The 72,089-nt window shown below is 33.3% G+C and overlaps 2 protein-coding genes and 1 long non-coding RNA gene across 7 annotated transcripts; 2 read left to right on the top strand and 1 right to left on the bottom strand.

Annotated features, from left to right (window-relative positions):
- Positions 1-13,178: 13,178 nt before the first annotated feature.
- LOC127720864 (uncharacterized) lies at positions 13,179-24,414 on the top strand. The gene is made up of 7 exons (XM_052227611.1): positions 13,179-13,302; positions 13,492-13,581; positions 22,668-22,796; positions 22,968-23,042; positions 23,217-23,345; positions 23,854-23,970; positions 24,274-24,414. Exons 1-7 carry the CDS (start codon positions 13,183-13,185, stop codon positions 24,412-24,414), a joined length of 801 nt encoding a protein of 266 aa, XP_052083571.1. The 5' UTR covers positions 13,179-13,182.
- Positions 24,415-44,299: 19,885 nt separating this feature from the next.
- On the bottom strand, positions 44,300-54,997 carry LOC127719876 (uncharacterized). Of its 5 annotated transcripts, none has more exons than XM_052226227.1 (5): positions 54,845-54,997; positions 49,161-49,238; positions 47,682-47,935; positions 46,916-47,090; positions 44,300-46,144 (listed from the first exon to the last, which is right to left on the bottom strand). In XM_052226227.1, the coding sequence occupies exons 2-5, from the start codon at positions 49,222-49,224 to the stop codon at positions 45,987-45,989; spliced, it is 651 nt and encodes a 216-aa protein (XP_052082187.1). In that variant the 5' UTR covers positions 49,225-49,238; positions 54,845-54,997; the 3' UTR covers positions 44,300-45,986. The 5 variants fall into 5 exon arrangements, with proteins under 5 accessions (XP_052082187.1, XP_052082183.1, XP_052082184.1 ...); XM_052226223.1 differs by lacking the exon at positions 54,845-54,997 and adding an exon at positions 52,836-52,973; XM_052226224.1 differs by lacking the exon at positions 54,845-54,997 and adding an exon at positions 52,620-52,799.
- A 4,167-nt stretch (positions 54,998-59,164) lies between these two features.
- On the top strand, positions 59,165-67,278 carry LOC127719881 (uncharacterized). The gene is made up of 3 exons (XR_007990527.1): positions 59,165-59,280; positions 63,129-63,236; positions 64,868-67,278. It is a non-coding gene; the product is annotated as an uncharacterized LOC127719881 (long non-coding RNA).
- The last annotated feature ends 4,811 nt before the right edge of the window (positions 67,279-72,089 follow it).

The following is a 72,089-nucleotide window of genomic DNA, read 5'->3' as shown; positions in this document are numbered from 1 at the left end:
AAATATCATTTACCTACCACTAGCAGTTCCCTATAAACTGACCTAATCACAAACCAATACATGTAAACTAAGCAAAAGTTTCGAAGTCAATAGACCATGACTGAGGGGGCAGGGCCAAATAATCTCCATGGAAATGAGATATGCCAATGCCTATACAACTGCATACCAAATATCATTTACCTACCACTAGCGGTTCCCTATAAACTGACCTAATCACAAACCAATACATGTAAACTAAGCAAAAGTTTCAAAGTCAATAGATCATGACTGAGGGGCGGGCCAAATAATCTCCATGGAAATGAGATATGCCAATGCTTATACAACTGCATACCAAATATCATTGACCTACCACTAGTGTTCCCCATAAACTGACCTAATCACAAACTAATACATGTAAACTAAGCAAAGTTTAAAAGTCAATAGACCATGACTGAGGGGGCGGGGCCAAATAATCTTCGTGGTAATGAGATGTGCCAATTCTAAAACAACTGCATACCAAATATCATTGACCTACCACTAGTGGTTCACCTTAAACTAGACCTAATCACAAACTAATTACATTGTAGGCGACGACGCTGCCGCCAACGCCGGAAACAGCATACCTATGTCTCGCTTTATGACTGTCAAGGAATTATTTGAATCTGGAATAATTTTGAATTCTGGAAAATTGATAAGAAAAAGAAAACTATCCCAAATTAGGAGGGTTCATGGCTAAGGGGTGTTAGCTGACCAAGTTCATACTGAAATATCAAGGAAAGTCAAATTAACCTTTTCCATGCTCACAATGGCTAACCCTATTTAGTCGGGTTTAAGTTTTCATTATACATTTCTTATCAATTTTCCAGAATTCAAAATTATTCCAGATTCATATAATTCCTTGGTTGAAATGTTTTCCCTTTAGATTATTGAGAACCTTTGAGAGCTGAGTGATGCTCACATACTCCACACCCCATATTGTCACTGGGCAAATAAAATTTTACGATTCCAAAGTTCAAAGACTCATTATTCCTACAAAAATCAACTGATAAAAATATCTTGTGGATTATCATAATTTTCTGTTAATTATGAACTTTTACATATTATGTCCTCATTAACTACAAAGTTTTATGAAATTCTGTTGTGTAGTGTCAGAAGAGTTGCTCTTACAAACTGTTGCAGTAGTATATTTAAGTCTAAATTCTATGTTCAAAGGGGTATAACTCATAGAAAAAACATTGAAATTTTCTGTTGATATGAATTAACTTCTACATAATATTCCATTATCATCTACAAAGTTTCATGAAATTCTGTTGTGTGGTTTCAGAGGATTTGCCCTGACAAACTGTTGTATATTATTACCAAAGTTCTAAGTTTAAAGGGGAATAACTCCCATTGAAAAAACAATGAATCATAATAAATCCATATGCACATCTACATAGTATGTCCTTACTATCTACAGTTCAATTCTATTGTCATGTAAATTGTTTCAGGAGTTGCAATGAAAAGAACAGGACTGGCAGACTGACAGACAGGCAGGGGTTAAAAAAAAATTTTCTACAAGAAAATACTTGAAATGAACTCAAGATAATGGTATCCAAGATAATTTTAGCATTTTTGAAGAATTTAGATGCATAATTAAATTTCACACCTGCTCACATTAGTGTATCAGTTCAAACAACATGGTTATGTCCATTTTTCACTTAAAACTTTTATCAATACCTTTGTAAAAAAATTAATTTTTGATTTGACAATCATATCATATTAAAATATGTATTTCTGATATGCTGAGTCATTTTTTACCAAATTTATAAGATGCAAACAGGTCATGCCAATCAATGCATCATATACGTACCCCAGTACCATTAACTGAAAGTATTACGGGCATCAGCAATGTACAATACCCCTGAATTCTAAGAAATCATTATTTAAAGTATGCGAAATTGCAATACCCCAGGCCTCCAAGTTATTCATTCTATTTTCAAAACATTAAAAAAATCTGTTCAAATTCATGGAATCCTGGATGCAGAGAATCAAATTGGCTAAGATAAAACTAAATTAATGAGAAATGGATTCTCCAATTTTCTATTTTGGTAGTGCAAAAATTTTTTTTACTACTTCATGGGGCATGTTGGTGACAAGTTTTGTTTGCCATAAATGTTCTAGTACTGGGCATCAGGCTAGTGGATTCTTTAACCCCTTGTGGTGTATAATTCTCATAACATGACATAAAAGACTTATTTCTTAGATGACCTCTATAAATATCTGACCTTTGAATACACCATGATGGTATTAGTGTCTTGTTCTTCTCTTAGGTTTGCTATTTTATACAACTAGATTGGTTCTACAATATATCTGAGCTGGCTTGATTTAATCTGACTTCTACTAGCTGATAAGGTTTGATACTTTCTTTTCTGGAATAGAGAAATATTATTTAACATAAAAATATGACCATGTGTCACGTCTTTTCAACATTTAAAATCAATACCTCTATAGAATAGTTCCTCATATTTCTTTTACCTGTAAAATCTTATTTTTTGTGAATTTTCATTATGAGAAACTCAAACTTTTTATGTATTTTTATGAACATTGGCTAAACTTAAGCTTTCAGTTTCGAAGTACCCTCAGATTTGAACTTAAATGTGTCTCAAGTCTTTTTGTTAGTATGCTTTGTATTGTTCTAATGAGTTAAGTCCTTTTCAATTAATTAGGTCTTTCCACAAAGACACTATGTGAAATTGGTTTTGTTCTGATTATTTTTTTTTTTTTCTTCCGCCAAATTTTTTTCTTGCGCTGTATTTTTGTTTGAAAAGATTTCACATAGTGTTTTTGTATATAATATCATACAGTCTATACACTTTTGAAACTGACCCTGTTTAACCAAACACTTTTCTGTGTAAGAGTTATCTCCCCAAACACTGTTTTTCTTGTTATGAGATCTCCTTCACAACCGTAAAAGAAAGTGACAAATTTATTTTTCCAAAATGTTCATTATATCCTCAGGATGTTACGTTTAATTCTGACCGAAGCTATCCAGAGACTCCATATGAGAGTTATTCCCCCTTATGCATTTGATATAAGTGATATGCATTTCTAACTGGTAAACCATAAGTGATAGAGACCTAAGGTCTTTTGATTTGAGGTCTTTGGTCCAAAAAAAAAGAAAATTAGGTAAAGGTCAGAGGTCAAGGTCATATTCTGAATTTTAGATTTTGGTTTGATTTCACTTCTTTTCAAAAACCGTATAAGATATCGACAACATATTTTTACTAAATTGTTAGTTGCGACACGTCATAACACATACATTTTGGTTGAAAAGGTACGCTAACATTAAACTGGATTTTTCTCCCCTCTGAGATTTAAAATTACGTGTATGGTGATATAACTCATTCACCATATATAATACAGACCATTTTAGTGTCTTTCGATTTTAGTTCCTTGATTTATGACCTTCAAATTGAGCTCAAGGTCATTGGTAAATTTGACGTTCTAGATTTTGACCTTTGCTTTTACTTTTTATGTATACATGATAAAGCCATGGGACTTTATGCATTAGTTTGCAAGCCATATGACCTTGGAAAAGCCAACCAGAAGTGACCTTGTGTAAACCGGAAGTAGCTATTATTTGTACTTGTGAAATGTACAAGTATATAGAACCATATATTTTTGGAATCAGTGTCAGGTAAACTATTATCAAATAAGTGACATTGTTCAAACCAGAAGTAACAAATTATCTTCCTTATTTAGAAAAAAAATATGTTTAGAAACCATATAATTTTTTAAACCAGCGTACAATAAGCCATCATTTGACGCTGGAAATAACATTTTAAACCGAATTTTAATATTTTTGTATCAAAATAGATCTTTTCGGGTGGAAAGACCTTCATTTGTTCTCTGAACAATTGGTTTTTAATTTTTATAGTGACTGTTCTTAATTATGTAGTGTAAGATGTTACACCACTGTCTCAAGTTAGGGGAGTGTTCGGCACAAGCGTTAACATGATTAACCCCACCACATTTTGTATGCAGACAGGTGATTCTTCTGGTAGGAGTCAAAATCTCCAGATTTTTAAACCCTCTTTCATCCCTCATGATACCCTTTTAATATACCAATCGGTCAGAAATATAAATGAAATGAAAATTAATGTAGAATTATATAAGAATAGTAATTAATGATTTTAATTTTCTTAGGACCAATAAGAAAATAATATTTTAAAAATTATTTGAGGATCTTTTATTCTTTTTAATTGCTTAGATTGAAATTGATATAAAGTTACTAATATTTTCTTCTAATTATTTAACCATGCTTTGGCTAAATATTAAAAAAACAATATCGAAGTAGAGGAACAGACTTTTAACATATATGAGGAATGCATACAGATCTAAGATGGAAAGGAATAGAAAATGGGAAAAAAATAGTAAAACTAATATTATGGAGGTGCCCAGAAAGTGAAGTCTACCTGGTACACATAAAGTATAGGGTTGTTTACTTATCAAATTTTTATAACCGATCTAAATAGATGTTTTTTTCCTCAGTTAAGTCTAAAGGATTTCAAAGCAATTTTTAACACGACAATCAAATGCTAAATTGAGTTCTACATTTATCTTGTTAAATGTGATAAAAATGTCTATAAAAATTTATCAGTTGTGCGTCGGAAACTCCAGCTGAAAATTTTCAAATCTCCAGTTGTGACCAAATAAAACTCTATCACATGTATATGAGTATTGTGCCTGCATGTCCCAAGTCAGGAGTCTTTTAATTCAGTGGTTGTTAAGTTTGTTGCAGTATATTATACTATAAATTCAGAAATTATTGCAATTTTTTTTATTAAAGCACAAACTGCGACGCTATAATTTAGGGGAGGGGGGGGCAAATATTCTCCATGGAAATGAGATGTGCTGATAATTAAACAACTGAATACCAATTAACTTTGGCTTTCCAATAATGGTTCCCCCTGAACTGACCTAATCACAAACTAATACATGTTAACTAAGCAAAATTTTCAAAGTCAATAGACCATGACTATGGGGGTGGAGCTAAATAATCTCCATGGAAATGAGATATGCCAATGCTTATTCAACTGCATACTAAATATCATTGACCCACCACTAGTGGTTCCCCGTATATAAACTGACCTAATCACAAACTAATACATGTAAAACAAGAAATGATTGTAACAGGATGCTGTTACGAAGTCTCCCAAACGAAGCTCCCATAATTCGTAATTCCCAGGGTCGCCTGACATTGGGCAACGTCTAGTGAAAATTGGTTTGGTCCAGTAAAGTTATATGCATTAGTGATGCCTGGGGAATAACCTTGTATATCATTCAAATCATCTTGGCATGACAAACCAGAATATATATGGTTTAGGGGTGGGGATCTCGACCATTTACAAGATACTAAAACATTGGGGGTGGGGAGGAACCCCTGGGGACTGGCCCTATACGTCATTCAAATGTTCATTACATGACGAACAGGAATATATATGGTTTAGGGGTGGGGATCTCAACCATTTACAAGATATTAGAACATTGGGGGTGGGGGGAACCCCTGGGGACTAACCCTGTATTTCATTTGATGTGCTTTATCATGACAAACCAGAATATATATGGTTTAGGGGTGGGGATCTTGACCACTTAGAAGATATTAGAACTTTCTTAAATGGCAGGGGGTGGGGGTGACCCCTGAGGACTAACCCTGTATTTCATCTGATGTGCTTTATTATGACAAACCAGAATATATATGGTTTAGGGGTGGGGATCTCGACCATTTACAAGATATTAGAACTTTCTCAAATGGCAGGGGGTCGGGATGACCCCTGGGGACTAACCCTGTATATCATTCAAACCATCTTAGCATGACAAACCAGAATATATATGGTTTAGGGGTGGGGATCTTGACCACTTACAAGGTATTAGAACTTTCTTAAATGGCAGGGGGTGGGGGTGACCCCTGGGGACTAACCCTGTATTTCATTTAATGGGCTTTATCATTTAGAACATTTTCAATTAAAAAGATTGTGTCTATCACAAACAGTTTTCAATTTATAATCATTTGAAAATTTTTAAAAATAAAATCCCATAGGGTTCTATAGTAAAACTCTCTTTTCTTTTTGCCCCTCAAAGTACCCCTTTATAAACCCCATTGCACAAACAAAACCCTGATTGCACCACTAGACATGTTAGTCTAACATATTGTGAAACCCTAAGTTAATCTGACAAGCGGTTTTGGAGAACGGGTGCGGACAAGTTCAAATTTAAAAGCGGCGGAAGAAGAAGAAGAATAATAATAATAATAATAATAATAACTGAGCAAAAACAATAAGTCTTCCCAAACTTCGTTTGGGAGACTTAATAAGCAAAAGTTTCAAAGTCAATAGACCATGACTGAGGGGCAGGGCCAAATAATCTCCATGGAAATGAGAAGTGCAAATGCTAATACAACTGCATTCCAAATATGATAGACCTACCACTTGTGGTTCACCATAAACTAGACCTAATCACAAACTAATACATTGTTGACGCCGCCAGAAACAGCATATCTATGTCTCACTTTTTGACTCCGTCAAGGCAAGACAAAAACTGCAGTTTTATCCCCCACCACTCCCAAGTTTTATTTCTAGCAATAATAATTTTGACTTGTGAACAATATAAAAATTTTGAAGTCATTGAACCCTGATAAGGGGTGGCTCAGGTCAAATGCTCTCGCTGGAAAAGTAGACTTGCAAATGCTAAAACTATCAATGACTTAACATTTTCTGTTTCTTTAAACTGATCTTATCACAAAACTTTAACATGTAAACTATGCAAAACATTAAAAATGACCTGAGGGGGTCAAGCCAAATAATCTCCATGGAAATAAGATGTGCTAATGCTTATGCATCTGGATACCAAATATCATTGACCTACTACAAGTGGTTCCCCTTAAACTAACCTAACCACAAACTAATACATGTTAAGAAAGCAAATTTTTTAAAGTCAATAGACCATGACTTAGGGGCAGGGCCAAATTATCTCCATGGAAATGAGATGTGCCAATCATGTTAACACAGCTGCATACAAAATATCATTGACCTACCACTAGAAAGTTCCCCTTAAGCTGATCTATTCACAAACTAATACATGTTAAGTATTACTAAGCAAAAGTTTCAGAGTCAATACATTGTAGACCATGACAATGAGAGGTGCCAAATTATCTCCATGGAAATGGGATGTGGAAATGCTTATACAACTGCTTAACAAATATCATTGACCTAGCACTGATTCGATCCCCATAAAATGACCTAATCACACAATGCCGCATTTTTGCGCCTGTCCCAAGTCAGGAGCCTCTGTCCTTTGTTAGTCTTGTATGTTTTTTTTTTTATTTTAGTTCCTTTATATGTTTTGGAGTTTAGTGTGATGTCCACTGAACCAGTAAACAATTTTATTTAGGGCCCAGCTGAGGACCACCTCCTGGTGCAGGATTTTCTCGCTGCGTTGAAGACCCATTGGTGGCCTTCGGCTGTTATCTGCTCTTTGGTCGGGTTGTTGTCCGACATATTCCCCATTTCCATTCTCAATTTTATTATTGATGCTGCCCTCACCATCATAAAAGCATACCTAATCAAGTCAACACAAAAATCATCATAAATATGGGAATAACTAGATATTAAAGAGCAAACTGACAACTTCAATCATGTTGATGTATTAATATAAATCTTATCCTCATCTGATCATTTTCTGTTTTAAAGTTTCTATTCATGTTATAGTTTTCAAGATGAAAGACAAAATGACCCAAAAAATGGGAAAATCATCATTAAATAGAGAATATCATATGGCTTTTTCAATATTACACCTGTATCAACCTGAGACATCAATATTATCCCAAGAGCTCTGCTTGAGGGATTATATTGGTCGAGGGTTGATACAGTGTGTGATATTGAAAAAGCCATATCATATACACTTTATTATATACATGTACCTCAAGTACAACTAATTTAGATGTTTTTTCACGTGACATGACGTAAAACATATATAAGGGGTTTGATAAAGCCCTTGTAACCGTGACTGATATCGATAACGTGACGTCCTACAGATTAGGGGTTTGATAAAGCCTTTGCAACCGTGACTGATATCGATATCATCACGGATGGCTGATACAGCATGATTGCCATCGATTATATTACACATACAATATACTTGTATTTACTACTAAGTATATAATAAAGGGCAATAACTTCAATAAGGAGTCAACTAACAAATTCGGTCATGTGGACTTTTGTAATGTTGTCTTGCTTATGATTGTTTTGCTGAAGTTTCTATCTTTCTCATCATTGTTTTCAAAATAGACAAAAATGCAAAAAAAAAAAGGGAAAAATGGTCATTAAGTGGCAGTTACTTTAATAAAGGGTCAACTAACAATTTTGATCTTAGTTACTTATTTGTAGATCTTGTCTTGCTGATCATTTTTGCTATCTTAATGTTTCTGTCTTCTATTATAATTTCAAAGATATTAGTCAAAAATGGAAAAAAAAAATGATAAATTTTGTCATTTAAGAGCAATATCTCCTTTAAGAAGTTGTTCTTTGTGCAAACAATGTAAATATGTGCCCTCTTGTACTTAAAAGTTGTTTAAAAAAAAAAAAAAAAAAAATCACATGAAATTTACCTCATAAAAGAGATAGTCATTACTTTGAGGGGTTGTTCCCAACCTGTTAAAATGGCACCAATATATAGAACATAGCTAGAACATCTTCTTCCAAAGAACTATTTTATTATTTTGGTTTTTAAAAAGTTGGTTACCTTGAAAATTGACAATTTTTTCCAAGTTTTCATAGGCTTTTAACTTCCCAGTAAAACATGTTAGGGCTATTCATCTTTTGGAAAATTTGGTGCATTTGAAGAATCCATGACAAATCGCCCCACTAGTAAATCGCCCCACTTTTTCACCAACTCGTCCCACTTTTGTTTGCCAACTCGCCCCACTTATGAAAAGGGTAAAATCCCATTGAAAACAGGTTGGATAACTTGCCCCACTAATGAAAAGGGTTAAAATCCAGCTGAAATAAGGTCTGCCAACTTGCCCCACTCATGACAAAAAGATAAACCACGATGAATTTAGTAATGCCAACTCGCCCCACTTATGAAAAAAGATGCAATCCCATTGTATGTCTATGTTCCTGCCCCACTTATAAATAAAATCAACACCTAATGAAATGAGATTAAGTATGATTTTACCTTTTTTCATTAAATGGGGCGATTTGGCAGGAGTAAAATTAACGGGATTTAACCCTTTACACAAGTGGGGCGATTTTTTTAAAAGTGGGGCGAGTTGGTAAACCAGTTTGGGGCAATTTTTTTAAAAGTGGGGCGAGTTGGTGTGGGGCGATTTGTCCTGCTTCCCATTTGAATGAATAATGTGCCATTTTAAGTAAAATAACTCAACCCATCCTGTTAAGCAGATCTCATCATTTTATACATTTTTGCACCTGTCAATTGTTTTTTTTTTTAAAGAAAATAAGACAAAAATTGTATTTAACCCCTAAATTCTATTTTTAACCATGTCTGCCATGTTTGTCGGCAGGTTGGGTCATCAGACACATTTTTAAGCAAGACATCCCATTCAATTGATGATTGTGGCCAAGTTTAGTTAAATTTGGTCCAGTAGTTTCAGAGGCTATGATCTTTGTAAAAGTAAACAAGAAGCAACAATGACCTACACCAAGTCAGGTATGCTAAAAAAAAGTAGCAAGATTGAATTCACAGATCAGGTTAATTGCTTGGACTGTGCAAGACCCTCATTGGTAGTCAAGGTCTTTAAAAACCCCTCTTGTAGTGGTTATTGTTCACATGATAGTCAACAATATAATCTAATATCAAAGGGGTTCATTTTGGTCAGTTGAGTATATTTATACAATTTGCATTTTAATGAGCAAGTACTACAAGTTTTTGGACAGGAGAGAATATCATATGCATTTCAATGAATAGTACTTTTAACAGTGACAATTTAAGGGCTGTTCTGATCATGAAATATACCTTCCTCTCACCAGAGACATATATGCATGTATATATCCAGGGGCGGATCCAGCCATTTTTAAAAGGACAGGTTCCCAACCCAGAAGAAAGGGGTAGTTCCAACCATATGTCCCCATTCAAATGCATTGATCGTCCCGAAAAAAAGGGGGTTGCAACCCCCGGCACCCACCCCCTGGATCCGCCACTATGTCTCTGCTCTAACAGACACTTGTTTCTGAAAATAATTAACTAAATTTATACTTTAATAGGTCGTCTATCCCACTGAAACTTGATACAGCGTAAATCTATATAAAGTATCTACAAAATGGTGTATAACACGCCTATTTGTGTTGTTGGAATTATTCATTGCGAGCCTTCCAAGCATGTCAACCATTAAATTATTTTGTCTTTTCAATAAAGTAATTTTCAAAGTGTTTTTTTTTTCTACCACTGTTGTTTTTACTGGGTAAATTTAGTAGATAAACACTACGAGCTAATTATCTTAGTCCAATTGTTATGACGAACCTTAAAGACACGGGATTCCATCTCAGCCAGAACAAATATCATGCCAAAGTCTTATAATGCTTTAAAACAGAAAACACAAGCTATAAAATAATTTTAATAGCCAAGTGTTTCAAACTTTTAACCAATTAATTTTGTCCTGAGAGTTATAAGTCTTAAGTTCGAAAATCTAATTAATTCTTTTAAAGATTACGGGAGCAATAATAAACACGTCTATTACCTTCGATGATAATGCTAAAGAGAATTTCCCGCCGAAATCTGAATAGGAAGGTTAACTCGAATAAAAACAAATAATTTAACCTATCGAACATAGGTTAAATTATTTAATTAGCAGAGCAGTAAAACTGTACATAAAATTTTTACACTTCAGTGATCACTGGTTTGAACTAGAATTTCTTGCATTGAAATCTACTCACTAGTTCGTTTCACCAGAGACATACATACACATCACTCTTTTTCTTCTTCTTCTTCCTGGTACGGGAAAGACTCCGGTGCCGGAGTGTGGAATATCCCGGAACTGTGGCGCTATGTACATGCAAATGGATGTCGAAAATTTTGTTACAAGATAAAAATATTTGCCACAGTTCAGTTACAATTTAAAATAACATTATATATGTAGGACTCTAAAGTGCGATGGGGACGTTAAAACGCGATGGCCACGCTAAAGTGCGATGGCATACGCTAAAGTGCGATGGTCTGATACGCTAAAGTGCGATGGTCTGTGCTATTAAGTGGAACACGCTAAAGTCCGATGGCTCAATACGCTAAAGTGCGTTTTTCCGCGAAAGTGCGTTTGTTCGCGAAAGTATGGACGTTTGCAACGATACTATCATTATGACGTTATAAGCCTTTTGTACAAACAAAAAATGGACGTGCCGTTAAACCAGGATTTGTGTCCAGATGAAGGGTTTATACTTGACAAAAAAAGAAAGAAAAGAGAAACTAATGATCCTAATCCGGAACATTTTTGGTCGGTATTGGAAGAGGTAAATTTGATATGCAAAAAGAAATTTGATGAAAATAGCTGGGGTGCTAAAAAAATAAAGGAGGAACTAAACTTACGAATGGGAGATACAAGTGTTAGAAAGTATTTGGCCAACTTTCTGTATGATGACCATTCTTGTTCATTGTACCACAGAAGTACAAAGGTAGGAGACAATCATAGAAGAGTCTTATCTAAAGAAGAAATGATAGTGGAAATTAACAACAATCATAAAATTGATCACCGCAAAAGTGACGCTATTTATGAAACATTAAGGAAATCATATTTTCCCGTAGTTCGTGAAAATACTAGATAACTGTTTAAGCAACATGTAAAATGTTCGCAATGCCTTGCAGAGGTTGATTTACCAAAGACACAAATAACTAGAAAACCAATACCAGCTGCCTATTCCAATAGTAGGTGGCAAATGGATTTAAAGAAGATGCCTCCATGTAAAGGATATAATTACATATGTAATATTGTTGACTGCTACAGCCGCTTTGCCTTTGGTGGACATCTTAAGCAGAAGACAGCAAAGGAAGTTTCCGAATTGCTCCTAAAATTTATCTATATATTTGGTCCACCTCGGATTCTCCAGACGGATAACGGGAAAGAATTTAACAATGCAGATCTTTGTGCAGTGATAGATGAGTTTAAAACAAGAAAAATTAATGGTCGTCCGTACCATCCTCAATCACAAGGTTAGTTAAAAAAACTGAATTGTACTATAATATTAAATAATAATTTAGTATCACCTATTCATTACAATAAAAAAAGCAATAGAAAGATATATTGCCTTTACATTATGTCCAGGTTTACACCTTTAACAGGCTTCTTTTTTTTTTAACTTTTTTATGAATATTTAAATGGGGACGCTAAAACGTTATTTTGTAATTTTTTTATACTTTTAATGTAGACAAACGGTATACCTATAAATTACTAAACCAAACTATTATCTTCAATATGCTATATTAATTAAATATAGAATTTAAAACAATGTTATAACACTTTTTTACACCATAATTTCAGGACGCGTGGAAAGATTTAATAGGACAGTTGTTGCATACTTTAGAGCCCAATTTGTTGACACAAGAGATTGGCCGAGTTTACTTGGAGAGTTTTATTACAAATATAACAACAGAGTGAACAAATCTACTAGACCAATGACACCCCATCAGAGATTTTTCAAGGGACCAAACTTTTCGATGGCATTAGAAGAACAGGTAAATTATATAAACTTTTTTAATTATAAATAAGAAAATGAGGTATCATTGCAAATAGGACAATGTTCAATTTAAACACAAATCACATATATAAAAACAAAAAAAAAGAGGTTGCAATACGATGTTTGATAATGATAAAACCCCACACTGAAAAGTACAGTTTAAAAGATCATCTTATAAACACAATTTTATACACGAATCCAACGGTTATATTTAAGAATAAAACATTACACCAAGTTTAAAGTTTGTGTTTATTATAAAATATAAGTAAATAGTTTTATTATTTCTGGTAATTCCTTCAAGTTAACACAGTGAAAAATGATTTTTGCATGTTGAACGTACAGTGACAAATATTACATGCATATACTGGACAATAACACTCAACCTTTTGTTTATTTATACTTGAATAATTTTTTTTATTGTACTGTTTATGTTTAGGTTGCAAAGTGTAATCTAACTAAAGAGGAAAAAAAATTTCTAGAGATGGCTCACGTGGATGTAGAGGAAGATGATGACGACAACAATAACTTGACATTAAATGAAAACTTAAAATCAGAGAAAATTAATGGAATTACTGATGCAGAACCCGGGGTTGTTAATCAGGTATTAAAATAGTTGCTTGTTTATATAAAATAAATTAAAAATAATGGAACTTGTAAAACAAAATATTTCACTAAAGTGGGTTGTCAATTGCACACAAGTCGTAAATAAGATTTTAAATATATCTATTACTTGTTATCTTATATTGTACCAGTGTATTATAAAGATTTCACATGAAAAATGTCTTTGTAGAAAAATAATGAAGACCAGCAGTCTGAGATGATAGATAATAAATTAACCACTGATTCTGCAACAATTGGTGCATTAAGTACAAATTCTGAGGTGAGTGCGAAAACCTTGTTCTATTTAAAAGCGCAATAATGATATAAATATTTCTATTAAACAACAAATTAAAACATTGCATAACATAAATTTGTATGTTTAAAATAAGTTAAAATTCCTTCTTGTTACAATACTTGATTTATAAAACATTTTAATAGAGTAGTTCAGGGAAAGCGTGTTCGCGACCTAGAATTCTGAGTGGGTCAAGCGTTTAATTAAAATTCATGCGAGAATATGCGAGATTTGGATGAACTGGGGGCAAAGTCATTTGGTCCAAATCAATATTCGATGTTAAGGATGCCCGCCGCTTTCCCGTTTACCTGTGAAGTCGTTGAGTGTCATCTGTTTTTTGGTTTATGTTTATGTTTATTAAAGTAAAAAAAATATTGTGTAGAATTTCGAGACCTAGTGTTTGAAAATAACGGGAGAAAATTGGGAAAGAAATTTGAAGGAAACTTGAAATTTACCTTGCAAATAACCAAAACGAAATTTTTGATAAAGAAGGAACGAGGGTCTACAAGTCCCTGGAAGCTTCCAAGAACTTCGAGGAAGTTTATGTGCAGAAATATCATCTTTGGAGATTGAGAATAATTTCCTGATACATGCTGACGTAATGGCATTAATTGCCAAAACAGTATATCATTCAACGGTGACACTGCATAATTTATTCTCTTTGGCTTGTGTCGGTCGGATATAGATAAACAGTTTAAACCATATGATTGTCATGTAAAACGGAGCTTTTTGAAAAGTTGTTTCTTGTCATAACACAAAGCTAGTTGATATTATGCGAAGTATTCAATAAACTATAACCATGGCTTCATAAATGTTATGTTTTCAATATTGTATAAATAGTCTGATCGTTTAACCTTGGAATAGTATATACGTTCCTTGTTCAACCCATAATAAAAAAGTTCCCATAAAAACAAACAGCTATGTACAGTTCGTCGTATGGAATTTTAATAACTCTTAGAAAAAAGCCACACCCACTAATAAGCTATACAATGTCTTTACTCGGACTGTTGCATTTTGAACAAACAAGTGAAAAGTCAAGCGCAATGTAGAACAAAACAGTTTCAACATTCATATATCATTATCATGATCTTGACCTGCATGGATATGCATTTAACTTGCAACTGGACGATTAAACAAAACGGTTATTGATGACTGCATGAAAAACTTTAACCTTAGACAAAACCTGAATTTAACTGTTAAGGAAAAACGAAGTCCATTTAGTAATAAAATACGGAGAAATGAAAATAAATATTTGCAAAATTTTGTCCTGGATACTGTATTTTGTTCATAAAGAAGCTTAAGTCCCAATTTCCCGAAATTCCATTATGTTTGACAAAGATTTTGATGTTAAACAAAACTTTAACCACAGACTGAACCTAAATGCTGACGCAGCCGGCGTTACCGCTGACGACGGAATCTAGGATCGCCAAGTCTCGCTTTCGCGAAATAAATTTCTCAAGCTTGTCAAAAACAAAGAAGTATGTCAAAAGATCCAAGTAGGCAGTTATTTCACTCATAAATCTTGAAGATCTCCTTGCTTTCGACAAGACGACAATCATTGTTTTTTTTTGTCTAGGGGGGGTGTACTTTTTTCTAAATTAATTGTAATATAACAATATTTTTTTTCACATTTATTATCATTTTTCTACCTATTAACGTGAATTTTCTGACACAAAAATAAATATACAACAGAACTGTTCATTCAAAGTATGTAATCAAATGCCAAACTATATATATGTGTGAACATTTACTTTCTGAAGATATAAAAAAATATATAAAGTATCTTTTATTCTGTTTAAGATCTTATAAAATCTCATTGAAATTAATTAGATATTCTGCATACTATATTATGTATGCTTCACGATAAGACAAGATAAAATGCTGAACGACCCAGATCCCTCCTTTCAAAATTGTCAATATCTGATGCATTTGAATTCAGCACGATACCTTTATGTAAATTTAATACACGCATGCAATCAGGGCTAGTATTTTGAACATATGTTTTAACGGTAACTGTCAGAACATGATTATAATTATTAAGGGTATATTAATTTTGTCTAACTGTCGCCTGGTGAGATACATAGTTTAAGGTAAAACTTCATGATACCATATGGCCTAGGTGTTGATTGACTTTTATTTTTATGACCTAAGATATGGTAATGAAATAGCACCCGTAACTTGTTGAATATATCTGCTAAGTGAACATCACAGCATGAATCTGTCCATTTTTGCGTGAAGGTGACACGCAAAGTCAGGTGACATATCAAACCGTTTCTTTTGTAATTAAGATTAATTATCATATAACAGTCAAAATAGTCTGTTTTAATCTGTCAGTGTAATCAACCACTTTTTATAAATAATCTGATTACAGTAATAACGATGCCGATCTTATAAATCAATAAACTGATAATGCCCCCAGTTCATCAAATCTCGTATTAGGCGAGCGCCAAAACAAGGATTCGGAGGTTTTTAATGCACATACCTAACACACGGCTATATGATATATCATTTGAAAGGTTTTTTATCGTACATTCAGAATTGCCTGGTCGTCAAATTGGGAAATGGTCACATTTTTCTAAAAACGGCAAAAAATGGAAAAAAATATATGTCATAATTTGACGATATTGTTCGAAAAATGCAGTTTTAAAAACAAATTCATCTGCAATATAATATGAAATATATCATTTGATAAACTATAGTCTATCTAATTTTTGTTTCTGAAATAAAATTTAAAAAAAAAGTGTTTAAAATGAAAAAATCTCGTATTTTTGTGAAAATCATAATTTTTACGGGTATTGACGCAAAACGCTCGGTAATATTTAATTTTGCATCGAAAACACACAAATTCTATTGGTTTTATATTAATAACATATATAACTAGTTTTTTAAGTTCTAATGTCTCGCCTAGCATGTTTTTTATACCGACAAAATATTGATAAAACTATATTAAAACATATCGTAAAACTGCTTTAAAGCGCACATTTACCATGTTTACAGCACAGTTAAAAATATATGTTATTTTGGTCTCCTGTTAGTTCGACAGTTATAAATACATTATGATTTAATTGTCTTAAGCTTGCCAACCACGTCAAGGTCGAAGATCACTAGCAAGTTTTTTTTTTTTTTTTTTTTTTTTTTTTTTTAACTACCACTTTCATCGCATACGGAACTTAAGTATACAACCATTTATTTCAGCTGGTAGAGTGATTACAAAAACACAAAATTAATAATAATATACATATTTACATTGAATAACATTGAGGCAAATTAAAATTTATGTTGCCCCTTCGCTCAAATACTCTTTCGTTAGTCAATGATATCGTTTTCATCTTCATCATCGTCATTCATTTGATCTTCGAGGTCGATGTCCTCTTTAGAATATATATTTTGGCAGGTATCTCTACCCTGACATGGACAAAGCTCAGTGCAAGACATCTGCTGCTCTCGGCAAATACATGACTTGCTACATATATATTTCCCCTTGCAAGAACATATTAAATCTTGCAGGAAATCGGACGTCATCATGCCTAAAAAGTAGACTGGATCCGGGCCATGTGAACTCTTTTTCCATCCGTATTCATAAGGAGACAAAGGATTTGGGTGATCGAGATGTGAGGACATACAAATTTTCGTTTGAAGACATGACCGCAAAACATGTTCTTTGAATGCAGGTTCGCTTGGTGGCAATCGCAACAAACTTGTGTCTTTGCATGTTGCAAGTTTAACACGTAACTTGTTTAAGTCAACATGTGATGAAGCGAATTTGTCTTTTGGGTCATACAAGCTTGAAATAAGCTCTCTGGCTGCTGACAACGATGTGGAAAAATCCATCTTGTCAAAGTTTTGGAGATTTGTAAACTTACTCGGAGATTTTCTTATCAACTTGAATACAGTCTTTTTGCCAAACCCAAATATAGCGGAAGTGGTATCACAACCAGTTAAAGCATGAACTGCAGGGAGAATGTTAGCTAGTAAAGGTGAAAGAGATTTACTTAACTCATGGATTGGTATGTACCTTCTACAGTCCCTAAGAGAATTAGTTGACCCCGTCAAAAACCACATTTGTTCAGTCGACACAAGAACCTTGAAATAATGAACACAGAGCACAAGAACATCTGTATCGGAACACTTGACTATGATTCGTCCCCTTATATTCAACTGCTGAAAGATTTTATCAGAGTGTATAACATGAAGCAAGATTCTTGTGTCTGCTTCTTCGTGCGAACAGAAAAGGTCTGGGAGATCGATTACATGCTCATTAGAGAGTTGTCGCACTATTTCTGGATTGGAAAATGCACCGGCAAGAACTAAACATTTATTTTCCTCCTGGAACATATCAGACAAATTGCGGCTCAGATAATCACCAAGGAAAGTAATCAGAGCTTGCTTGTTTTTGTTGCTTGATAGAAATTTTTTCCAGTCTGGAACAGTTCGGCCTTCAGCGATATGATAAACTTTTTGCGTAGTTGTTGTTGCCGATCGTCTATGACGCTCTGCTGATTTTATGGAATGTTCAGTGTCATAGCGATCGGAGACATCAACAACCTTGTCTGTGAATCGGAAGCATGATTGTACCTGCATAATGTAAGATTTGGCCAAGTCTCCAAATGTGGACATCCTTTTAACATCAAATGACTGAACTAAGCTCATGCCATCTCTTATTAGTACTGTAGCACTGTGGTCGAATGGAGGAATGTTAGGGACTGATCCTACTAAATATTCCAATTCATGGGCAAGATCAGACTTATTTGTCTTCCTCATAGTTCCATCGTCATGAAATAATGCAGTGGGAATGGGACAAATTGGATAGGATAAAACAGTTTCCACAGATACGTCATCTCTACATTTAGTTAGAGATAGTGCACGTCTAAACACAAGCTCGGGATTCAAATGACCTTTTACAACTTGCCCAGATTTGCATTTTAGTTGTACTTTGGGGTTCATATCTTCAAAGGTCTTCAGTCCTGATCTTTGGATGGGATGGTAAAAGCTACCTGCCTTGTCTGTTGATAGAGATGACTCAACAAATATCTTCATTTTAGTTCTTCCAGTTTCAACTGATTTTAACAGTGAATCTTCAATATCGTGACTTGCATGGAGACCAGTTGAAATGTTAATAAGCTGACGGGGGTGATTATCAACGTCAAATGGATTTGTCATGTTTTCTGTAATATAAACAATTAGATCTTGTACATGTTTTTCATCCCTTTTCATTGCAGCTGGTTTTGCTTCATCGTGACATTGATCATCAACCTGGACAAGACACGCACGTGCTCTCATTGCCGATGTTATCTGACTAAGCACATGCCTTGTAAGATTCCATCTTATCAATGAAGCCTTCTTCCTTGTTAAACCAACAATGCCACCGTCTCCTTTTGAATCTTTTATCACTGTTTTTTCTGTTGCCATGTCGCTCCAAACGCCATTGAACGATCCAACTTTTTGACGAACAGAGAAGAAACCCATCGAAAAAAGACCTTCTGCCTCAGTTGGCAAGTTTAGCATATCTAAAAGGTAGACAGGAGTCCATCTGGAATAATTGTTTTTGTTGGCTACAAAGAAGTAAGGAAGCATTGAGAAAATAGAATGCAAATGAAGAGACCAAAGGCCATTTCTTTCAGCTCGGATATTTATCAGCATAATTTCTAAAGCTTGTAGTAGCATATCCCAATAACGAAATGTAGGAGAAACATGACCACCCCATTCTCGAAACTCGTTCATTTTTGACCCAAGGTCGTCATTCAGAGCTTTTTCTAGACTCTGAAGCATGTCAAATGTACGGTCATTACTCGTAAAACTATCATGACACTCTGTGAGGCCTGCAAAAATGCTTTCAGGGATTTCTAAACACTTTTGTTGTCTGATCCAAACAAAGAACGAACAGATCCAAAGTGTCTTTAATGTCTCATAAAGGAGTGTGAGTCCTCTAACTGCACGGTTGAACTGTTTTCCTTTCCTGAAAGCATTTGGTCTACCGTTGCAGCTGCATACACACCGGAATCAACTAGCAGGTCGCGGAGACCACCATCTCCCCATATCTTACCTATTGATGAAATAAAACACGATAGGGTATGAAAGCCACCAAGACGTAAAATGTGTGATTTAAACTCAGAAGGTCTATCCCATTTTACCTGTTGTGCCACTGCGTACAATTGTAAATCAAAAGTTTGAATAGAAAATGGTTGACCAGCCTTCTGGCACATATCAGCACACCTTTTCATTGTTGTATACACAGTGCCCATGTCGGAAGCTTTTGCGTCAATGATTGGCGGATAGCTGACAACATGATAAGTGGTACTAATATTCGAGATCTGCTTATTGAATCCAGTCCAGAATGGAATTTGTTGTCCTTCAAACGAAGGTTGTTTGTATGGAAGGTCAACAATAGTCCTTGATAAATTTCTAAGGAGCACCCAGATAAGATCAGAGGTTTCAGCATAGGGAAGTACACACGCAGAAAGCTTTGAATAAACGTCACTCTTGCGGCTAGGTTCAGCTCTTTGCTTCGGCTTTGTAAAGGGAGCACATGTGGTAAGGGAAAATACTTTCTCGTCTATTGGCAGGGTTTTTATGCGACCTCGGGCGACTTTTTGGTGTTCCAGATGCTCAGTTTCACCATTTATCTCCTCACATACCTGGAATACCGCTCTTGCCATTGAATGGAAAGTATCCTTTCCATCAACTGTTTCTGCATTGATGTCGACATTATCAGCTCCTTCATGTATGACTGAGACTGTGCCGTTATATTGGCGAACTCCACTGGGGATGTATGTATTGTTTTGAACTTGAGATAATTCAGAGCACGCAAGGCTTGTAAGGTATCGCCTTACCTCATGATATGATGCACAAAATCCATGCGAATGTAATGTCTCGATCAAAGCTTTCGAACCATGCATATGATGTAACTGTAATGCAAGGCCAATGTAAAGGGGTGATAAAGCTTTTTTGTGCAATGAAACTATACATTCAGATAAAGCTAAGCTTTTCCTTATACTTTCAAATGGAATGTCAGATAAATGGTTTTTGATATCTACTTGGCTGTGAGAGTCATCGATAAGCCAATTTATAAAGCCAGTCAAAACAGAAGGCACAGTCTCTATAGATTTCGATAAAGACATTTCATCAACTGAAGGATAAGTATCCATAGGGACAACGGCATTTTTAATCTCACGTCTGAGAATTGAAGCAGCTGAATATAATATTTGGTTTTCGTCGGTTTGGTCGTTTTTTGAAGTGCATGCAGACATCTGCAGTTTAGTAAACTTTGTTTCGGCCTTGAAACGAATAGCAGTTCTAACTGCCTCGGGCAATGTGAGAGAACTACTATATACGAAGTTAGACTCCCCTTGACCGTGATTTACATCAACCACAATATGTTCTCGAAAGTGATTTTTTAATCTGAGTTGAAGTCTATAAGAAGTGTATTTAGATGATACGTCTTCTGGCAGAAATGATTTATATTTAGAAAGGAGATAAGACAAGGAGAACACCACTTTGTGAACGAACAATTCTTCGCTGATAGACTCAACAAATGAGGTAAATGCTTTATCGTGCATGGTACCAGTATTATTTTCATTGGTTTCTGCTTTAATTTCTTTTTCTCGCAAAAGGTATTTTGTTATGCAACCAGAGTGATATAAAGCATTTGATGTGAAATCTTTATCTGCAATTTGAAAGAGCATTTCATTGTCAGCATGTTTAGTTGCTGTTTCAAAAAGGCTTTGAACCCTCATAGACGAGGAAACACGATGAAGTTTTCGATCTTTTTTAAAGGTCTTGTTTTTACAAAAGATACAACACAAAAAATCTTGTGATAGCCTAGATCTAGTAAGGATATTTGGAGATGAACATGAACTTGTAGTTTCTGCTTGAGACTGCTGTTGCTGAACTTTTGCAGCAGATATACGACTTGATGGAGACGGTAGGTTGTGTTTGCTTGTATATGGCCTGTAACAAGTTTTGTGATATTTTATGTTGTTCATAATAATGTCATCTAATGTATCAACCTCACTCAAAAACAACCTAAACACATCATCTTGTCTTTGCCTTACAGCATTCATTAAGGTTGTAAAACCTCTATCAGTTGTCATACTGAGAGTCTCTTGTGTAATATTTTGACATATTATACAGCGTTGCCAATTTATGGACATGCGACCGCGCTTCATTGGAGGTGGCGCACATTTCACAGGACTTAGACACTCATCCATGATGAGTAATTGTGATAATATTTAAGAATATACTATTCTACAAAATGCAGTCTGCTGCTTACATATCACATACCAATATCGTTAGTAATGCTTAAAATGGTCTTTCGTTAACACATATACGAATATCTATTTAGTAATATGTTAAAACACGACTTGTGTTTTGGCAACTCAAATGTTACCTGTGCATATTAGATACTCGATTTATATAAATTTTGAGCGTCTGGGATGAACACGATACAGATCCGGAATACCGTTTAATAATGCAGATTTTAGAGAAGTCGTCAAACATTTATTATCCATCATTGAGCTTCGATGTGTGTCGCAATCTTTTCAAGGTATATGGAATTTATAAAAACAAAACATATCAGAGTTTTAATAAGTCATTGACACCGACAATCTTAAAAAATATGGTATTTTTTTTACATTTGAGAGTTGGTCTGACAGATGACTCTGAATTAACTAATTTTTCATAAAATCTTCTTTTTTTTGGATTCGATGTCTTTTTAGAATGTAGTCAAAGCTATCTTAGATAAAAATGAATAATATATTTACAACAATGCCGATATATTCAATGTTAAATGTCACCGTATAATCCAAAGTATTTCGACATGTCTGTGTTCTCGTGAGATTTGCAAGAAACGTGACCATAGGGAACTTTGACGACCACCCAAATCGTATGCTCTAGAAGTTTTTCTTTCAATTGATACCAAAATTAGCTGTGTGTTAGATAGGTGCATTAAAAACCTTAACGAGAGGCTTTTTCTCAAATCGGCGCTCGCCTATATCTAATCAGTCGATAACGCAAAATCACGATCGATCTTGCACATGCGCATTGTTTCCCTGAACTAGAGTATTGCATAATTATAGATTAACAGTGAAAGTGTGCATAAAAAAGCTCAAGAAATTATCAGAATGGATGCAGAAAATGATTATCAGGAATTTGTTGAGTCGTTGTGGAACACAAGAATTACCAACATGATCAATGAAAGTGAATCGGTATGTTACATAACTGTTTATTTTAATTGTTTTCAAATTAAGTCATTTTTATTTACAATTATAATTTAATTGTAATAAGGTTAAAAAAAATTGTAATGGAAGATAAAGTACTTGGAATTTGTGTACATAGTACTTGTTTGTGAATGATTATTTGTTTTCTTTACATTTCAGGTAATAACAGGAAATGAAACTATAACTAGCAATGTGCATTATATGCAGCCCGAAAATGGCGTTGAAAATGTCGAGGTAAGTATTGCTAAGATGTTTTGATCACTATTAAACGTTTAGATTGGGTAATTGGATTACATTTGAATTTTTAATTCTGAAAAAAAGTTCAATTGGTCACAAAATTTTGTAAATCTTATTATACTTTTAAAATTAATACCCTATTTAAAAATACAAATATTTCTGTCGTTTTAGGTAAATAATACCGTACAGACTTCTAACAGATCGAATGAAATGATACCGTCACAACAGCAGCTCCAAATGTCTCAGCCACTGCAAGATATCACAAATTCACAAATGATGCGCAATACAAGTTTACATCAAGTACGTAAATTTTATAACTTTTAAAAAAGTAGCTCTTAAAAATACAGCCTAAACACTATCAATTTCAATGGTATTTTTAAACGAAATTTATTTCTTTTTTACTGCATGGTGTGTGTTTAGGTATTACGAGTAATTATTCAAACACTTCATACAAATGTAAATAACTATTTATTCATGCGTACTAAGCGTTGTAAATAAGGATCTATACTTACTTAATAATTAATTTTGTTTTAAAAAGTTAGAATACAAAAATGAGAAGATGTAGTTTGATATCCAATGAGACAACTCACCACTAAAGACCAAATGATATAGAAGTTTAGAGCTATTGGTCATAGTACGGCCTTTAGAAATGAGCAAAACCTATACAACATTGTCAGCTATAAAATGTCTCGTAAAACCAATGTAAAACAAACCAAAGGAAAACACCAACGGCGTAGTTTGTGTACAAAATGTTATGTACGCTTAAAAAATATAGAATATTATTAAACCATTTCTTATTTGCTTTCAGTCAGAAGTTAGCCCATATTATAAAGACCTGTATGCAAGGAGATTCATACAACATACTGATTCTGGTATGCCAGGCTTTAAACGCCGTCACTTGGAAACCGAAATCTATATGTCTGAAGTAAGAAACTTATTTATTGTGACAAAATATAAATAAGAATCAAGGTGAACAAATAGAGTGTAATCTATTATTTGTTGGTTACGTACTATTGAATGCTAAATCAAAGTATTATGACACTTTTAAGCAAAAAAAACATAATATTTGCATTAATAGCGAAATTTTTATATTTTAATTAGGGACTTTGTTTAATTCATAATCACTTGAACAATTTTTTTAATGATTGTTTCAATTTGTTACATTTGTTATTTTCATGCTTTGATTTAATGTTATATTTTATTGTAACTTTATTTTTACGCTTTTCAGAATCGTGAAGAATGGGACAGTAGCATGTATCCGGAGGAGTTGTTCCCCAAAAAAGTATCCAAAATTACAGAAATGCAAACCTTTCATCCTGCAGTTAATGAAATTATTGACTTAAAACCAAATTCAGCTCTATCAGCGTGAACAAACGTTTTTCTTTCAGGATATTGGAAGAAAGGACTTGTTATAAACATTGAAAATGACGACAGTAAGGGGAAGGTATATACCTTAAAAGAGCTTGAAAATGGCAAAATTCATCAAGTTTCTAAATATCTAATTCGTCCAAATTTGATTTAGACAATTATTTTATGAATTCCATGTCATTTAGTTGGGTCAATTAAAGTCTACTTTTTACTTTGTAATTGAATTATTTTATAAAATGTTTTTTACAATAGGTTTTATTATACAGATATCAGAAGATGTGGCATGAGTGCCAATGAGACAACTCTCCATCCAAGTCACAATTTGTAAAAGTAAAAGTAAAAGTATGTTTGTTAAAGAGATTCATATTCGCTAATAAGACAGCAACTTAAAAACTAGAGATGTATTATCATAATATGATTGCCAATGAGACAAGTCTGTGAAAGAGACGAATACTGGTCATCAAGACAGTAACGAAACGACCAGAGATTAGTATCATACTATGATTGCCAATGAGACAATCTCTATCCAAGGCTAAATGTCATTAATTCTAATCAACTATAGGTTACCGTATGGCTAACCCCGCAGATATTAATCTATAAGTTAACGCCCAAAGGGTATTAAACGACAATTGAAACGGTCTGATTTATATACAAAACAAAAAACAAAAACAAATGCGGTGTATTTGTCAACGAAACAACTATACACTTAAGACAAAATTTCGTTGGTGTATGCACCTAATTACATTATGACCTTCAACGTGGAGCATTAAATAAGGCTATATAGGACAACACAATAACTAGTGTAAAACAATTCAAAAGACGGCATGATTCATAAATAATACAATAAAAGAAAAACTATTATAAACACATAAAAAACAAAAACCATTGCATTAACCCCATTCCCGTTTCACCATCGGATTAATGGTGTGTTATACAAACGCACTTTATCGTGTCATATACCATCGTACTGTTTCATGCAATACCATCGCATTTCAGCGTGTTATACCATCACACTTTAGCTTGTCAAATACGATCGCATTTTAGCTTGCCGGACCATCGCACTTTAGCGTGTTATACCATCGCACTTTAGCGTGTCTTATACAATCGCACTTTAGCGTGTCATACCATCGCACTTTAGCGTGTCATCTATTTGCACTAAAACAAACAAACAACCATCGTACTTTAGCGTCTAACACCATCGCACTTTAGCGTAGACCATCGCACTTTAGCGTGACAATCGCACTTTAGAGTACCATCGCACTTTAGAGTCCTACATATATATATGTTTATTATCCTCCTTTAAGAGAGTATGAATATACATGAACATAGATACAAAATAATTTATAATACAGAGTTAACGTATTAATTTTGAGAATGTAAATAAAGATTTGAATAGAATAAATGAATAAATAAATAAACTTAATAATTAAATAAATAGCTATCTTAATGAATAATTAAATAGATAATTGAATAAATAGAATAGATAAATAAATGTTCAGATAATCGAATAATGTCTATTTAGATATTTCAGTTGTAATAAATATCAAATTAACTGTCATATTCCTTACATAACCTATTGATAAACTTTACACAAGAGTATGTGAAACTGTCTGCATCTGATTTTTCAAGAAGGAAAAATTTGTCACTGTTACATGATAGCAGAGTTAGTCTTCCATAGCATGGAGCGTTGCGCTAAACTCAATGGGTCCAATATTAATCAGATCTATCCAAAATAAGTCTCTTGTTGACGATACACTACTACATTGTATTAAAATGTGCACAATTGCATTGTCATAGAAAAAACCACACTTATGGCATAACAGTAATTCAGCATCAGGTTCGCTTGGTCTTACCAGAGCACACAGAGATATAACATATTTTGCTTGAAACTTCAAAGATGGGTACTGGCGTAAGATAGTCCAAGCACGATGTGGTTCAATAGAATTATGAATCAGTTTAAAATATTCGAAGTCATGATCACTATCTAGGCGTTGTTTGAGAACGTTTTCTTCATACTCGTATACACGTTTTTTTTAACTATCGATTTCCATTGGTTCTGCACAGGAAAGTAGCTTGTCGATAATAGTTTTTCAATATGGCCTACTAAATTATATTTCTGCATAATCCGGATGACATCATTCACAAAACCAAAGTTATTTTCAGTGCATTTGTGGTAAAACATCAAAAGTCTTGACATAAGGACGTTTTTCGGCAAATATTTAGATGGCATATTGCACAGCTTTCCAAAGAATAACAACTTATTAATGTTAATGATACTTTCAATAGGAATCCATCCTAGCAAAGAAGTACACTTGTCAGTTCTGGTCAACTTAGGTAAACCTTGTACGTATTTGCAAATATATCGATGCGTTCGTTCAAGTAGTAATAGTTCGTGTTTAGTCAAGTTGTTCCACAGTTCGCATCCATACAGGCCTTTGCTATAACATAGCTGGACAATAATTTTACTACATGTGATGGGATTAAGTAGAGACGGATGGACACCTATAATCTGATAATAGACATATGAATAGAACGTATTGTACGACAGGCTGCTAAAGTTCTCTCGGTTGAATTAAATCTAGCATCAAGTAGAATACCAACATGTTTCACACTATTACACACTGGAATTACATCTGTATTTAGTTTTAAATTTCCATACGTTTCGGTTCTTTTAGAAAATATAAGAACTTGGCTTTTACTGGGTGAAAACTCAAACTTCCATTTAACACTGTAACTGTAACAAATGTCAATCATACATTGCATTCCGGCAAATGTTGGCGATATAAGAGCGATGTCATCGGCTTGTACAGGGCACCCAACATTTAAATCTAGCATAACAGCTCCTTTCCCTGACGTAGAAAGTATATCAATAAGATCGTTTATATAAATCAAATAAAGTTTCGCTGATAAAGCACTCCCTTGTCGAACGCCCCTCTCAAGACTGAAAAATCTAGAGACAACGTTATTACATTGCACACAACTTTTAAGATCTCTATACATATGATCTAGCAATTTCCACAAATTGCCATGAATTCCAAGGTCATTGATCTTAATTTTTAGTCCAATATGTTCAACCGTATCAAACGCCCTCTTGCTGTCAAGAAATGTCACTTGTATAGAACTATTTCTCTCCTTGTAGTGATGTACTGATTCTTGCAAATTAAACGAGGCATATATACTGCTTAGATACTTCTGATATGCCATTTGTTGATTATTCGGAAAATTTATCAGTCGTTCATTTAGTCTATTATCCAGTAATTTTTCGAACACTTTTGATATGCAAGGTATAAAGGATATACCACGGTATGATTCGATATCAGACTTCAACTTTTTTCCACCTTTAAACAGCGGAATTACTACACTTGTTTTCCAATCAACAGGTGTTATACATTGATCAAAGATTAGATTAAAAAGGTTGCACAAATGTCTCAATAATAATTTTCCGCCGTATTTAAGATGCTCATAGGATATTCCATCAAGCCCACACGCTTTTCCATTTGGCAAATTAATCACAAGTTTCGATAGTTCTTCAAAATACACTGGTCTAATCGGTTCATTATCACATCGATTGCGAATAAGGTTTAAAAGTTTAATGTTGACTTTATCTTCAGTTTGATCTGAAGTTTTGGCGATTGCTTCAAAAAGATTTGCAAATTCAGCACAAACGCTCTTGGGATCATTTACAAGTTTATTGTTCAATTTCAGTAGGATATCAGATGTATTCCTTGATCGGCGACTATTTATAATACACCATGCTAAGCGTTGATCTACGTCGAGAGATTTTTCAATATCATTAGACATATCGGATACATACTCGTCATAGACTCGACGAAGTTCATTCCTAAAACAGTTCTTTGAGTTTTTATATGACAAATACGACTCATACTCTTTGCCACGCGGTCTATGGTCACTGATCCATACATTGCGACGTTGAATCATGGAATCATGTAACTCCGTTAGATGATCATTCCAATATGGTTTCAAATGTCTTCTATGCTTAACGATAGGAAGAGTATCTCTTGCAGCTAGAACAAGACCGTTGACTATTTCAGAGTAATATTTTTCTATATCAGTTTGATTCGTATCTACTGTCCAAAGGTTTTGTGAAACAGCAAACGCATAATCGGTTAAACTACCATTTGACAGAGCTTTATTCCAGGCTATGTTTGTTGAAGAATTAGACAGATTTAGACGAGTAAGTGAATCGCCTAGATTAAAGGTGCATATAATAGGAAAATGATCGGATAAGTTCAGTCCATGATCATCAAGAATATTTACATTTTCCGGTTTGAAAGGCATGTTATCTGGAACAATTATATGGTCTATTGTTGAGCAAGGACCACTTTCGTAGCCCTGAAAAGTATGTATAGGCCCTTTACAAAAAGTCTGTGTGTTTAATGAAATTAAGGAAAATTCATCTAAAACTCTTCGCAATAGTTTGCTTCGATCGTCTTGAACACTGCTGACACGTGGTCCTTGAACTTTCGCATTAAAATCACCAGCAAAAATTACTGTGCCATTTTGACTATATACAGAATAAAGTTCGTGCAGTAAATCTACATATTCTTTAAACAATTCGACAGAGAGAGAAGCAGCGGGTAAGTATACACAGAAGAAGAAAATAGTCACATCATTAGGTAGATGCATTTTATTACCAATAATCTTATCCGAATCGACATCAATTTCATGCACAACATAACGATCGATATTCGATGAGACTAACAATGCAACACCTTTTCTGTAATTAGAACATTTCTGTGTCGTTGGTAAAAGTTCGTCGACGCTTTTAGCATAAATTTTATATTTGCTATCAATCTGTTGAAGAAAGTGTATGTTACATTTTCGAAGCCAGTGTTCAGATAATGCGCAAATGTTAATATCGTATTTTTCCAAACAATTTGCTAGATAAGGAACAGCCGACATGACGCCTTTACAGTTCCACCACATTATGTTTATTGTTTCAGTCATATCTTTAGATTTTTGTGAGTTGCTTATTCACCATCAGAGTTTCCTTATGGATCAACTTTGACATTTTCATGCTTCACGTTAAATCTACTTTTCGGAATCCAACGTCTCACTCGAATACCAGTAGGCCAAAAATCACGATCAAGTACTATTCTGCTGTCATTGCATACCACATTCAGTTGAGCGGAAAACGATGATCCATATCGGCTATTAAAAAATCTCAGAAACGTGTAACGTATGCCGTTTTCTTCAAGAAACGATCTCATGCCATGTTCAGTTGAGTCTATGCTGATTCCGCTTACAAAATAACGATCGACTCGATTTCTTCGACTACCATGAAAATTTGGATTTTCCCGAATTGATACCATATTGGCGTCATTTGCAACATGTACTGATATTTTCTGATGTATGAGGTCTTCTTGTAATTGTTCTGTTAATTCATTTTTACTTTTGTTGAGGGCTGTTTAAACTTGTTCCGACTGAAGCATATCATTCGAGTTTGAAGTCTTACGATTAGTATTTGAAGTAGAACAACCGTTTTCGACGTGAAGCAGTCTTTGACTATTATTACTTATCGTATGTACAGGTGCACGAAGCGGACCTTGTGACATCGGTGGATAAACTGAATTTTCGGTTGATCGATTTATGTTGCTGTTCACACTATTGGTGCTCAAGACCTCAGGGGTTTGACGGAGAAATTCACTGTCAATGTTTTGTTCACGTAGGTTGGCTTTTATGGCATCTGCAAAAGTTTTCTCGTCACGAGATTTGAGGTTTTTCTCCACATTATTAACTTTTTTCCTGAGATCGGACACTGATTTACTACACGAGGCTACCAAAGTTTCGAGATGTTCATATGCCGGATCGTTATCTTTAAGCTTTTCATTTATAAGTTCAACTTTCGCTTTGAGTGCGCACACACCAGTCAATCTTTGATCTGTTATAGTATTGATACGCAACGAATCGTTTCGGACATCTTGTCGTAAATCTTTGATCGAGGCTTTCAATAGCGTTATGTCCTTGACATGTTGTTGTTGACCTTGCTTTAAGTCGGCTAGAGAATTCGCTAAATCGCTGACTATCTGCGACAGTTGTGTAACGTCGGAAGTTAAGTTCGATTTCTCGGCTAAACGATTTTCAACAGCATTTAGACGCTCCTCTAATAGGGAATAATTTTTAAGTATTTTTCCATCTCTAATTATGTTCATTTGATTTTGGAGATTTTGTAATCTAGATGTATGTTTTGTAGTTACATCGTTCAATTTTGTATTGTTTTCTGATATGGTTGTTACAGCTTTGTTTAAAAATTCACTATCTTGTATGTATTCCCCCCTTAGGGTGATCAAATCACGGTCGATGCGACTGATACTTTCATTAATATTCAAATTCGCTACGTTTGGAAAGCCATTTGAATTTGAATATTCGTTGACAGTGTTGGTTTTTGCATTTTTATTTGTTAACACATCGTTCAATTCATTCACAAATGACCCTGTTGATGCAACTTTCAGAACATAACAATCACGTGCGAGCTTTACGGACAGTGAATCTCCATCTTTCGTACGTCGTTCAAGTCTACGTTTGAGGTTGCTACGTTCGTAAGGAAAATCCGTTACAGTTTTCACAGACTTAAAAAGTTCAATTCTCAGAATTTCAAGCACGTCAGTATTTTCATTGGTCATTTTTAGTAGTTTCGAAATAAAAGTATCTTTTGGTTGAGACAGGAGATCATCTAAACTTTGTAATATGTCTGTAACAGAGTTGCAATCGTTTGTGGGAGATGACTGCGTGACGGAACCCAGGAAATAGTTACACAAGAGCTGAGACTGATTAGAGTGACATTCAGAATTGTCAAAATTGTCATAATTTTCAAATGAAACTGGTTGTAAAGTTGTAAATGTCTGTGACTCCATTGTTTTTATTAGAATGATTCCCTCTTGATTTTAATATTTTAATATATTTTATCGGTTGACTAAATGACACCACAACTGTTGTATTGTAAATAAATTGATCACTTCTCACTCACTCCGGTAAACAAAGTTTTGTATTGATTGGAAATATGACTTATAAGTTTTTAAAAGTCAAAATGTGTATTTGTATAGGATAATGTGTGATATGGAATATTCTCACCAAATCCCGTATAATCTTCTCTGATATAACACATAAAATATTCGAAAGCTTGAAGAGCGAAAGAACAGGCAACCATTCCACAAGGGGACATAAACCTTTTGATGATAATGCTAAAGAGAATTTCCCGCCGAAATCTGAATAGGAAGGTTAACTCGAATAAAAACAAATAATTTAACCTATCGAACATAGGTTAAATTATTTAATTAGAGAGCAGTAAAACTGTACATAAAATTTTTACACTTCAGTGATCACTGGTTTGAACTAGAATTTCTTGCATTGAAATCTACTCACTAGTTCGTTTCACCAGAGACATACATACACATCACTCTTTTTCTTCTTCTTCTTCCTGGTACGGGAAAGACTCCGGTGCCGGAGTGTGGAATATCCCGGAACTGTGGCGCTATGTACATGCAAATGGATGTCGAAAATTTTGTTACAAGATAAAAATATTTGCCACAGTTCAGTTACAATTTAAAATAACATTAGTTGTAGCTTAATGTTAAACATATTCACATTATGTACAGTGGCTTAAATACACTAATTAATTAGCCAGACTAGAACCTCAAAATGTTAAGGTGGAGATACCACCTTTAAAGGATTCTAGGGAGGGTGACATGCAAATTGTTTCTGGGAGATCGTTCCAGACAGCAATAGTACTTGGGAAAAAAGATGATTTAAAAAAGTCTTTATTTGTATATATTATATATGTCGAAATTTATGTAGGCCTCTAGTTCGCCTGTCAGATTGTGTCAGGACGTCATTAGTGGCTTCGACCAACCCCCCATTAATCTTATAAATCAAGACAAGCTTAGCTTTTGTTCTACGGGATTGCAAGTTTTCCCATTTTAGTTTGTTTGACATACCAGTGACAGCACCTGGTGATCTATCGTTATAGTCATTAAAAACATATCTTGCTGCCTTACGCTGTATCTGCTCAATTTGGTTTATTTGGCTTTGTTTGTACGGATCCCAAACTGGTGAGGAGTAATCGACGTTCGGACGCACAAGTGATGTGTACGTAAGGTTTTTAACCTTACGTGTACAATTTTTCATGTTTCTACGTAAAAATCCTAGTGTTTTATTTGCCTTTGAAGTTATATTATTAATAGGGGGCCCCCAATCAAGATCATTGCTTATAGTAACTCCTAGATACTTGCTGTCTTTGACAGATTCAAGTACATGGTTATGTAATTTATATTGAAATAAATTAGTTTTCGACTTTTTAGAAATATTTATGACATAGCATTTTTCAGGATTAAATTTCATTTGCCATTCAGATTCCCAATTTTCAAGGCTTGATAGATTTTTTTGGAGTGCTTGAGACTCATTTATATTATTTGGTGTTTCATAAAGTAAACAGTCGTCAGCAAAAAGACGAATCTTACAGGAGACATGCTCAGGTATGTCGTTTATGAATAACAAAAATAACGTTGGGCCTAATACTGTGCCCTGAGGAACACCAGAGTCAACAGCTAATTTGGAAGATTGAACACCGTTAAGCAGGACTTGCTGTTGCCTGTTTGACAAAAAATCTTTTATCCAAAGTAAGTTATTTTCACGTATACCATAATCATTAAGCTTTGTTATTAACCTTTCATGGGGGACCTTATCAAAAGCTTTGGAAAAATCTAAAAGTATTGCATCAACTTGATTACCTTCTGCTAAGTATTTGGCTATGTCCTGGATGCTGATAACAAGTTGTGCTTCACAGGAACGTTTACTCCTAAAGCCATGTTGGCAATCATTTAAAATATTATTTAAATCTAAATGTTTTCTAATGTTACTTGTTAAGACGTGTTCTAAAACCTTACAACATATAGCCGTTAAAGAAACCGGTCTATAGTTAATTGCATTATGCTTATCTCCCTTTTTAAAAATTGGCACAACATTTGCCTGTTTCCACTCTTCTGGGATTTTTCCATCATTTATGGATTTTTGAAAAAAGAATACAAGGAAGGGGATATCTCTTCTGAGAGTTTATTAAGGAAAATAGCAGGGATATTATCAGGCCCACTAGCTTTATGGGGGTTTATATTTTTAAGGAGTTTAATTATGCCATTGATATTAATGGTTATATCTGGCATGGTGGGGTAGGGACTTTTAGGTTTATGTGGCATTGAAGTTTTGTCTTCTTTAGTAAATGCACTTTTAAATTGTTCATTTAAAATATTTGATTGTGTTTGTGGATCACTATAAAGTAATCCATCTTTACCTCTCAAAGGTGAGACTCCTGATGTTTCAGTCTTTTTCCCTTTTATGTATTGCCAAAATGATTTTGGTTTTTCCTCCAGTTGTGGACTTATGATTTCTTCCATATATTTACTTTGGGCTTTCCTAATTTCTCTTTGAGCTGTTGCTTTAAGCTTTTTGTATTTATCTTTGTGGATTTGTTTCCCAGTTTTTTTAGCTTTATTAAATGCTCGTCTTTGTTTTTTACATAAACTATCAATTTCTTTATTTGCCCAGGGATTTGTATATTTAGATTTTGTCATTTTACTTGGTATATTATCATTGATGATTTTTATTATTCCATCTCTAAACTTAATCCACCACTGATCATAGTAAGTTCTAATGTGGTCTGGCTTAGCAGATCATATATAAATGACTTGGTAATATTTTTAATTTTTTCTAAATCTACCTTCTTCCATAAGAAAATTTTATGGGGGCATTGCGTAGCTCTTTTAGGCTTACAAATGGCATCAACCAAAACCATGTTGTGATCCGATATACCGGGTATTGATTTAATTTTGGTTATAAGATTTGGTTGGTTGGTACAAAAGATGTCTAAAATATTATCTTTCCTGGTAGGAAAATTTACTAACTGATCCAAACCTAGATTGTTTAATAAATCTAAAAAGATTTCATTCATTTCCTTCGAGTACATTTTGCCCTCTATTGTCATTGATGGCCAATCTATATCAGGAAGATTAAGGTCACCACTTATCCAGAAGGTTGAATTTTTAAACTTTAATTTTAAATCATTTAATTCTAATAACATCTGTTTAAAATAGTTTATATCAGATTTACTTGGTGGTCTATAAACTGAAACAATTATCAAGGACTTTGAATCTGTTATATCTATTTGTGCTGCAATCAGCTCTACATTTTTACTACAATAAATTTGTTGGCATATAATACCCTTTTTAATAGCTATTAAAACGCCTCCGCCTTCTTTACGTTCTCGGTCTCTCCGGAATACATCCTCAAATAGTGAAGAAGGAAATATCTCAGAGGACTTGACTTCCTTATTTAGTCAAGTCTCATTCCCAATTATAATATCAGGTTTAGATGATGTTATTAAGTTTTCTATTTGGGCCACTTTATTTTTGCAGCTTCTAAAATTTATGTTTAACACTCTTAGCGAGGTTTGCCTATTTATTCTTTTATTTATTTTTGTCGCTACTGGTTTTGGAGAAGACGCAGCTACTGGATTTCCAATATTATCTGTATTATCATTAAGACTGACTGAAAAAGCTGAACTCTCAGTTTGGGATAAACATGAAAATGAGTTTGTTGTTAACACTGAATTTCCTGTTGATAAAAAGGACTGAAAAATTGTTCTGGAATGGTTGGGGTATCACAATTTGGACATACCCAGAGGGCTGAAGTATTTCCATACTTTTCATACATGGATGAGCTGATATTTACACACCCTGCATGACACCATTTATCACAGTTATCACAGACTGGATATGTACATTTCCTCTGTTGTATCACAGTTATCACAGACTGGATATGTACATTTCCTCTGTTGTAAACTCCGCTAACTTATACCAGAAACATATTATAAGACACTATTATATGTCTCTGTTTATAATAAATCTTTTTTGCTAAATAATAATACAGTACAAATAGTATCTTGTTACCAATATCTGGGTCTACTGTTGACAGAATTCTCGATTATAATGGGATGGCTAAAGCTGTAGCAACTGCCAAGGTCTGCAAGTCGAACTCTAAAGTTTATTGATTGTTAAAAGTAAAGCACATGGTGGTTTCCAGCACAGTACCTTTACAACATTATTTGATACTCTGGTCTGGTCAGTCATAAACTATGGTGCATCCATTTGGGACACTCGTTCTTTTTCTTGTATAAACGCTGTCAAAAACGTGCTATCAGGTTTTGTATGGGTGTTGGCAAGTATACGCCAAATGATGCTATTAACGGGGACATGGGATGGAGATCACCTAATGTAAAACAATGGACTTGCGCTTCAGGCACTGGGCAAGATGATGTGTCATGAACAATGACAGAATAAATTATAAAGTTTTCAAATGGTCACATAAAAATGCTGTAAATAATAAGAAAAACAGGTGTAATAGAGTCATGAAAAAACTTAAAGATTGTAATTTTGATTTGTATGCTAGTATCAATAGTGTGCTGCATAAGAATATTGTTCTACAACTTGAAAATGTTTTATTTAATAAATATATTGAAGAATGGCAAACGAAAATTTTGTCACAGAGTAATGGTAACAAGCTTCGTACTTATATAGATATAAGAGGATGTGGCATGAGTGCCAATGAGACAACTCTCCATTCAAGCCACAATTTGTAAAAGTAAACCATTATGTCAAAGTACGGCCTTCAACACGGAGCCTTGGCTCACACCGAACAGCAAGCTATAAAGGGCCCCAAAAATGACTAGTGTAAAACCATTCAAACAGAAAAAGAGAAACACTTATGAACCACATCAACAAACGACAACCACTGAACATCAGGTTCCTGACTTAGGACAGGTGCAAACAAATGCAGCGGTTTAGACGTTTTAATAGGCGCCAACCTTCACCCTACCTGAAACAATAGTGTAACATCACAACATAGAAAGACACACTATAAAATATCAATTGAAATGGCTTAACTCAATCAAAAGACATATAATTATTAACAAAAACAAGTGAACATATACTGAACGAATAAATTTGATCTATGACACAATGTAAATACAAAATTAAGCTATATAAATCACAATATTGTACACAGTATAAAGGCTCAAAACCTCATAAAATTGTTAAAAAACAAATTCAATTTCAGAGATGGATTCAAATGTATCAATCTTTTTACTTGTACTTTAAAATTATATTTCTTTGACATTTTGATCTTATAAATCTTATTAATTTGTGCCACTTGAAGTTTATTTTTCGTTTGTTTTTATATACCTTCATACCAGCATGTACATGCATATTCTTTTATATTATTTTAACGAAATTGAACTTGAACTTCTTATGTTTAGTAACGTTAAGCAACCAACAATCAATCAATCTTATGTTTAGTTCAGATTACAATTATATATGCCTTCTTGGAGATTTCAAAAAAGTAACTTATGATGAATTTTCAGGAATGTTTGATTTAAATGATGTATCTTTAAACACGTTAGCAAACTCCAATATTATATTTCAAGAAAAAGTTATTGATAAAAAGAAAAATAATTTTGATAACATTTTGCTACAGCTGTGTAGAGCAAACAATTTATTTATCTGTAATGGTAGAATCGGGGATGACAAAGACAAAGGCCAGTTCACAAGTAAAAATGTCAGTGTGGTAGATTATGTTATATGCTCTGCACATTTTCTTACACTTCTGAAAAACTTTTCTGTTCTTGAAACATCAAAACTATTTTCCGATGCTAACACTCCATTGTCACTTTCTATGTGTATATATGAAAATCAGAAAAGAAATCATTTTAAAAAAGGGAACCGCCCACCAACTGAAGAAGTTGAAAAATGGGACAACGAAAATGTGGATACACTTATTGATAAATATAGATAAAATTCATACTGACATTATTCTAACTGAGCTTGAGTCTGTAAATATAGAAGATGTAAATCATAATTGTGTAAATAGTATAGTTAAAAGAACTTTTGATATACTTGTTGATGCTTCTAAGACTACTTTTGGTACTTATTTGAAATATGATAAACAAACTAATGTTGAAATAACTACATCCAAGCCTTGGTTTGACGAAGATTGCAAGACTGCAAGAAAAAAATTCAAAAATTCTAAGAGAAAACTGAAACGTAACTTTTCACCAGATCTTTTCAATGAGACAAAATCTCTAGAAAAGCAATACAAAAGAACTGGATAAAAGTATCCAAAAACACCACAAGAAAATTAGAAACAAGATTAGTAATTTAAAATCGAAAAATCCAAAGGCATACTGGAGAATTTTAAATAGCAACAAAAAATCCCAAACTCCAGATATCCGTATTACTGTTTTGTTTGATTTTTTCAAAGATTTAAATAACGGAGAAAATGAAGAGGACGAAAATCCTTCAGAAAGTCATGTTGATGTAGATAGTTTGAATGTATATATTAATTCTGTAATTACTCGTGATGAAGCTGAAAATGCTTTAAAGGGTCTGAAGAATGTCAAAGCATCTGCTAATGGTAGAATTGTTAATGAATATCTTAAGCATTCATTTAGTGTTATGTCTGAAATTTATGTAAAACTATTTAATGTTATTTTTGATACAGGTATCGTACCCGAAGAATGGCTATGGGGCGATATAATTCCAGTGTTTAAAAATAAAGGGGATAAATTTGATAAAAAAAATTTCAGACCTATCACCATAATAAGCTGCTTAGGGAAACTTGTCACATCTGTATTAAATAACAGACTAAATAAATATTCGAAAGAATATAGCTTGAAATGCGAAAACCAAGGCTTCCGGAAAGGATACTCCACCATTGATAATTTATTCATTTTATATTCTCTCATTAAGACGATGAATAACAAAAAGAGGACACTTTTTGTGCTTTTATCGATTTTGCTAAAGCTTTTGATACCGTTTGGAGAAATTGCCTGTGGCAAAAATTACTATTAAATGATATAAATGGTAAAATGTATAATGTAATTTTTAACATGTATAGTGGTATTAAATATTGTATTTCATTTAATGGTGAATTCCATGTAATATTGGTGTTAGATAGGAAGAAAATTTATCTCCTTTTCTTTCTTCTTTGCATCTGAATGACTTGGAAGAATTTTTTCATAGAAATGATGTATTAGGTTTAAACACATTGACAAATGAAATAGAAGAACAAACTAATATTCATTTGAAACTTTATGTACTACTTTATGCAGATGATACTGTTTTATTTTCTGAAACTGCACAAGATCTCCAACAGCAGCTAAATAAATTTTATGAATACTGTGATATATGGAAACTGAAGGTTAATCCAAACAAAACACAAATTGTTATTTTTGGTAATGGTAGATTATCAAACAAATTAAATTTTACACTTGGTGGTAATGATTTAGAAATTTTCAAGGATATTTCATATTTAGGCATTATTTTTTCCAAAACGGATAGTTTCACAAGTGCTAAAAATCAACTCATTAGTAAAGCCACCAAAGCTCTGTATAAAGTTTTAAAAAAGGGCCGTTTACATAACCTGACCATCAAATGTCAGTACGATCTTTTTGATAAAATCGTTAGACCAATATTGCTATACGGCTGTGAAATTTTGTGATTTAGTAATATTGATGCAATAGAAAGAGTACATTTGAAGTTCTGTAAACTTTTATTTAATTTCAACCCGGCCAAGCTTTATGGTTTATGGAGAGCTAGGCGCTTATCCTATGTCATTATATGTGGAACACCGTATGGTAACCTTTTAGTCTAACATTATAAATAGTTCTGATAGCAAATTGACAAATATTCTGTATAGATATACGTATAAACTCAACGAAGATAGTGGATATACTTTTGAATGGTTGATTTGTATAAAAAATATCTTGAATAAATATGGATTTTCAAATATTTGGTTAAATCGGAGTAACTACAGTTTTAATCCAAAATTGTTCAAGTTGAGCATTAAACAGAGAATATTTGACCAACTTCAGCAGACTTGGAAATCAGAAATGGAAAACTCTCCAAAAGCATTATGTTATAAACTATTTAAAGAAAACTTTGAATTTGAAGAATATTTAGACTTATTACCTTATAAAGATAAAATAACGTTATGTAGGTTTAGAACTGGAAATCACCGGTTACCTATAGAAACCAGTAGATGGCTTGGAATTGTTAGACAGGAAAGATACTGTGTACTTTGTAATTTTCGAGAGATAGGTGATGAATTTCACTATATTCTAAATTGTACAGTTCTAACAGAAAGTAGAAGAGCTTTTTTCAAACCTTACTATGTAAGCCGAGTAAATTTTTTGAAATTCGGCACTTTATTTGTTTCAAAAAATATTCGGGTATTGAAATATTTGGGTAAATTTATCAGAATTATCAATACAGAAGTATGCTCTCCATGTTGATCATCAATCTCTCATCTTTTTATGTTCGTTTTGTACAAACTCGTCATGCGCAGAATCTGTATATTAGTATATGTAAAAATATCTTTCTTTGTACCATTAACTTGCTTTTATAAGAAATAAAGAATCTAAAGTTAAAAAAAAAGTTATTCAAAATGACATTGAATCAGAGAAGAGCACAGTGTTTTCCTAGATTGAAAATTTAGACACTCTTTGTTTCTATATGAAAATTTAGACACTCTTTGTTTCTATATAAAAATTTAAGCCTTTGATTAACTTTCTTCGCTATAGAATTGACAATATAATCACCAGTCAGAAACTGATCAATTACAATTCCAAAATAATTTGCAAATATTCTTGATTCAATATTAATACAATTAGAAGAGATAGCAAAATCACAACCGGTATTAGAGACCCTCCGTGTTTCTCAAATGTAGGGACAATGTACTATCAGCTAGCCACTCATGAAATGACTCCCACCATTTTGGATAATTTATGAGAGATGACCCCAGGGTTTATATGGGAAAATACAATTGCAGTATCATCTGCATATATTAAAACTTTACAGTGGCGGATCAAGAAATTTTCATAAAGGGGTTGGGGGGCACTGACTATCCAAGAGGGGGCCCGCTCCAGTCGTGCTTCAGATATTCCCTTAATAATCAACCAAATTTTCCCACTAAAAGGCCCCCTGACCCCCCCCCCCCCCCCCCCCCCTAAATCCGTTTTGTCCATTTATACTTACAATATGTTCTATTTGTCAAATAGGACTAAAACCAAGGTATAGATCTAACTCTAATAATTTTTAATTTTTCACATAATATCTTATGATCTACTGTGTCAAACGCCTTCTGTGGGTCTTATAGGACCATACCCGAAAAAGACCTTTGGCCGTTTGAGTTATTATGTGATCTAATCTATTAATTGAATGAGGCAAGAATCAGTTGAATAAGAAACTCAAATGAAAAGAGGCATTTTTCTTCTCATTTAATCATTAACTTAATAACGAATGCATTAATCCCTATTGTTTAAAGTGATATTTGGCGGCTTGATTATGTTTGAAGATTATTTTGTACTAATTTTTATGAACAAATCACCAATGGAAATTTTTAAAATTAGATAAAGATACCACAAAAATGCCCTTTTTTAATGTAAAATTATGAAAATTTCATAAAGATGAGTTATTTGCACAAATTTAGGGCATACTTGTGTAAGTAAGGTATTCCAAATGTTTTTTTTACAAAAATCCTTTTGTGTTTATCTTTTGAAACAAAAAAGTTTGTTATGTCTATCCAATGAATAGAAATATCAGAGAAACTAAAATTTTGAGTAAAAATTTTCAACAATAAAGACATGACAAAACCATAGTAATCATGGTAAAAATGCAAATATATTATGTATACAAATACATCAACAGATATATAGTAACAAAAACTCACATTGACGCCATTTGAGTAGCATTAAACAATGCTTTGTCCCTTAGGGTAAAATCTCCCCCCTTCATATAATAAATCGTTAATTATCTATTAAAAAAATGGTATATATCCTTATCTATTGCCATGATTGATCGGTGATTGATTGTTGGTAGCTGAACATCCAGCGTCAAATATTTCAATCCATGCTCAGGACATATTAACAATATATACGATAGTTTAGTTGTGTTATAGGGGTCGGCCGGGTTGAAGGACGGGACAATTGAACTTCCACTGGAAAATGAGGGTATATAATATAGGGACGGAAATTTCGCCTTGCAATAAGACACGTACTTTGGGCCACTATAAGAGTTGTTTCAAGGGTTCTGCTCGTGCAAAGAGCGTGGCACTTTATCTTCTTTTTACTAGGCATTTGATTTAACGTCCCCATTCTGACCGGACGTGACTGTGTACGTGTACATCCCACACAGTCAAACGGCCATCCCAATTTGGCAAGGGTTTACCTGCTGGTATGAAGAATACCAAATGAACGCGTTTTTGTTTATGTTGTGGGGATGCATAAGTACCCTGCCACGTTCCGTCAGTGTTTTTGTTAGATGTATTTCTGCTTTGTATCGATCTGACGAGTGAAGTCCTTTTCAACTGATTTTTATAGTTTGTTCTTACTTTTACTGTACGTGTTACACCACTGTCACAGGTTAAGAAGGGTTGGCGCCTTCAAACTATAGTTTCACCCCGCCACATTATGTATGTGCCTGCCCCAATTCAGGGGCCTATAATTCAGTAGTTGACGTTTGTTGATGTATATCATATTTGTTTTTCGTTCATCATTTTTGTACATAAATCAGGCCGTTAGTTTTCTCATTTTAATTGTATTACATTTTTTATTTTATAACTGACTATGCGGTATTGGTTTTGCTCGTTGTTTAAGACCGCGCGGTGAACTATATGTGTTATCTTCTATGTCATTTGGTCTCTTGTTAAGAGTTGTCATCGACATAATACCACATCGTCTTATCTTTATATATTTTTATTCCTTTTAAAACTGTTCAGATCCATCTAAACCCTTTACATTCTTGTTTTTATGACATTACCTTCACATTGAACCTTGGGGTTTGTCCTTGGGAGTCGTGCCTCAACCACTTTATACGAAATTGCTGAACAAATTGCTCAGTTCCCCATCTCTCAACCAAATGAATTATAAATTTCCATGCCAATACCTTTTGAGCTAATTTCCTAATGCATGTAGAGCAAGACTTTGGTTAGCTTGCTTGCTTTGTTTGTATATTGTACAATTGTAATTGGGATAACGTCCAATCAAATTTAGATATAATATATACAGGTTTAACTATGCCTATATATATTGTTTGAAGATGTCTATCTTAATCACAAAGCTTGAGTAAGCGTTTAGACAAACAAAGCTAGCAAAGCAACAAAAATTATCCTTCACAAGTATTAGGCAATTAGCTCTAAGTATTAGAATGTGTTAGTAGCATTGTGCTAATCTTTACCAAAGCGACTTCTAAAGTGAATTTTAAGACCGTGTCTATGGTCTAGTGGGGACATTTTTGTTTCGAGTGCGGGATGTTTTTGGTTGGATCCCCGGCCGCATCAAACCAAATACTTGAAATTGATATTTGCTGCTTTTCTGCTTAGCAAATGTCATAGTAGTAAGATCAAAGGCTGATTTAGAGAGACGGATTTATATAAGTTTTTACTAGTTTTCGAATCTCTATATGTTTGTTTTTCAAGTTTCTATACTTAAGCCATCAATAATATATGGTCAAATCATATGTTTTCGTACGTCATATGAATTCGTACTATGCATGCTTTTTTAATGGAAATTGTGACGTCACAATGCATTCTTACTAGTACAAAAACCCATGAGACGAGGATAAATATACTAGTAAACTTATTAAAAAAATCGACCCCTATCATTCATTTATTGTCCTTTCGTGCGTCCGACTCGCTTTTCTGGATTTATATTCACCGTGTACGCTCAAACCGAAAAGTTTGAAAGTCAGGGATGTATAAATACATCAAATTGTTTTGAGTTTTATATGTCAAATAGGGAACTAAAACGGACAGCCTTGATTATCAAAGCACACTTTTTATGGTATCTTAGTTTTCTAGCAATTTCTTAATTTATCAACGGAGAATTTTATTCAATATGTGCTAAATTATTGACCCTCTGTGTCTCACTGACCTTTAGCAGTGGTGTCGACCCAGTTCTAGTCACTGAAAATAACACTTAGGTAGCAATACACAGTTAGGAGTGTAGTTTCTCTGGATTAAGATTCATCAGGAACGCCCAAACCCAAGGTTTTTGCAATCAAGGGATGTATAGATTCGCAGAAACGTTTGAGACCAAAAGAAATATTTCCGTTAGCCGTCTTGTTTAAGAGCAAACTTGTTGGATTTTTTTAATGAATATCACCAAATATAAACATTGTACAGGTCAAAAAAAGTCTGATAAAAGACCCATTTAACAGGATTCTCACTTAGGCGAATCCATGAGCCCTGGACTCACGAAAATCTGTCTGGACTCATCTTGAAAACTGGTGAGTCCAAATATGCATCAAGATCGTAAAATGTTGTATCATCTAAGTACATATATCATTATTTAATAACAAGTGTTTAAAAATAATCTAAAATTGATGTCCTTTCCAAGCTCTATTTCGTCATGATTCAGACTAGTGGTTGGTTTAGGGGGGTCGTAAAGGACGTAATCTATCCCCACCCCTTTGATTGGAAATAGCCATTTAATAAAATTGAGAATGAAAATGGGGAATGTGTCAAAGAGACAACAACCCGACAAAAGAGCAGAAAACAGCCGAAGGCCACCAATGGGTCTTCAACACAGCGAGAAAATCCTGCACCCGGAGGCGGGCTTCAGCTGGCCCCTAAACAAAATGTGTACTAGTTCAATGAAAATGGACGTCACATGAAACTCCAAAACATATAAATGAACTAAAATTAAAAAACATACAAGACTAACAAAGGCCAGAGGCTCCTGACTTGGGATTACTTTCCTCCCACACACCCCGTATCTGCTACAAGTATAAAAAGTAATATAAAAGCTGTGAAAGAAAGCAGATACATGAAACAAACATGTTTTATTCAGTAGCAAAATTAGTCAGTAAAATCTACAATGATTTATGATAAAATGTTTGACAATGTTTACACAATGAAAAGTTTAAACCTTTATTTATACGTGCTGGTTTCTATTTGATGTCGATTGCAAGATATTTGACATTGTTTAGACTGCGCATGATTGCAAGTATAACATTGTAAAGCAACTTAGTTAATGTAAGCTCCAACCAGGAAGGTTAACATGTTTCTTTAGGACTACAAAATTCGCTTAACTTAAGATATCATTGGAAAGTTCTACTAAAAAAAAAGAACCAATAAATTTTGACCTTGAAGGATTAAGGTGTAAATGATCAGTGCTGCTTTAAACATAAAAAATTGTACAATTAGTAAAATACGTTTGATTTAAAATTGCCGTAGGAGTAATACCATAGTATTTGCATAACATAATTAGATAAAAAAAAAGGCACACTGTCTTTGATTTAGCTTCTCAATGTCATATTTGCATAGAGATCATTTAATTTATCGAAAAAATAAAAAGATTAAGCTGGCATGATTTTACTTCTTTCTAGTGTTGTATTTTAAAGAAATATTTACATCAATACAACATTTTGAGTTTAGTTTTTGTAGGTTTTTAGGGCAAAATAATGTCACTGTTCTTTAAACTAGAAAATGAATGAATAAATCTTTCCACTGCATGTCCTAAAAAAAGCCATGATGTATTAATTTATTATTCTTTTCATCTAAATTTTCCCAAAAAACCGTACCAGTTTCTATGGTAACAAAGAATGTAAATGAATCTGTTTGTTATAAGTAATTAAAAAATCCAGTAACTATTACAAGTATCACATTTTTAATTCATAATCACAACTATTGCATTTAAGAATTCTCCAACAAACAAACATTCATATCTTTCAACGCTTCCTATGTATTCCTTATACAACAACGCACATATGTTTCACATTCTAATAGAACATTTCAAATAATGAACACAAATATCAAATATACAAATTAGAAAAGAAAAAGTGAAAAAAAACAAAGTATTCGTCTGTAAAGATACGTGTTGACTTTATAAAATCTTCATCACAAATATCTTGGTCTGTTCATACAAATACATTTTAAAAAATTTATTCTAATAGTAATTACAAACTCTTATTAAACAAACGTTTGATTTCAATTGAGTATTTGTCTGTATAAAGAAAAGGGAATCCCTATTTTTATTCTTCATTTTTATTTTCGAAGGGAGGAGTTGTCCTATTTAATTGTAATATGTCAATCCACAATTACAACTTATTCGGTTTCATAAATGTGTCATTTAAGGCCAATATTTTCATACACCTGTTTCTTGCTTCCTTACAGATTAATAGGGAAGGTAAGTTAAAATAATTTTTTTTTTTTTTATTTTTCAAGGACGTAAAGTGGAATGTTCTGGATTTCAACGGTGCTTATCCAAAAAGCCTACATTTTAATAAAAATTGCTTATTAACCAAAAATGTCTATAAAATATTTTAGTGTGGACATGAGAATTTAGAGTAGATATGGGGGCAGGAAACAGAACAATATCTTTTTTGGCCTAAAAGTGATGTTACAACAAGAGATGTTATGCAGTTCCTTGAAAACAACTAACAACTTTTGATATAATTGTTCTGACACCGTTCTGTGGATTTTCCCTGAAGTTACAGCCTAAGCACATTACATTTACATATCTCGTTGTTGTCTGTATGTTGGTTTGTTCTTGTAGTATTGGTATGACACAAACATAATAATCAGAAACATACAAGCCAGAGATATACCGACCACCACGCCTATAATTCTGTTCTGGTTCATTTCTGCTTCTATCTCGTCAATTTTTTTGCCTGAAAATTTAAACACAAAATAAGATAAAAATCATATTGTGTTAGTTAACTTAAAAAAAAGAAAGAGGAGGAAGATGACATAGGGAAAACCAAACCGCATAAGTCGAAGAGAGACAGATAAAAAAAATGATAAAAAAGACAGCCAATAGCCTACAAAACAGTACATACAAACTAAAGACTGAACAACACGAGCTCCACCACAAATTTCGTGTAACTTTTTTTTTTTGTGTAGAGCCTCATCAACTTTGTTGTTTTGCTGCTTTACTTCTTCCACAATAATTGCTGTTATATTTTAGTTATACTTTAAAAATTAAAGATGAGCTATCACGAAAGACAGCTATTCATGGTTTATGTAGATATACATATATAAGCAGAAACACTGAAAACATCTGTCAACTCGGATAAAATAAGTTGGACTAGTACTATCGAGCTATTACTCATAATGATACCCCGCTATAGGTATTCTGTAAACAGGAAGTCAAAGAGTGGTGGATGTAAAAAAACATCACAAAGTGAAGCAAGAAGCTTGGTACCAAATTTAAAGACGCTCTGATTTGTCAATTCCCGAGAAAAAAATACGACGATTTTATACATGGCAATAATGTGAAACAATACACAAGTACTCGGTAGATAGGAAGTTTATATTTCGTTATATTTTTGCACCCCTTTATTCTCTACTCTTTTTTTTTTTGCCTATTTTTTCTCTATTCTTTATTTTTTGTCTTTTATTCTCTATTCTGTAAACCCATCCAGACCCTCATGAATACATACTGGTATTATCTTTGACTGGATCGAATTCTCCTGAGGATGTTGATCTACACTCAGACAGGACTGTCAGGTTAAATCCATAATTACTATTACTTGTTGGGTCCTCTATCACAGAGATCTCCAAAGATTTAGACTGTGTACACCAGGCTCCGTAAACATGGGAGAAACAACTAATCTCCTGTAGAATAAAATAAATTCATTATATTTTTAGTAGTGCTGAGCTTATATACATGAAAAAACAACAAACTAAATAAATCAATACCAAGTATCCGAAAAAAAAATTGTAATAAGCGGCTGCCAAAATCAAAGGTAATTCTGCTATTGTGTCAAAAATATATGTTCACTTCTGGTTTATGGTAGGGTTTGTGCTGTCTTTTGTTTTCTGTGTGTATTGTCGTGGACTGTTGTTCTTTCTCAGTTTTCTTTTGGTCATTGTGTTGTTTGTTTTCTTCGACTTGAGTTTTTTTCCCTTTGTCCCTGCTCCCCCTTTTCCCATTTCTTTTTATATCACAATGATGCATGGTTGATCAATATATCTTTGTAAATAAATTAACACATTAGGAATTTGGTAATCGTATAGTTTATACTCTATAAGTGCAATAATGATAGTCTTGCATAATACTGTTATGAAAATCCAATTGGGGTAGTGACTGTGACATTGAATTCATATTGTATTCTCTCTTAGATTTAATATCAATTCAAAGCTACTTTGTTTTATTCTATCCACAATTATTGTTTTCTTGTTTCAGTTTTGTACATTTTCACCAACCTTAGACTTGATTCCAATTACATCGTAAGACGTTCCTGTTAAGAAAATCTTTGCAGAGCATGAAGACATTGACATCTGAGTTACAGCAACACAGAAAGATCTGTAGGGACAGTCAGCTGAGGTGTCCTCCATAGCGTGGAGCAGGATACTACAAAATCCACCCTTAGCATTACCTTTGGAGTAAATGCTGAGTCGGTCTTCCTTGGGGAGAATTATACTTTTTCCACACGATGTAGACCCAGAACCCATATTCTCTGAAAAAGTAACATTTTTTTTTTGTAACTGATTACCTTTTTTCTAGTAATGCTTTAAAACAGTATTATACCATCTTTTTACAAACAAATTATGGTTTTAGATAGAAAATGGATTAAAAGTGTCATTCATACCCACAACATAAAAGAGGGACGAAAGATACCAGAGGGATAATTATTCATGTGTCTGTACTTAGTCTCTAACCTATTCATGTGTCTGTACTTAGTCTCTAACCTATTCATGTGTCTGTACTTAGTCTCTAACCTATTCATGTGTCTGTACTTAGTCTCTAACCTATTCATGTGTCTGTACTTAGTCTCTAACCTATTCATGTGGCTGTACTTAGTCTCTAACTTATTCATGTGTCTGTTCTTAGTCTCTAACCTATTCATGTGTCTGTACTTAGTCTCTAACATCGTTAATGCATAACGTGATATATTTATTTTTTGTTTGCTTATTTGTTAATTGGACAATTCTATGTTATGGAAGATTTTTTGAAAAGATTTTGTTTTATTCATAAACATTGTTTTAGACTCGGAATGAATCAGACATTGCTATAGTGTATACATCTGCTTTTCTTATTGAAGACAGTATGTTGACCTCTAGAATTCAATGAAGACAGTATGTTGACCTCTAGAATTCAATTAAGACAGTATGATGACCTCTAGAATTTCTTGTTGTTTTGTATCGTTAGGTTCCTGTATCTTTGACGTATACAACACACCTAATTGATTTTATATATAAGACATGTGTAATGCTTAATACGATTTCTGCATCAGCTTATATAGATAAGAAGGAAGATATAAAAATAAGAATAAGCCATGAGACAACTCTCCACCAGAGACCAAATGACATAGAAGTTAACAACTATAGGTCACGTTACGTAGACCTGCATATGCTAGAGTCCGAAAAAGTCTTGTTTTGTCGGATTGCATTTTTTTCAATTCCGAATCTTTTTTTTTTTTAAATAGCTGTAGATGAGGCTAAATTTATTCAAAAAAGGCGCCAGTTTGATTATTAAATTTCTTGGTTTGTTCAGTCTCTTAGAAGTATTCTGTCTTCGTGTATTATCCAGTCATTAATACGTAAACTTGTTTTCTTCGATCAGGCATGTTGTCCGGCATAAAGAAAACCCTCATTTCTTGTCACTGTACATTTAGTTTGTATTTTACACTCACAAAATTATTAGTCTCGGTCAAAGAGCGGTAACTCTAATTCGTTTCTTACCTTCCTTGCTTGCATGACACATTACAACAACAATAGCAGAAACCAGTAGGGTAAAAGTTGCCATCTCGTTTTATCTTTCTGAAAATTAGTAATTACATTTAAACCAAACCATCTTAAAAAGTTACAAAAGTTACATCACATAACATTGGAAGCTATTCCCAGTTGTACAAAAACAATGAATAAATTGTTTTCAAAATAAATAGATAAATCATTTGTTAAGGAAAATGTCGTTAACTTTCGGTGTACCTTCTTAGTTTCATAAATTTTGGGGAGTAAATTTAAATTACTAGGTTTTAACTCATAATTTTGGAAGTCAGTATTCCATGGGTTATGATAATCATAACCCATCGAATACTGACTTCCGAAACTGTAACAAAAAGAGAAATTTTTTATGAAATATTTTGTTGTTTTTTTCTAATTTACCTGTCGGACTTTATATCAGAAATATTAGTCTTTGTGAAAGGCAAATCGCCGAAATATTAATTCCTGATTCATAATTCCATTGTATTACAATTTAAAAGATTATCCATTCCTATGACATTTCAATAATGGCAAGAAACAGATAATTTAACGATTTGAACAAAGCTGAGACTGCTATAGGAACAAAGGAAAGAATGAATAAGGTACTAATTGTTTTCATTTCTCTTTAATTCTGTCAAAACTAAAATATTATAATAATAATAATAATAATTTATTTTATTAAAGTGTCACATACTTGTCTACAGATTTTTATACAGGTTATATAAAATACATTGCATAACAATAAAATAAGACAAATACCCAGCCTAGACAGGCTTATGAGACACTATATATACAAATATATAACTATTTAACAAATACAAATTGTAAAACGTAGTAAAATGTCAAAAAAAATTATATCTTTTGAATGATATTATTTTGACTTCATATATTTTTATCCGTAACAAATCGGAGACATTTATGTTTTCTGTTAAACTATGACCATGATAAAGTTTGATTGACTTTTGAGTGAACCATAATGCTGTAAAGACTGAAAACGAAAATTAAAATAACATAAACGGTGTTATAATGTGTATAAATGTGTTATAATGTGTTATAATGTGTTGTATAAATGAAAAAAAATATGTGTATCTTTGTGTGTACAAGCAAAATTATAACCACAAGAAATGTCAACCAACCTTTCAGCCTTTCTCAAGTTGTAAAACATAAATAATAGTTTTACATCTTGTCATAACAAACTTGTAATATTACACAACTTATTTTATCTGCCATTGTTTACTGGTCAATATAAAGCCATTTGTTTGCCTTCTCTGTCACTTGTGACAATAACCTAGGGTTATGGGGAACATGCAGGGGTTTTCGTTTCATTTGGAAATTCAATAAAAATCGTAAATTTTACCTGAAAATGTAAAAATCCCTGACATAGTATTAACTTGAATAATGCTGTTTTATGTCAACAAAAAACATTAAATTTCTTCCTGGTTATTGATTTAACCAACTCGGCTTGCAATTTACTTAATTAAAAATGTCCAATGATTTTTTGATTTTTGCATGTTCCCATGTACTATCTGAAGTTATGCAATTACAATGTACTATAGAATTTATGTTTAATTATCTATTAGAAAAATATCAATATAGATATTAAATCCACTTGCTTGTGAAACACATGTATGTTTAAAGTTCGCCAATCATTAGATAATATCAGAAGTCCATTACTAGACTCTGGTAAAATTCACAGCAAGTATTATTTTTCAAAATTTGTCGAGTCTGTTTGCAAAAATACATCCTGTATCTGTCGCGTTACCATTATCAATATCACATGTTTATTTACAAACATTAGAAATTGCTTAAATCCACGATATTTAGATATTGTTGTCTCATTTGTAACCATACATCTTCTCCTTATTTTATATTACTGTACCTAATACAGTTAATGATTTCCCTTTGGATTCACTTTTAAGTACAACATATTTGATTGAAAGGACTTTCAGTTTCCATGCAGCGGCGGATTCAAAACAGGGCCATGACAGATTGCGTGAGTCCCCTAAATACGGAATGAACACCATTTTTGGTATATAAAAAAAAACCTTCAAAAACTGTTTTTCCTCGCTTCGATCGGCGACAGTCTTTGGGTTTCGTCCCCTTATCTCAAATCTTGGTTCCAGTTGTTTAATCTCAGCTATTAATTTTCCAATTCAACGAGAAACAGAGAGAATGAGAAACTGGATGATGATTGCTTGATATACGCCCAAAGACAAACAATTTATGCATATCCAGGACGGAGACAAATTATACAATTAATCAAGGGAGCATATTTTAAGAACATAACGAACTAGGAGAAAACTCTTTAAATTGTGCATTACAATTGGATATGGGGCCATGTTCAGAACGCATTGAAAAGAAGTTAGACCGATTTCCGCAGTATTTATTCCACACAAGGGCTATTTTCAAAAGATATTTCAAACTTTTCAAACTCACAGTATGACAACTACTTGTTTTCTAACAAAACTATACCGTATTTCTGGACATATATCCAATTGGAATTATAAATAATCAAAACTATCTCCAACAACATTATATAGTGCTTAATAATACTTTGACTTCACGGATAGGTGTAAAAGTGTTGTAAATCCTTCAGGTGTATTAATAAAAATCTTTGATATTCAAATTTCAGTAGGTTTTAACAAAGGAGTAGGCCGGGTAAGACCCCTTTTTGGCCCCAAAATATAGCGTTTTTACAAAGTTGTTGAAAATGTCAACTTTTAGCTATGATTTATTGGAAAGTAGAATACTTTTGTCACATAAATATGAGGATTTTTTTGACAATACAATGGTCATGCATCAGCCACAAGTATCATTATTTCATGCAAAAATACTGAAACTTCTTCACAATTTTAGCGTTTGTGCTAATTTAGACAATTTGTGTCTAAAAATGGAAGTGGCCGCACTTGTTTTCAGTCTTAATATTTAAAAAATGTTGTATTTATGATCGATAATACATGACATATAAAAATGTTGAGACTGAACACAAATGAGGCCACTTCCATTTTAGACAAAAACCATCTGAAAAGTGACGTTTTATGGCATATTTGATAGATTTTTCATACCTAAGCTTGAATTTGAGCGACTTAATGACAAAATTGGTTCAAATCTTTTACTTAAACTAATTGAATGTACTGAAGTAGACAATTGAGTGTTCAAAAAATGTCAGAAATCTTTCATCAGATGTACTTCGAATTTTAGGCCCAAATTGGCCCTTACCGGACCTTCTACTTTCTGATTTATTAATCTGTGAGTGAAAAAATTCAGCGGACATTTGTGCTACATCGCTATCTTGTAAAAAGTCATCTGCGACTCATATGGTAGGACTTTTTGAAAAGAGATCTTACTTGAAACGGAGAGCGATGTACTCTCTGAACACTATAGGCATCAGATTTGACGGTCCCATTTCGACTAGGCATTTTATATATTTATACATACCTTGCAGCTAAACGATGCCCCGCGAAAGGTTCTTACTTGTCATGGTAGTCTATTGCACTTATAATAAGCTGTTTTTCATATATTTCTATCTTAGAACTCTTAAGTGGCAGAGAAAGAATGCAAGATAGATCGATGGAAAGAGCTCACCGAAAGAAAACCAGATAAACAAACGAAAATTGAGAGATCGAAGATGTTGATTAAGAAAATTAAACTTACCTTAAAGTTTCCCTGTCCTATATGTAATTTAGCGGATGTACCTATGAAGGTCACCTCTGTTTCAAGTAGTCCTCGGGATATATCTCACTCATAACACACTGTTTCACCTTGTCATCGAACAATTGACTTTGACTAATGTCCAAATGGAACAGGAATTATTATACTATTTAAGATATAGGTAGTGATAACAGTAAAGGAAGCCGAGTTAATTAAATGTGGCTTTGTTTATACATGTGTGATTTAAACAAAAAGATAACATTTTATCAGTTTTCCTTCAAAATACCTTTTGGGCTGTTGGAGAGGTTATTTTCGAGCTAACCTTCAATAGATAATGTGCTTATCATAGGATATCGATTTTAACATATAATTGCCATATTGATATTCTTATCAGTGACTTCTTAGAATCGATTATTAAAGATAAAACAAGATAACAAAACAGCTGATTCGGATAAATATATAAGTACTTCTACCATTCTATTGTGCGTTTCACGTACAGTAATTCAAATCGGATTGTTTTGTGATAATATATACCGATGTGTTTATTTGGTTTATTAAAAAAATAATTTACTGTAGATTGTGAGGTATTTATGGCCAAATAGATACTTGTATGCCTCAAAATTGTGGGACGTATATATAGAAAACGTACAATTTCTATGTGAAGAAGAAACAAAGAAACGTAAAACACGAAACGATATTACGATTTTGAAGATTTCTGCTCGAATCCAAACAAACGTAAAATGAAAAAAAAAATTATCCATACAAACCGTCGAATGCTAGATCCGATATATCGCATCCCATCTCTCATTGAAAGAAAAGTTTTATATTCCTTTAAACAACCCCTACCCCCCCCCCCCCTTTTTCCGGCTCCACATCCCATTTTCATGTATGAGGGTGTGGATGGGGGTTTCCAGAATAGAGAATAATGGGCAAAAAATTATAAAGAATAGAGAAAAATAATGGACCCCAAAAAATAAAGGATAGATGATAACGAGGTTGTAAAATATAACGAATAGAGAATAATGGGCAAAAAGTATAAAGAATAGAGAAAATGGCCTAGAAAAATAAGAATACTGAAACGAAGGACCCCCCCCCCCCCCCCCCATCCAGATCCTCATATTTCCGTCAACATTCGACTTATTCAAATTTAAGTCTATCAATTTTTATACTCGCCTCATTGTTGAAAATATATGATCGGATTTTGAAAAGATGAAAAAAAGAGTTATATACATATAGAGCACCTTTTCGTTTGTATTCAGTGAACCACAAACACCACCATGACCAGTGATCGTGAATGTTTTGAACAGGTAACATTGTCCCTGTTAAACATAAATAAAGGTCACGGTTAGCTGTGAGGACACGTTGGGTTTATTATTGGGACTGCAGTTTCTTTTAGTACCGAAAAAATAGAAGACAAGTATTGAAATGATGACTGAATAAATATAAATTTTCCCATTCAGTTTTTTCTCAGAGATAAACATTTTAAAAGCATCGATCTTTTTCATTTAATTTCGTAAAAGGTGGATATCATGTGGATGATATACATACATATATAGAAAAATGTATTACGTGTCACTAAAACATCTTTCTCCAAACGTCAATTTTGAGCAGAACTCATGATGATCTTTTTTATTTTCCCCTCCTTCATGTATGTCTATGGATATTCCGTCAATGGTAGGGGAGTTCAAAAGGAAGTCATTCCCAATCTTGAACTTCGTCAGTTATCTTACTAATACGTCAGCATATTCTTGTGAATTCGGGTGTCTTTGTAGCGAAATGTCCTTCATACGGGTAAACAGATTAAACCTAGTATGATATAGTAATACCAGACTTCTCGGAGGAAATCACAACTGGACTTCTGCATTGCATGTAACATGAACGGGGTCCGGTCGCAATCCGAACTGGCACGGGAAGGAAGCAGACACAAGCGCGATGACAAGTTTCGTATATACAATTCCTTGCCGTACATTATCGTACCTAGAATGATTATATTATTCATGTTATTAGCTTACCTTTATATACTGATAGTGAATATAGACCTACACTTTTACTGTAAAAGATGGCCCGTGATTATTATGTGTTCCTATATGATGTTTGGGTTCTTGTTCACATTTTAAACCGAAGTTTACAATCTGGATATTTTATCCACATTGACAAGTTATTTGGCAATTAATTTTGCTAACTTTAAAAATTGGTTACAGTGGTGAACTTCCATTGTCAAAGGTTAATGATTGATCTTGATGGTCCATAGCCTAACATTTCAATATATCTACTATGCTTGTCAACGCTGAGTAAGCGGGGGAGATCTAGAAAATGTTTCTTGGGATAATTTTAAAGGCTTATATACAAATGAAGTATTACCTTAACTTCGCTGGAACGTAATGGCCCGACTATTCAAGGTATACATATATAAATTGTCTATAAAAAAAGTTCATGGGTTATCTATTAATATATCTAATTAAAGTTCGGGAGCCGTTTATATAGTCTTTGGGGTTCTCAGACATATATTTTATATCTGACATAATTTTTACTATAAAATGTAAAACTATGTTAAACATTGGCAAGACGCAGCACCAGTACTAATTTGATACACCATCAGCTATATTTTTGATTGTTGGAAGGAACCGATTTGTTTGTCCATCAGGTGAAAATTACAGGTGGAGTTTTATAGAAGCTATGGTTATACACTTTGTGTAAATTGGATCTTCTTCTTTTTTAATCTTAATAAGCGCTACCCACCTCACTCTGATGCAAAATTAAAATCATTACAATAGAATTTACAATACTGAACGCGTCAACTGAAAGGGAGAGCAAAAGAAATAGAGAAAAAAGAAAAGACTGAAATGCAAGATAAAACATAAGCACTAGATACCATGAAAAATGGGATTGCAACGTTAACACAACCTAGATTTTAAAGAATTTTCCCAAGAGCAGTTTGACAGTTAAGGTTATATGACCGCGGACGTGCTTGGTTATTATATTCCCTTTTCCCTTTTCTGATCTTTTTCTCTTTTTATTTTTTCTTGCACTTTGTGGGTATACATTTCCTGCCTCTTTCACTATCACTTTTTATTAGAGGGATCATATACTATAGTCTTTGTCTCTAACTCAGTTATATGTATATTTATATTATAGTGTTGTAAAATCAAACAGTTTTGCCAAACCGGTTACTCGCATAATCGCTTACTCGCATAATCGGTTAACCGGTAGTAAAGTTAATATTTATATGTCTTAATTACAGTACTCTACAAATACACGGTTTTTGGTACGACGAATTGAAGTTATGTTTGTGCATTATAAGGCTTGGCTTTGAGCATTACTGGTGAATTCTTACTTATAATTATTCAATACTACCATATGCGTTCGTAATACCTTCATTCAGATTGAGAAGATGAAAATCTTCTTGATCTCGGCGAATTGACAAAGTGTAAAAAATGGTGATCGTTTCATTTTCTCTGGTGTCTCCCAGAAATTTCTATGTAGTATTTCAATTTGAGTAGATAAAGCATGCTACTCGTACCACACAGTGTACATTATTTCCTATCCCTTAATTTGCATTATACTATTTTTGAGTCGGCATTTCGTTTATAGAATAACTCTGCCTTGGACGATGTAGATGACATATTTGAATGTTGGTCAACACAATATATAATCAAAGTGACACTATGAAGTTAATCATAAAATTCAATCAGATTATAACTGTTCAAAATACATGTATGCTAATTATGTTTACTTAAGGGGTTGCCCCGAGCTGATAGACAAGTTGTATTTGTGCTAATTATTTTTTTGAAACTTGAATGTTTTCAAAGGTAAACAATGGTAATCAATATACTGGACAATTGTTCTATCAAATTTAAGTAGCATGTCGATCATTTTAAAATTCAACAAAATGCATTATTGATTTCAATACACTTTTATATCAAATCTATTAAATTGAAAAAACAGATCTGGTTAACCGGTTAGCGTTTTTGGTATTCGATATTCGGTCCTTCTAACGGTTAACCGGTTAATCCTAATTGACAACACTAAATTATTTATAGACTCATGCAGATATGCAAGGGCCTTCCGGTTCGTTGAGACGGGGAGTTTGTCGAAAAAACAGCGCTTTCATGAATGTTTTAATATAGGCGATGTCGAACTAAGTAAAGGATTTTTTTCCAATCTGCTTTATAATGTAGGTCTGAACATCGGATATTTCGTTTTACAGCAAATTGTCTTTTTTTACACTGACTGAAGGTTCTCGTCTTTCCATTTTCTTAAATATACATCTCATTATCAATACATTGATTGATTGATTGTTGGTTGCTTAACGTCCAGTGGCAAATATCTCATGCATGTTCAGGACGAGAAAAAAATACAATAGGTAGGTCCTGTAATGGAGGCCGTCCAGGATTAAGGTCGGGGAAATCTGGAATGTCACTGGAAAACGAGGGTGTATTTGATAGGGACAGACATTTTGCCTTGCAACACCTACCTGCTAAGCTTTGGCTTAAGATTTTGTATTTTTTTCAGTACTCTTTATTGTTCTTCCAGATCAGTTGATCTTCTTATTGTATATGTACTGTTTTATTGTCGCAGACTGTTGCAGCTTCACTCCAACAGGGAAAAGGCATCCAAAATCAATTCATAGCGGAGTATTTAAATTAGTACATCTGTTAGCATAGACAGTCACTGCTCTTAACGGAGCTCTGTTTTTTTATTAATTTTGGTAACTACTTTTCTTCTTCTAATTCTGATTGTAATTTTTATTCTATTTTGGCTTTTAAACTTATTTTATTCGAGCGTCACTGATAAGTCTTTTGTAGACGAAACGCGCTTCTGAAGTACACAATTTCAATCCTGTTATCTGTGATGAGTTTATTTACGATCGCTGGGTCGATGGCACTGCTGGTGGAGTTTTTCTCCCCGAGGGTATCACCAGCCCAGTAGTCAGCACTTCTGTGTTGACATGAATTAGCAATGCTATGGTCATAATTATAAATTAACTGTTTACAAAACTTTGATTTTTTCGAAATGCTAAGGATTTTCTACCCCAGGAAAAGATTACCTTAGCCGTATTTGGCAAAACGTTAAGGAATTTAGGTCTTCAATGCTCTTCGACTTCGTACTTTATTTGGGTTTTTTAACGTTTTTGATTCGAGCGTCAATGACGAGTCTTTTGTAGACAAAACGCGCGTCTGGGCAACAGGTCTGTCTCTCAAAAAAGTAATATATAGCATTGAGTCGACTGTTGATATTTTGCAATCTAACGAAATCCGAGTTCTATATTTTAATTATATTATACGTAGTATAACGAAATCCGAGTTCTATATTTTAATTAAATTAGATAATCCGATATTTTGGAAGTGACGTAGTAAATATCTTCTCCTATTTCAAGCTTAAGGTGGACGAAATAATTACGGTTGATATACTTGGGGAGGCCTGCTACGAATGATTGCGACAACAAGAGGTAGGCTAGTTATACACCATTGTGTAGATAAATCAATTTAGATTTACAGCATAAGTTTTAGTGGGGTTGACAACCGAGAAATCGCAACATAACGGAATTTCGTGACCGGGTAACATTTTAAAAAAATGCGAGTTAAGTACCTTGTGCTCAGACCTTGTGTTATATTATGGTATATAGGATTTTTTTCAGAGACAAGTGCCTTTGAACGGTATTCACAGTCTTCAACATACATCATTACAAATTTATTTTGTTTCCGTGCTTAAAGTATTGTCACAAAGTTGAAACACAATATTTTGTAGTAGTATATTACAGTGGCGGATCCAGAACTTTTCTTAAGGGGGGCACTGACTGCCTAAGAGGGGGCCCGCTCCAGTCATGCTTCAGTGATTCCCTAAATAATCAACCAAATTATTCCCACAAAAGGGGGCACGGGCCATGGAAAACCCCCTGAATCCGCCTCTGGGAATTTTAACTATGTTTTTTAAATACTTTTCTGATGATACATGTTATTGTCTTTTTTAAACAGTTTAATTAAAACTTCTTTTACATTCATATATATTTTGAAAAACTTCTGCCAATTAGTTCCATTGTGTATTATCTATACAGGTCATCATTAGTTAGAGCTCTATTTATTTTTAAAGGATTAATGTCATCTTTATAATCTTAAACATACATTTGAAATTTGGTAATTATTAAATGTAAAGATCAATAGTAACTAAAACAAGGTAAACGGACGGAAATACCGTGCAAATTTATATATTGAACTGTCTATTGTTTTTGAAATGAGGGCATTCCATGGACTATTTTGCCTTAAAGGTATACCAACTTGTTTCTTGATTTTCTTTTTAATTATGTTGTAATCCCTGTTAAGATTTATTAAACCCTCGGGTGCCTCAATAGTATTTGTAATACGAAACAAGTACACAAATTGGTGTGTAAATCCGCAAGCAGTGAACAGTGTGTGGCGTTTACCTACTGACGCGTTGATATAATCTTCAGGTATATTTTTTTATATTGATAAGCATAATTAACCTGCTAATATTTCATTGTTTGAAATCAGGTGAGTAACATGTACATAATGACACGCAAAATTCTAAGTTTGGATGTTAAATTTGACCTCTAGACGTACTTATTAGGTCAAACCAAAGTCAAAATACTTGTAAAAATGTCGTAACGCATTTACATTGGTTATTACACAGCATATAAATGCGGCGATATCATGTCCTGTTCACAATTATCGCTCAAAAGAAATGTTTAAGCTAGCTTAATATATTTGTTCGATTGAAAAAGGGGAAAAAGGTTTTAATTAAAAGGGGGGAGTCTTATTTTCCAATGTACATGTATACACGTGTCTTAGATTTTTTTGTGCCACAAGGAAAAGTGCTTTAAAATGTCCACACTCCATATGTTTCTTGAAAAAATTTGTTTGTACCAAGACATACTTCTAACATTGTCCACATTGATAACAATGAACTTCTGTGTCATAATTTTATTACACTGACATCAAGTTTACATGATCAACAAACATGACAAATGTAGTTCTGAATACACATTCCAATGCATTAAATTTATGGAGTATTAATTTCATTTTCTAACACTGTATGGATTATGCTGCTGTTGGGCTGCTAGTCTCAAAGGATATCATCAGCTCAGTAGTCAGCTTTGGCACTAAAACATGTTTAACCCCTCCACTTTCTGTATGTATGTACGTGCCTATCCCAAGTCAGGAGCCTGTAATTCAGTGGTTGCCGTTTGTTGCTGTGTTACATATTTGTTTTTCGTTCATTTTTTGTACATTAATTAGGCAGATAGTTATCTCGTTTGAATTGTTTTACATTTGTGATTTCAGGGCCTTTTATAGCTGACTATGCGGTATGGGCTTTGCTCATAGTTGAAGGCCGTACGGTGTCCTATAGCTGTTAATTTTCACAAAAAATCTTATATCTTAAGATCAATTTAAGTCGTAAGATATTTTTGTAAAAAGAGCCCCAGTACCTTAAATTCTCTGTTTATAGAATTATTAATTAACGAAGACTCCAACTCCTTTGTCTGCAGTCCAGATCTTCCTACAGGCCCACCTGCCTAGGCTTGTAAAATTTCCATCTGATGTGTTAGAATTTCTATTGGCAAAAATCTGGTCACTTGCCATAATCAAATCAAATCAAATCAATTGTATTGGGGTTCGTAAACGAATTAGTCGTGTCTCAAGTTGAAAAAATTATTTTATGCTGCTTTATGAGCATGATTAAGAAGGTGGACCTTGGTAATATCTGTCTGGTTATATAATGTTTCTAGTGTTCAGTTTACTGTATTTATCGCTGCAAATGATGCCATAAACAAACCATTCAAGAAATATACTTTGCCCCCTATCATTGATGACCTATCTCTCATCCAATTAAAGTTTTGAAATATAGCAAATTACTTATAAACGAAACTTCACTGATATGTTTTTTTCATGAACATGTTGTTGTCTCTTTGACACATTCCCCATTTCCATTCTCAATTTTATGATGAAGTAAATTGTATTGGGTCCCTGAGTGCTTTAAAAAATATACATACATTGTACATGTATTGTGAAATAATCATGTATGGTTACGTGCAATTGGGGATCCTCAACTGGTAACTGGGTAACATTTAATTGATAAACATGTATATACTTTAAGAAAATTTAATGACAATACTTTGAAGAAATGATTTATAAGCATTCTGCCACAGGATTTTGAACTCCTTATATTGATTAGATAATGCATTTTATACCTGGTGTATCCACCTGTTTTATTGATCTCAAATATGATGTATGTTACCAGAAGTTTCATTTTTGTCTCACCTCAACCAACATGGGCAGATCCAGCCATTTTTAAAAGGGGGAGTTCCAACCCAGGATAAAGGGGGGTTCCAACCATTTGTCCCCATTCAAAAGCATTGATCGTCAAAAAAAAGGGGGGTACCAACCCCTGGAACACCCCCCTGGACCCACCACTGACCAAGTTGCAGAGACAAGACTTTGCTGTTTCAGGTATTGGTAGGGTCTATCATTGTAAGATTTTGTCATTAGATAAGGTCACTTTAAGTGGAATCAAAAATAGAAAGTCAAAGTAATATGGTAGACAGTTGTATTTCCAATGGCACATTCCCTTGTAAATAATCTGTTGCCACCCTCAGTAACAGTGCATTGACTTTTAAATTTGCATAAATTAATTTACATGTAACACAGGTGCAAGTCAGAGACATGTGTTTTGTCATCAGTTTTACCTGTACATTTATCAAAATTTAATGCAAGAAAATATGCAATAGCAAAAGAAGTATTGCAGTTCGTTGATCTCTACATGTTTGGAATAAAAATTAAGATTTCATATTATCATCATGTGAATATATACATGTATACTATGATTAAGAAAATAAGGATTTGAATTTATACACTTTGTATGCACTGAAAGTCACATACCTTTGTATTTATTATATGGTGGGGGGTATATTTCCAGATCCAAAAGCATTTTTGCAAACTATCTGTAGAAGTTCAGATTTTCACCTTGCAATAAATTTTCTTCACTTCATCGACACTCATTACAATAATACCAGAGTTCTCAAAAAGTGGTGGTCCAAAGGTCCTTACCACAAAAGTTTTGCAAAGGACTGACATAAATAGTTAGGACCAGCAGATTTTTATCAAGGACCACAAATGTGTGACCAGGGAAAAAAAGATTTCAAGAACTCTGTTATATGGCTTTTGGCTAAAATAATGCTTGGTGGTCTCTTCGAAGCGTGTTCACCTCAAGTGTTGGAAGATCTTAGGTTTTAAATTCCGTTAAGCACTTGTATTTAGGAGTACAAAAATGAACTGGCAGACTGGTCATCTCTCTGAGTCAGAATGACCTGTCCAGGTCAGGTTACGTGTCTTCCTACAGACTCTTACTTTGTGAATTAGTATGTTTAAAATCATACTAAGTGTCGTTCTAGTACATACCTGGATTCTTATTTTTAACATGTTCCCATCCTGGATATGGCCGTATCATCTTATGGCAAACATCACAGTCTTAAGAATGTGTAGGAGCTCAGTTACCCAAGGCCATTATAAAATTTACTGCCAAATTCGGCCTAAATCCCCATGGGAAATTTTTGCAAATTTGTGTATATTTATCCTGTCAACAGAACAATTCAAATTGTACATGTATTATATAAAAGTTATAAACAAAGATCCATATTTGACATCATACTACCAGAATATCAAGTTTTTTTTGCATATGCAGGTTTCTTTTGTACTGTCATGAAGTTTTACAAGATTATGACATGTATGATGTAGTCATCAAGACTTCCCCTTTGAAAAGGTCTGTAGGTTACTTAACCTTAAAGATGATGATTTGATTGAATTTTCTATTTGGACAAGATAACTATGTAACTGTTAAATAATGTATTGTATTCAAAGCACTACAATGTACGTGAGGAAAACAATTTGAAAAGGATTTTAATTGGAAAGAGTACCTGAAAATGACACATGTCTGGGCAAACACACTGAATTCAAAAAAAAATGAAGAATGTTTTCTAGAAATTAATTCCTGAAAAAAACTGCATAATACATGAAACATAATATTTATTTTGCATTTAGACAGATAAGATGATTAAAAGGAGATGTTGTGTATGTAAATGTCAATGAAATAGCAACCGAACAACACAATCATGAATCAAAATTAATTTTACTACTATTTGTTACTATATATACTTTACCAGGAGTTTCATTGGCATTTTATAAGTTGTTACCTTATAACACTAGCACAGAGTGCACATGGAAAATTTAGTATTTCAAAAATGGGAGTGTTGAAAATAACCAGGACTTTATATTGATTTTCCAGATTTGCACAGAAAACATATTGTCAAGATGATTTCATTAGAGAGCTGTTTGGTATTTATTCTGTCAACCATCATTCCAGCAATATACTGCGACGAAGATAATAAGATTAGTAAGTTAACTCTCATTAAATCAGAAACAAGTGAAATAGATGTTTAACTGTTCATTTTATGTGGGTTTTTTTCTGCCAACATTCAAAAATAAAATTGAAAGACTACCTGTATATAAAAACTCTTAATAATGAATATAAACTTAAAAGAATTTGTCAGCAACATGCATAACCAATATTTTTGCATTTAACTTTTATCATGGTGTATTTAAATTTAACAATGAAATTATAGGAGACTAAATATACAAAAATATGACCAGTGACAATATCCCAATATATGGTAGATAGCCATTTTGATTACTCCAGTTCTGACCACCAACCCTCTTTGTGTAGAACATATATATTGATCACTGTTTTAAACATAGTGTTCAATATGTTCAAAATGTGGGAATTGGAGTGCAGGATTTTTTGCTTTCCATAACCTTCCTGCCTTTTTATCTCAGTTTATTCACTTTATTCAAACATGTGCTACATAGAGAAAAATGTAGAGTTATCTCCCATTGACTGTGTGAAACATTTACAATTTATTTAGGGTTACATGTTTTTACAATTTTTATTTTTGAGTGAAGATGAGAAAAGGAACTGTTTGAAGTTTACTGCAGTATTCAACACAATTATAAATACATATATATGATTTCACTTACTTTAAACTTCTAGCAAATTATACTAAATCCAAACACAATATTTTAGTATTTCCCAGCAGTTATGGAAAAAGTTCCTGTTAAATTATAAAATATTGATTAGTTTCAGTCCCCTGACACCTATTGTCAGAAACTATTATAATCTTGAAAGGATGTATTATTTATTGGATTGATGCTTGTAATAATAGGTAATTATTGATTTTTTCAAAAATATATATAGTTTTATATACATGTACTCATACTTGTACCATTGATAAACAAAAGAGTGACAAATCCATTTTAAATCTATCATGTATATAGCTGCTGTTTTTGTGTTGGTTTTTTTTTTAATCGAAGAACTTCATTTCTCAATCATTACAATGTTCTATAGAAATTTTTCAACAGTTCTTCAAAAATACAAATAGGTTTTTGTGTTTAGGTCCTACACTCACATATTCCAGGTATTTCTCTTCATTCCAACCTCAATGATGTAACAAGTACTTAATCTTGTTTAAAAGAAATTTCATGAAGGCAATTTTATGTATGTGATATATATTAAAGCAGAAAGCTAAATTAAGGGGATAGAGGGTCATCACATACAACAAAAATAAATGACCATGATATGACTTAGAGTAACAGGATACACAGATGATGGTAATGTTTCTAAAGTGATTTATAGATGTTATGTATTCATATTCTGCAAATGGTCATATTCTTTCATAGGTTCTTTAACAGGCATGGTTGCCTTTTTTTGCAGTTTTTAACAGAGCACTATATTTGAAAATATTTTGCAGTTTAACGGACTGCAGTGTCTTCTGTTATAATTAAAAGAGATATGGGGCACAACAAACAAGCAATAAAATAAACCAAAAGACAAAATTTAACCATTAACTCAAACATTTCACAGAAATGTATGGTTGTCCCCTGTGCAGAGTTTCTCAAAATCTGTTTTTCCTTGGTTGTCAAGACATTCCTTTGATTACATAACCATTTGTTTATTTTCTTTTTTTGTAGAATCAAACTACAAACATCCAGATGTAGCAGGAGAAAGACAACAGACTGTCATTATAGGAGTTGTAGTCGGCCTGTGTCTAGCCTGTGTTTTCCTGGTTATCCTCTGCATTTCATACAACTACTACAAACACAAGCCATACAGAAATACCCCACGTGATGTCGAAGAACCATTAACAGCCATGAAGTAAACAGGAAATGACACTTAACTATGGAATCATGGGTTATTCCACATTCCATCCGTTGGAATAATTTTTTAGTTGAATGAGATGGAATTTCCCATGATTCAATAGTTTTTTTGTGAAAAGAAAGAAGACACATTTTGAAACAGCTGAAAACTTGAATTAACCAACATTTGAATCTCAAGACACAACGAAAAAAAGGAGATTTGTACCTGAATTTTTTACAAGAATTGGAATAATTATACAGTATGGATTTATTATTGTCTAACTTTTCAAAGGCATTTTAAAAAAATTTATGAAATAAAGGACGAAAACGTATTAATCAAATCAGCTATTGTAAATTATATATATAACATTGTAAATGTTCACAATGTTAAATTTTTTAATGATCTTCATTGAGGGTGGTAAGAAAATAATATTCCTGATTCATTGCATGCCCCTATTAGAAAATTTCATGAATATGGAAAGCATTTAAACAATTTGTATGAATTATTTTTCCAGTGTCAAATCTTTACAATTACTGGTAACAGAAGTTGATAGACAAAGTTTGCAAATGAATCAGATTGTAGTATAATAATAGAAATGCTTATTTTTGCTCATTGTGCAATTTTGTAATTTTATATATAGTTATATACCATAGAACTCGGGTTTTTGTACATTAAAATCATATATTCAGTTTGACATATCAAGTTTAATGCAAGTCTTATATGGTTTAATCATTTTTTTTTTGTACAATGTAATCGAGATTGCATAATTTATTTTTAAAGTTTGAATCTCCAGAACGGATACTTACAGGCAATTTTAGTTTAAATTTAGAGATTGTAGTTATTAGAAAATAGGATATTGATACAATATATTCCATTAACTTAATCATTCCTTTTCTATAAAAAAAATGTAGGTTGTCCAATTTTCTCTTCCAGTGTAACCATGGTTACTTAATTTTTCATTTATGCTATACATTTGTATGCATTTTATCATGGAAATACACTCATTGTTTTTTCTTCTTCAGTATTTTAACTTTTGTTTGTCTCCGAATTTTTATAACTGAATGATTCTTAATTCGAGAAATATATTACATGTTTATAAAAGAGGAAAAACAAATAAACTGTGAAATGAAAATGGATTAAGTTTGTTTTGAAATTTTTAGACTTCACATTATATATATATATATATTTGATTAGGGATTGAATTCTTCCAAATACATATTTTATTTTAAATTTTTAAAAAATAATTAGTATTTTTCTTAGTTCTTTAGATTTATATATATTCTTATGTAGAGATTGTAAAATTTATTTTTGTTACCTCCTTTTTGGCTGGTGTTGTTACCTCCACTTTAATTTCAGCTGGTGTGAATTTCCCTACAGTATAAATTGTTCCATATTACATCACCAGCCCTAGTATGTAGATCAAGTCTGAAATTTTTTACTTTTTATAGAGTTTAATTTGAATTATCTTTAGAAAAGAAGACATTATTTCATAAGAGACGATTCCGTCCCTTTGGTCTTTGAAGGAATACTTAAGCATTTCAATTTCTTAGATAGATAATTTCAAGCTTTAATATGAATGTAAGAAAAATTTCTAGGTTTGGCAAAATATATGTTTTTTCTCAGGTCGTTAAATTTTGAGATGGTGTTAATTGTGTATTTTTCTGTTTCTTTCTTGTTTACTGTTATTTTTAAATAAAACATCAACTTTAAAATACAATGAATAGCGCTTATAACTAATTTGCAGGTTTTTAATATAGGGTAGAAAATTCTAAGCATGATAATTTTAGATGACCATTTTCAATGGTATCCCCCAAAATGGAATACTTCAGCTAAATTTAAAGGCTCTAATATATACAAAGACAAAATCTGTTCACCATATGTTGGTTCTTCTAACAAATGAACCCTACATCAGATTTCAGTTATTTGACATAATCATAAACAAATTTGGAAGCTTTCCTTCAATTTGAAGATAAATTAATTTCACCAAAGAATCTGATCAGAAGGTTGTTCATGTATTTTTTTTATTATAAATCTCTAGTTCACTAGATGGAAATTCAGATGAATAAAAAAATTGTTGCACCCTCTTTTAAGAGGCAGACATAGCCTGAGAAAATAAACATTAAGTTTGCATGTTTTGTTATTTTTACTGTACATAAGACTCTATTGGAAATTGGAACATTTTAATAGTATCTAGTAATTGTTCATTTTATGAAAAGAACTTTCCGAAAAATAAATATTGATTTTATTTCTTCATAGTTTTTTATTTATTTGTAAGTTGTAAAACAAATAATGACTCTTTTAGGATTATTATTATGCTGAAAACTACAGTCATTTCCCAACTTAAAGTAATTTGTGAATGAAATGTGATATGGAAAATACACCAAAAAGATTTATACCCAACAACACATAACATAAAACATTTATCCAGGTCATCATCCTGCCCTCACCCCATAGATGATAATGATGATGATGAAAGGTTGTTTAACATTTAGTGCCAAAATAAATGCATATTTATGTGGTACATATGTTAATTTGAACCCTTTTTTGTACTAGAGACAAATGCTGAGTTGGATGTTTAGCATCCTTGTGTTAAGACGTGTCACCCTACCAAGTCTTATTATTCCTACTCCTAGCTTACTAGTCTTTAAAACGTTTAATCCTGCTGCAAATGTTTTGCACCTGTCCTAAGTCAGAAATCTGATAACAGTAGTTGTCGTCTGTTTATGTAGTTCATATGTGTTTCTTGTTTCTCGTTTTTATATAGATTAGACTGTTGGTTTTTCCGTTTGAATGGTTTTACACTAGTAATTTTTTTGGGGCCCTTTATAGCTTGATGTTCGGTGTGAGCCAAGGCTCCGTGTTTGAAGGCCGTACCTTGACCTATAATGGTTTACTTTTATAAATTGTAACTTGGATGGAGAGTTGTCTCATTGGCACTCATACCACATCTTCCTATATCTATTTCCCCTGAAGTCTGAATGACAGGTGCTTTGCAGAGAAGCAGTTGATACAATTGTACAAATTTTCAAACCATTGGTTTGACATGGACAGGCATTGAACCAACATGAATACCAAGGCAGTTTCTCATCAAAAGATAAATTGCCCTTTTTTTTCAGACATATTTCTGTAACTATGGTACTGCCTGAATCAATTGATTAGGTATATGGTATATAACAACCGGGTATTACAGAAATTACAGACTAACATTAAGTGTTGTTCTTATTATACAAGTTTTGTTGGACATCGAAAATACTTGAAAATATCAGTTTTCTGCACTTTTTATCATAATGAAAAAAACCCTCTTTATTATTATTTTGCATTGGACACATTTCTGAATTTTCCTTTATTGTCTCGCCTGCGACAAAGTCGCAGAATGTGAGACATAGTGATTACAATGGGGCGGCGTACACTATTTGTATAAAGCTTTATATTTCAGAAGGTAGAAAACCTGGATGCTTCATACCTTGTATGCAGATTCCTCATGTTAAGAAGTTTCCGTCGGTCACATGTCCATTGTTTTTGACCTCATTTTCATGGTTCAGTGACTGCTTGAAAAAAGAAGTTTTTATGCCCCCGCAGATGGGGCATTAAGTTTTACCCTTGTCCTTCCGTACGTACGTAACAAAGTTGGTTTCCGTTCTCTAACTTTAGTTTGCCTCAACCAAATGTTATGAAACTTATACACAATGCTTATTACCACAAAACACAGATCAAGTTTGAATTTTGGTGGCGTCACTTCAACCGTTCTAGAGTTATGCCCCTTTACAAATGAAAAAAAATGCTGAATTTTTCGTTTCCGTTCTCTAACTTTTAGTTTGCCTCAACCAATTGTTATGAAACTTATACACAATACTTATAACCACAAAACTCAGATCAAGTACAAATTTGGGTAGTGTCACTTTTACCGTTCTTCAGTTATGTCCCTTTATAACTTTATATGATATGAAAGTTGGGGCATCATCTGTGTCCCATGGACACATTCCCCATTTATTTTGTAATATGAAATACTTATGAGTAATAGGATAAGTATATTTGGTATATGGGTTCCTTTACAAGGTCTATATGTCTCAGATACCGTAAGCAATAGGGTCACTGTTTTTTGTATGGAATGATTGTAAGGTGTACATGTTTGTCCTCAATTCATGGCTCATTGGACAACATTAAGTTTTCATGATTTTGTCAGTTTATCAATTACTATAAGCAACAGGTCAATTAAATAATGTTGATGGAATGATTGTATGATGTACATGTCTGTATGGAAGGGTTCATATGACTTTGACCTCATTTTCGTGATTCTTTTGTCAAAGTTAATTTTTTATGGTTTGGTCTGTTTTCCAGGTACGATAAGCGAAAGGACCTCTGTATTTGATGTACGGAATGATTGTAAGGTGTACATGTCTGTCTGGCATGGTTGATTTGACCATTTTGACTTATTTTTATGGACCATTGATTGTGTTAAGTTTATGTGACACATAGTAAAATCTTCATATGACGACTTTCAATGGCAGGCGAGACATTTCAGCGTGTGCGCTCTTGTTAGCAACGCTCAAACCTTATATTTGAAAGCAAGGTATGTGTAAATATGTAGAAACCCGAAGCCTGGATTTATTAATTAAATTTTTATACGACCGCACAAACATTTCTGCGGTCGTATATTGGTATGACGTTGGCGTCGTCGTCGTCCAAAGACACATTGGTTTTCGCACAATAACTTTAGTTTAAGTAAATGGATCTCTATGAAATTTTACCATAAGGTTCAATACCACAAAAGGAAGGTTGGGATTGATTTTGGGGATTATGGTACCAACAGTTAAGAAATTAGGGGCCAAAAATAAGCATTTTTCTAGTTTCCAGACAACAACTTGTGTTCAAGAGTATGGATCTATCTGAAATTGTACTGCAAGGTACCATACCACAAAGGGGAGGCTGGGATTGATTTTGGAGGTAATTGCCTCAAAATGTTAGGAATTAGGGGCCAAAAAAAGGGGAAAAAACAAGCATTTTTCTAGTTTCAGGACAAAACTTGTGTGTTAGTGTATGGATCTTTATGAAATTGTACTACAAGGTTCCATATTACAAAGGGAAAGCTGGGTTTGAGTTTGGGGGTAATTGCCCTAAACGTTTAGGAATTTGGGGCAAAAAAAACAAGCATTTTTCTAGTTTCCAGACAATAACTTGTGTTCAAGTGTATGGATCTCTCTGAAATTGTACTGCAAGGTACCATACCACAAAGGGAAGGCTAGGATTGAGTTTTGGGGTGATGAATCATAAGGGGGTTCCAAAAAAAATGGGGGGGGGATTTTTTTTTTCCCTTTTTTTCCTTTTTTTTTTCTTTAAAATTTTCCATTTTAAGTTGGTTATTTCTGATTTATATATAAAAAGCAAATAATAATGATATGGTTTGAATAGGTAAATTTAAAATTTTTAAGTTCTTAGACCACATTCATTCTGTGTCAGAAACCTATGCTGTGTCAAATATTTAATCACAATCCAAATTCAGAGCTGTATCAAGCTTGAATGTTGTGTCCATACTTGCCCCAACTGTTCAGGGTTCGACCTATGCGGTCGTATCAAGCTGCGCCCAGCGGAGCATTATATATTCCTTCTTATAAGAGCTAATTTGAATATACACGAGGACAACCATTGATTTCTTACATGTGGTGGGTATACATTCTAGATTTTTAGTACTCAACATTTCCCTTTCTTTTAGATGAAAACCTGAAATGGGTTTACATTCTATAGATTTTATAGTACTCCTACTTCCGCACACGATCAAGGATTTGTATAGAAAATTTTATACAAATCCTTGACACGATTTACAAATTTGTCAACACGACCGAAATCGACAGTCAACATCTTATTTACGCTATTTCCCTTGAAAAACACTTTACCAAAATTTGTTAGTTTTTTTGTGGACACACTATAGTAGATATAAAGAAGCTGCATAAAGCAAATATGACGAGCAGGACAAGGTCTACAAATATGTCGAAGTAGCATAAATTGTCAGTTTACGTCTTTTAAGAGTTACTGCCCTTGAACTTCAGCAGGACAATATTTACAAATGAGTTATCATAACCGAATCGTCAACTCGACTCGAGTTAGTGACCTCATGGACCTTGAAAGACGCCTTTTAGTGGAGTGATATTAACCATAGAATTTAATTTTTAATGCAACTACCTAACACAAGGCTAAGTTATATAGATCATTCGAAAGCTGATCTTCTGTACTTTCTGTTTTCGTACAGTGCAATTTCCGTGAAATCAAGATCAAAGGTCAAGGACGGACACTTTCATAGTTTTCAAGATGTCAACATTATTGCAGATTTTTTTTTCTATCATAAAATGATGTATGCAAATAATGAAAGCTTTTAGAAGAGAGAACAACAGTCACTTACCATGCACACTTTGAAATATTTGGGACGTGTTTTCATAGACAGCACCTTTTTTCCAGAAATTCCAGTAAATATGATAAAACTGAGTGAAAACCAAAAAAAATATTTTGCGGATCGACTGTCAATCACCAGTGAAGCCAAACAAGATCCTTTATTTAGTGCTAAAGAAGTTTTTGGCAACATCAATACATACCATCATGCCTAATGATAATTGAACAGCCAATTAAAACCACCCATACAGTTGCCCAAAATACCGCCATCTGCGAATACATAGCTTGTTTTTACTTCTTACGTTAAACCAGTGCACGCTGTCAATAGAAGATTGTTTAGAAACACAATTATTAAAAATTGGAAATCATATGAAATTGGACTAAAGTGTCCGGCTAGGTGACATGTCTTCCTGCTGACTGTGCCATGTGAACTAGCACGTTTAAAATATACGACTCAGTACGAAGTAGGATCTATATACATATCGCATTATTATGTTCTCGTCTTGAATATGCATTTTATATGCCTTTGGATGTTTAATTACCATCCAGTCATCCATCCATCGAGCGTCACTAGGAAGCAAGACAGAAAAAAAAACGCTTCACACGCTTTAAAATGAAAGTAAAGAGTTATTTTCATAAATTTGGTTTAAAAAATGTTAGCAATTTGCAATACTT

The sequence above is a fragment of the Mytilus californianus genome, unplaced genomic scaffold, assembly GCF_021869535.1.
Source record: "Mytilus californianus isolate M0D057914Y unplaced genomic scaffold, xbMytCali1.0.p SCAF_11, whole genome shotgun sequence".
Taxonomy (NCBI): Eukaryota; Metazoa; Mollusca; class Bivalvia; order Mytilida; family Mytilidae; genus Mytilus; species Mytilus californianus.
Note: the sequence above shows the minus strand (reverse complement) of the source record. Positions and strands in the feature narration are given on the sequence as shown.

Coding starts and splice junctions, on each gene's coding strand:
- LOC127720864 (XM_052227611.1), top strand. CDS start 13,183: ATGGCTCACGTGGATGTAGAGGAAGATGATGACGACAACAATAACTTG. Junction 23,043..23,216: donor ATGGCGTTGAAAATGTCGAG/GTAAGTATTGCT, acceptor CTGTCGTTTTAG/GTAAATAATACCGTACAGAC. Junction 23,971..24,273: donor CCGAAATCTATATGTCTGAA/GTAAGAAACTTA, acceptor TACGCTTTTCAG/AATCGTGAAGAATGGGACAG.
- LOC127719876 (XM_052226227.1), bottom strand. CDS start 49,224: ATGGCAACTTTTACCCTACTGGTTTCTGCTATTGTTGTTGTAATGTGT. Junction 47,936..49,160: donor GTGTCATGCAAGCAAGGAAG/GTAAGAAACGAA, acceptor TTACTTTTTCAG/AGAATATGGGTTCTGGGTCT. Junction 46,145..46,915: donor TCCAGTCAAAGATAATACCA/GTATGTATTCAT, acceptor TTAAATTTTCAG/GCAAAAAAATTGACGAGATA.